The 55212-nt window shown below is 45.2% G+C and overlaps 1 protein-coding gene and 1 long non-coding RNA gene across 5 annotated transcripts; one reads left to right on the top strand and one right to left on the bottom strand.

The window, feature by feature from the left end:
• Nucleotides 1-243: 243 nt before the first annotated feature.
• On the bottom strand, nt 244-32056 carry LOC103567206 (liver carboxylesterase-like). 4 transcript variants are annotated; one of them, XM_070613666.1, is made up of 15 exons: nt 31924-32055; nt 30211-30345; nt 28930-29134; nt 25401-25545; nt 22288-22421; nt 19407-19560; nt 17616-17720; nt 15425-15529; nt 13023-13061; nt 8661-8801; nt 6734-6814; nt 6332-6479; nt 1998-2129; nt 922-994; nt 245-640 (listed from the first exon to the last, which is right to left on the bottom strand). In XM_070613666.1, exons 1-15 carry the CDS (start codon nt 31973-31975, stop codon nt 457-459), a joined length of 1833 nt encoding a protein of 610 aa, XP_070469767.1. In that variant the 5' UTR covers nt 31976-32055; the 3' UTR covers nt 245-456. The 4 variants fall into 4 exon arrangements, with proteins under 4 accessions (XP_070469769.1, XP_070469767.1, XP_070469768.1 ...); XM_070613668.1 differs by lacking the exon at nt 30211-30345 and having other exon boundaries at nt 244-640; nt 31924-32056; XM_070613667.1 differs by lacking the exon at nt 13023-13061.
• LOC139082445 (uncharacterized) lies at nt 28788-32256 on the top strand. Its single transcript, XR_011538449.1, has 2 exons — nt 28788-28890; nt 31914-32256. It is a non-coding gene; the product is annotated as an uncharacterized lncRNA (long non-coding RNA).
• The last annotated feature ends 22956 nt before the right edge of the window (nt 32257-55212 follow it).

The following is a 55212-nucleotide window of genomic DNA, read 5'->3' on the forward strand; positions in this document are numbered from 1 at the left end:
AGGTAATTCCACAAGGAAGATAGGGACACTGCACTCTGGCCACCCCACATCCTGTTGTTGGAAGGTGTTGAGGGCCTAGAGACATGGAGCAGATGCAAAGCGTCCCAGGGCCCAGCCTGCTGCTCTGCTTGTCCAGAGGCCGAGTCAGACCTGTCAGAGGCAACTTGCTGCAGATAGTGCCCTCTCTCTTCATCCTTCTCTCTACAAGGAGGATGGCTTACTCTTCAGTTCAAGACACAGACACTGACTTGGCCTCCAAATGGACATTTATTCCCAAAATTGAGGCCACAGATACAGAAATTCCCCCTCTCTGGCCTCTGTCCACACCCGCCCCCGCCCCCCCCCCAGACAATTCCCCAGCCTCCACAATAAGATGCCTCTTCGGACTTTAAGCAAATTCTGTAGAACACTCTGTCCTGGCTCCCCCAGGCCCCTGAGGCCTGTTAGGTTGCCTACTCAAAGTTCAACGTGTTCTGTCTGTTGTTGCTTCTCTGCTGCCTCCTTGGCCAGGAGCTCGGTCCAGAAAGCCACTTCCTTGTCTTTCAGCTTCTGGGCTGCCTGGGTGGTGACACCAATCTGCAGGTAGCCTTCCTTCTGGTCATATGCTGGCCAGTGGGGCAGCCCCTCACCATTGGGGTTCCTGGGAACAGAAGCAAAGAGATATTCCCCAAATCTACTGTGTGGTCTCAACAATCCTCTGAGAGTTTCAGGGACTTCTGGTGTTATCTCTGCCTAGAGGCTCATATGCCTCCAACGATAGGGAGCTCACCATCTCCTGAGCAGCCTGCCTATTTTTAGAGAGTGCTCAAGTCAAAGGCCACAGGGTCAGGAGTTTGACCATTAAACATTATATGCTACCCCTTTCTAACAGACATGCCCTACCACTTCCCATCTCTGCTCCATCATTGCCACCAGGCTCACCCATTCCAAGCAAAGTTGGCCCAGAATTTCATCACCATCTTGCTGAGTTTGATCTCCTCTTCTGAGGCACCCTCTGTGGGGAAGAAGACAAAAAGCCTTTGCTACTCAAGTGTGTTTAATGGACCCACAGCAGCAGCATCACTTGAGAGCTTGTAAGAAATTTAGAATCTGAGCTCTTACTGCAGAGCCACTGGGTCAAAAACTGCATTTTAAGAAGACGCTGGGTAACGTATGTGCACTTTAAGCTTGAGAGTTACAGATCTACAACACAATAAATGGATGCAGTCAATCTGAAAGCCTTTGTCTTCAGTGCCTACCAGTCCTACACCACCCCCTTCAGAATTACAATGCTGTACCCCTGACTTTCCATCACACCAACCCCACCTCAGAAGATTTCTCTCCTTTGGGCCTGTTCTCAAGCCCCTTGACCTACCCAAATTTACACAGACTCTGATAAATAACAGAGCTGCAATGGTCCTAAAGTGTCACCCAACCTGGGAGTTCCAGAGGCAGTGGTGTGTCACAAATAACCCTGGTTGCTGTTTGTGGAGGTGAGTCATGCAACTCATCCCTCACTGTTAATAATTAAGGCATTGAAGACATTTGTGAAAGGGTTTCTTATAATATCATATTATTAATATAATAAGTTTGAAAAGGTATGAGTTTTAGAAAGATGGACAAATGGTAGGATAGGTAAATAGACACACAGTAGCCCTGATTCAACCTCAACACCCATTCTAACCTCTCTATCTCTCAGTCTGCTATGCTCTTGTGAGTGGAAATGGGGGTGGCATTCTAGCCCTTGATCTGGACCTGACAGCTCACCAACCGCTTGTCACATTAATGCCCAGGTCTGGATTCTTGTAGTGACCATGAATGAGGGCACATGGATACGCATTCTCTATCAGGCATGCTGCAGCAAGAGAAAGGTTGGGGACACTTGTTGCTCAACCCTGTTATGGAGAATTTGGGGAATTAAGACCTGGAAAGAAGGAGTAAATTGCCCAAGGCCACCAAGCTGAGACTTGTACCCAGATCTGCTAATCCCAAGTTTGTAGTCAGTAAAGGGCCATCACCTTTTAGAAATGGGGCCCCGAAGACAGAGAAGATCTCATCTCCATGGTCCCCTATCACCGTCTTGGGTTTCATGACTGATGAGAAGCTTGGGCGGTACTGAAACTCATACATGAAGGTGGAGGCTCCGGCATCTGAGAAGACATGGATTCATACACAGTTCATTTTACCTGATGCACACCTGGATGGTATCAAGGTCTCTGGGGGCCCCGAGCACTCAGGGAATTGGTGGCACACCTGGGTCCTGAGTACACAGCAACAACAATATTAATAACAACTGCCATTGTGAGTGTCAGCTGTGTGCTGGACACTGTGTGGCCCTGCAGAAAACTCTTGGTTATCAGCATAATAAATAATGTTTTCAAAAGTTCTCTGACTTGCTTTAGGGCTCATAGGTGGTGGAGGTGGAATGGAATTTGAGCCAGTGTTTGTTGAATGAATGAATGAAGATTAAATGAATGAATAAATGAATATTGAAACACTAGATAGATCCATTGAAAATAACTATCATTATAGGGTCACTGGGTCAATTCCCATAAACCCAGTTGCTTCCTGATGCATCCACACTCAAGAACACCTACAAACCTACAGTTGACACTACTGGATTTCATTGATAACAGGCTAGTTTCCATTCCTTTGGAGAATCCCTGCTGTCCAACAGTAGTCATCTGTTCTGGCCAGTTTTGAGAGTTTCCAGTGTTTTTTCTCACCTATTCTGAGAAGAATGAAGCAACTCCAAGTTGCTGGTCTGAAAGCACAAATATTTAAATACAAACACATGCAGAAAGGGGACAATCTGTCTCTTGTTTCTCAGGGCACCTCAAACTCAGCCTTCCCTTTTCCTCTGTCACCTCACATGTCTTGCCTCCTCCTTGGCCTGGGGAGTGTTAAGGTGGTGGCGTAAGAGAGAAGAGGGGGCTGAGGAAGGACAACATTGCCTCTCTGCTGCCCTCTCTCCTCCTCTCCCCTGCCCCCTCTCTCACTTCCCCCTCTCCAAGTCCCAGAGATGTCAGTTTTCCTGCTGATGGCTTCACCAGAGCTGCCCATCCCTGCTCCCTCAGGGCTAACTCATGGGCCATTTGGGCATGGATGTCAGCACTTTGCAGAAATCATATTGCCTACAAGGCGTTAAAGGTCATTCCCAAGTGAGGCTGCTGGAGAAACTTTACAACTTTTTCTCCCCTTGGACACAATAACAAATTTGGAAAATGCAGAAAAAAGGAAAAGGAACAAAAAGAGCGTATATAATCTCACCATTCAGAGAAAACTGTTAATATTTTTGCATATATCCCTTTTCATTTCTTTGTTTGAGGAAGATTAGCCTAGAGCTAACATCTGTGACAATCCTCCTCTGCTTTATTTCTGGGTCACCTCCACAGCATGGCTGACGAGTGGAGCAAGTCTGCACCCAGGATCTGAACCCGCAAACCCGGCCACCAAAGCAGAGCACCCAGAAGTTTAATCACTTGGCCATGGGGCCAGCCCCACATGTTCCTCTTATGTATATAAAGTTGAGACAATATTGTATATGTTATTATGTAAATATTATAATCATTTCTTCACATCATTAAATATTCATCCAATGATTTAACAATATATGCCATGCTGACATGAGGAAGTAGAATAACTTATTTAATTGCCTCCCACACCCCATCATTGCACCCTTGGTTTGGGGAGAGGAGGTGTTTGGAAGAAGCAATCCCCTGCAGTTCAGGAATCCACTTGTTAAACAGCTGCTTCCAGCTCAGCAGAGCTCCCTGAAAGGAGGGGTTCACCTCGCCTCTGCCGCCCAAACCTTTTAGAGAGGAGCTCAGAACACAGCCATAGAGGAGAGATCTTCTGTGAATGAGAGAACTTATTTTTGGCACAATGCTGACCAAAAGATATACTTCTGTTTCTTCATTTTTTAACTTACTGCCTTAAATCACTGAGATTTGTAAAATCCTTACAATCACAACACATCTTCAAAGTTAAGTAAGGCACAGATTTAGATAATTACGATTGGGAACAATGAGAGAAGCAGAAGGAAAGAGACAGCTAGTAATAAAAAAATATGCAAATTAAAACAGTGTGATGTTCTCTGTCTTTTTTTTTTTTTTTTTTTGGTGAGGAAGAGCTTATTAAAGAGGCAGTGTTGTTTTTCTTTTTTAGTGTGAGAGTCTCGGGTTAGAGAATTAGGAAATCCACCCTCTTACCACTGGAAACAAACTTCAAACTCTGCATCAGCAACTTGAAAATGCTCCTACATCACAGCCTACATTAATTTCACTTCTAAAACCAATCTTAAAAAATTATTAGAGACAAGATTAAAGACGTATGCAAATAAGGCCGAGCAGAATGTTTTTCTAGCATTAAAATGTGAGCAGTCAGGTGAAATGTCCAATAGGACAGGAATACTAAAATAATCTTTTCTTTTTATTTTTTTGGCGAGAAAGTTTGGCCCTGAGCTAACGTCTGTGCCAGTCTTCCTCTATTTTGTATCTGGGATGCCTCCAAAGCATGGCTTGATGAGTGGTGCTAGGGCCGTGCCCGGTATCCAAACCTGTGAACCCTGAGGCGCTGAAGTGGAGCAGGTGAACTTAGCCACTCCACAACTGGGCCAGCCCCAACTACTACAATAAATTTTAATCCATGAAATGATGAGTGTTTTCAATGAGGTTTTACTGACATTGAGGAAACATCGACAATATCGTGTTCTATAAGTAAAAACATAATATAAATTAATTTTTAAATTTATGTAAGGCATAGAAAGATTATTAAAGGAAAACATATCAAAAATTCATAGCAGATTCTTCTAGGTGGAGGGGTTACGAGTGATATCTAACTGCTTCTTTATGTGTTCCGCATTTTCAAAACTTTCCACAACTGAAATACACTATAATTATTATATATAAATTTTATATTCTGAAAGTTCTTTTTTATCAAAAAGACAGTGAGGAAAATACACAAATGAAAGGATAACGTTGACAAAATCTGTGTAGTCCTGTCAAAAGACCCTGAACTCAAAGTCATGAGACTTCAGCTGAAAAACACAAGTCCGGTGTGGCTGGACCAGCAGATGATGCAGACAGGGATACCACAAATCAGACAGGTAGGAAGAATAAAGACAAAGTTTATGAAAGAACAGGTTTGACCCAGGTGGACCCTGGCTATAGAGTTTCATCAGGACCCTCAGGAGGAGGAAGTGGTAACCAGCACCTGTATGTTACTGTCCTGAGTGCTTGGGCACATAGTAGGTCAGCTGGAGGTACTTTTTACCATTCTTATAACATCTTGAATTTACAACCATCCCAGCAAGTTTAGAGAGAGAGGTCAGGACCAGAGAACCATTTCCTGTCTTGCAGACCAGATGAAGGAGGGCTCCTAGAGAAGGACGGGTCCTGTGAAGACCTCTGAAAGGCACGCAGAAGGGACACCTCCCCTCTAGGTGACCACATCCACCCTGACCTCATACCCCACCCACATGGCCTTGCATCAGTGTGGGAGGTCCTGTGGTAGACCCAGCACACACCAGGATGGACAAAAGCCAGCTGCAAACATTGACATTCTCCAGACCACCTGCCCCCACACCTCCTGCTACTCGTTTCTTTCAGCTTTCTTGGTCCTGGACAACCCCTCCTGATCTTTTGTTTGGCCTCACTCTACCCCCAGCTCCACTAGTTAATGAATTAGTTTGTTCTGGACCTTCCAAATCCTGTCTTCTAAGGTTAGCTCTATGGCCCCATGGACTACAAAACTTTCAAGTGAGGAGTCCTTGTAGCAGATGCAGTTGATGCCTCACCATATCCTCTACTTCTGGACATGCCAAACTGACTTCCACCTCCAGGTCTGCAGCTCTTTACCTGAGGTCTTCGGCCACCAAAGACCACTCTGCCCATGTGTACAGTAGGTCAAAGCACCAGAGAACTAACAACCCCTTGGGAACAGCCTTCAACCAAGGACTCCTGGAAGTTGGAGGATAAATACTGGAACTCTCATACTGCTCTCTTGGGATAACCCAGAGATTGTTTACTGCAGGTTTCCCAGAGCTCCCCAGCTCCAGTGTCCAAATGGATACTTGCTTGATAGGGCAGCATGGATTGGCTTCCTTCTACTTCGTGTGTCACTTCTATACTCCTCTACTCATGTTTTCTGGGATCACTTCCAAAACAAACTACTTGCACTTGGATCCTTTTCCAAGAGTCACCTTCTAGCAGAAACCAACATAGGACAACATGCCACCCTAGGCCATATGGGACAAACTTTCCAAATATTTCTTTATGTAGCGGTGTGGGCAGGACAGACAGCACAGCTGGTTGGGTCAGTGTCCCTTTCTTCTCCAACCTTTGGGACTCACCTCTGTGGAGACGGGCCACAGTCACAGATGGGACACCAAACATCACATCGCCTATCAAGTCCAGGAACAGGTCTTTCTTTTTGACAGGATCTTCAGTCCCTCCTAAATACTTCTCAGTGGCCACTGGAGTCACTTCCTCAGGGATGTTCTGAAATAGGTCAAGAGTGAAAGTGATCGCCACCCTCCAGTGAGTGGCACAGCTTCTCTTCTTGTGTTAATGGTGAGCCTCTCGAGCCCTGTGCAACCATCCCCCACCTTGGGTGGTGGGTGAGAAAGGTAGAAAAATGGGGGCAAAACCCTCTGGCCCACATCTTCATTCTGCAATTTAATCGCTTTGTGATTTGGGGAAACTCCTCCCCTCTTTGGGTCTTAGCCAGTTCCTGTGATTCCCTAGACTCTTACAAGGATGGGGCAGGACTTCTGCAAGAGTGACGTGGCCGTCTTCTGGTCCAGCTTGCCTTCAGAGAGCGGGTAGCCCATCATCTGTTAAAACAAAGGTTAAGCAATTGTGAATCATTGGGAATTAGAGGAAGAATCAAACTGACCCATCAACCATATCAATGCAGACTGAAGGTCACCTTGTCATGTCTTGACAGTCAGGGTCTTTGAAGAGTTGGGCAAAATCAATGAGTCCAACGGACTTATATCCAGATGCTCAAGGAGTGCAAAGAGGGTAAAGTAAATGTTAGGAAGAGCTGTCCCAGTCCTTTGCAGTATGTATGTGCATGTATATGTCAGGCTACAGTCCCCACAATGGTCATCAAGACAGAGAGGGAAGGCTTAAGCCAGGCTAGTATGGACGCGAAGGGCTCTGGGCAGAGGACACAGAGCTCACAAATACCCTCCCTGTCTCAGCTGACTGAAGAAGCCCTAAATCCTGCCATTATGGCATTGGTCCTTCAATAGGACCCCTGAAATTGTTCTGAAGTGAGAAATGCAGAACTCTGTACGTAATGACTCCATCTAAACCTCTGCATAAGGGACTTGACCAAAATCTAACAAGGCTTAGGCAGCTCAAGGCCCTGTCTTTAGGATGATGCAGCTTCCCTTAAAATGCCTGCCTGACAAAGCAGGGGGTTTTCTCAGGGGAAATTTACTGTTTGTTACAGCCCAAACCTGGTGATAGGTAGATAGGTCCCATAAACCCCTCTCGGAGTAGTAACTTTAGATAGTTTGCAATTATAAATCCTTTCTCTGACCTTTACAATGTAGAGAAACTATCCCACCTGTTTCCTTAAGGACCTGAGAGCCATCTCTCTGAAAGCAAACTTTGAGGGAATGACTCTTGCTCTCTCTTAGTCCCTGGAGGAGGGTAGAAACCTAACTGCTTTGGGCACCTTGCTCCACATATACCACTGTCTCCTGTCATAAAGGCAAAAGAGTTTTTGGGCTGGTCCAGCGACTAGTGGTTAAGGTCACCCGCTCTGCTTCAGTGGCCCAGGGGTTCACTGGGTCGGATCCCAGGTGGGCGTAGATCTACTCACTGCTCATCAAACCAAGCTGTGTCAGCATCCCACACACAAAATAGAGGAAGATTGGCAATGGAAGTTAGCTCAGGGCCAATCTTCCTCACCAAAAACAAAACAAAACAGGAAAATTTGCTTCTCCTCCAATGAACACCAATTAACTAAAACAGGTGGACTAGTCCCATGGGCAAACCACCCTGCATACACCATGCCGTTCCCTGAGCACACGGACCCTTTAAACAGGCCTCAAGCTTTAGTTTCAGGGACTTGCTCAGTTCATGCTGGACTCTCTTCCCCACTGCAGTGATATAACTGAATAAAACTTGTCCTCACCACTTACGTTGCTGTCAGCTTGATCTTTGGCAGAAGGGACAGCCCTTCCTAGCTTTCAGCAGTCATTTTAACACAGGAGGAAGCGAACTCCTATGAATGTTTGCAGTTGGATGACCAGGAGTGTGTGTGGAGTTTATGGAGAAACCATGAAGGCACCAAGCCCAGGGGAGAGGCTGCTGGGCCCCAGCCTCACACTCCTTCAGCCCTGAGCTCCTTGTCCTCTCCAGGCCTCGATTTTCTCATCTGCCCCATGATTGTCTCTACAGGCCCCCCAGCATCGACATTTCAGGATTCTTGGATTGGAAAAGAATCAGAGAGTGTTTAGGGAGAGAAGTTCCCAGCGCTGCACACTCAGGTGGCAGTTGGGCCAAGCCACAGAAGGTTTCCATGGAAATGTCAACTTGTGCAAAGGTGACGGCTGTCCTGGACCCCGAGGAGGGTCTGGACAAGGAGGAGCTCCTGTGACCTGAGACGGGAGAGGTGATGTGAAGGGCAGGGGAGGTGAGTCTAATAGACCAGTGCATTCTCACCATTGGAATAACCCAGCCGAACTCTTGCTTATTGATTCCGATGATGTAGGGAACAGTGTTGAACGTCTTTTCAGCCAGAATCTCCTCAGGCATCTTTGGCAGCAGCACTCCATCAACCACAGCGGGCAGGAAGGGATGGCTCTGGGGAAGAGGGAGCACAGTGTGTGCACTTCTCCTCTCAAGGAAACACCTGCCTCTGCATCCCCACCTGGCTGAGCACAAGGCCAGCACCACAGACCTGCATGCCCATGGCAGTGACCACAGAACTGAGGGTCCCATCAAAGGATGGTAAGTCTCTGTTGCACCCAAGGGCAGAAATTCGACCAGAGGCTAGATAGGGTAAGGTGTTGGGGGCAAGTCTCCCTCAAATTGAAAGATATATGCATATACATACACACACATATACACATTTATATATATTCAAATATGTATAAGTATATAAATATATGTATAGATTTAATCATTTAGATATGTATACATACTTACATATATTTCAATTAGAGTGTATATATATCTATGTATGTGTCTCTCTCTCTACAGTGAGTCCTCATTATTCGTGGTGGTTTAGGGCTGTAAGTCACCGTGAACTCTGAATTAGTGAACACTGAGCCACTGCTCCCAGGGGAAATACGGGGTCAGGTTCCTGCACGCCTGTGGTCACATTTTCATCAACCCTCTTTTGTGTGTGTTTGAAGACATCTTATGCAATATACATTTATTACACATAACTAGTTATCTGTAGTTCTTATTTATAATAAAGAACCAGCCAATAAGGACTCCACATTTTCTGGAGCCTGGGTAATGTGACTGTAATTTCCTTGTCCTTCAGCCTTGTGACAGCACTGTCTACTATGAGTTTATCGTCATCATCTCATGAATCCACAACTGTAGCAATTTTTCCACAGCTTCATCACACCCTACGGATGTTACTTTAGCCTTTCCAGAGGGGCCTCAGAGCAAATTTCCTCCTCCTTTTTCTGGATGGGCTGCAGGGTTGGTTCATTAACACTGAACGCACAGCCGACAGCACTGTAACCCACGCCTGAACGAAGCTCATCAAACACACGTACTTTCTCCCATGTTGAGCACATCGAAGCATTATTCTGCTTAGGAACACTAGACAGCCCCTTAGCACTATGCCTGGGGCCATTTTAAACAGAGAAACCACCAACAGAAAGCATACAAATGTGAAAAACGTGGCACTAAATGGACCATGGGAATGACATTTTTTAATAGTATGAGAGATGATACAGAAGACGGAGTGTAGCCTTCTTTGATCTCAAATGGGAACGCACAGTCATCACTTGACTTGCACTTTCTCTCCCTCTGCGCATGTCCCTGAATGATCACAAAAGTGCTCCGAGTGATGATTTGGAGTAAGAAATAAATTTCAGTGAATAGGTGAACTCAGAAAAACAGAATTCATGATTAATGACAATTGACTGTATCTATGTCTCTATATTTAAACACGAGCTATTCTTGATGAAAGGTTTGCTTCAAGGAGGCAGTGAGCTCCTCGTCACTCCAGGTGCCTAAACTGAGGCTTGGCTCTCTATCAGAGAGCAATAGCAGGAGAAAAAGAATCAGGGATGGGCTCGCGTTGTGTTGATAAATGCCTTAATTTTAGATTTTACATTTGTTGCAAAATATTTACATGGTCCCGCAGAGCCTGACTCACCTGTCACCATCTGAGAAGCTGGTTCTGGGTACAGTTATATTTCATATTCGCTCACAGAAGTTGTTAAGAGCATGGATTTTGGAGCCAGACCATCTGGATTTGAAACAGGGCTCTGCCACTTACTAGCTGATAACCTGGGAAAGTAATTTCATGTGTTTGTGCCTCAGTTTCCTTATCTATAAGATGGGTTGTTGTGGGGCTTAAATGGCTGAACACATGCAAAATGCTCAGCACAGTCCCTGTACCTGGAAAGGGCTGGATGAACATTAGATATTATTCATGAGCAGTGTTGTTCCAGATCCCTCACTTAGACATCAGCCCCACGTGCCATATTTCCAGCTCCACCCACTATGTGTCATATTCCCCCCTGGATGGCAGGTGAAACTGGACAATACCCAGGCTTTGAGACCCTGTGACTCCCAGGACCTGTGTCTGCTCCACAAGGGCCAATGAAGACCGGCCAGTTTGGGCTGCAGAGGAAAAGTTCTGTCAAGTGATCTGACTCAGCAGGACAAGGGCCCACATCCTAATGCAATATGGCTGACAACAGGGACAAAGGATCTGGGTGCCACCACTGATCTCTTTGAAAGGCTGTGCAGTTCAGAAAGGGCTGTTGTCGGAAGCTGCCTAGAGGAGCAACTCCTTCTGGAAGGAAGACACAGAGCAGGCCACATGCAGGAAGTACCCGCCATCTGCAGTGGGCCTCAGGAATGAACAGTATTCCAAACAATGGGAATGGCGTGAGCACAGTGACTGTGGTATCAGTGTGTAGCACTAATCCCAGGAACCTCAGACCCCGGGAGCCCTGGGCTTGGAGGAAGGCTGTGGGGCATGGACAGAGAGAGAGTAGACGGTGCAGCACACTTTCTGCACCATGTCTGGCACAGAGCAGGGGCTCAGATATGCTTTGAAGGATAACTCCATGGAGGTGAGTGGATTTGTCTAAGGAGGGTCAGCCTTTTAAGAAGGGGCGACATGCCCTGATGTGGGTCCACAAGGGTAAGTCTGGCTGCACCGTGGGGCGTAGGAGTGGGAGGGAGAGTAGAGGTGGAAGATAGTGAAAGTCCAGGAGACAGACCACGAGGGCCCAAGTTGAGCAGCATCCAGTGGTGGCTGACGCACACCAGCATCAGTGGGAAGGGCAGTGATGTCCTTTGTCATGAGTGGCTGCAGGTGGTCGCCCTGTGTGCGGCTCCTGCATCTCCTGGCTCAGGTCTGAAAAGCAGGGGTCTGCTTCACCCCTTGTCTTTTTCTTATGCCCCACATCCTGTCCATTGGCACATCCTGTCAGCTGTTACTTCAAAAATATCCAGGCGCCAAGCCCTTCTCACCACTCCCTCTGCTGTGGGCTAGTCCAAGCCGCCATGATTCTTTGCCTGGATTATTGCAGCCCAGGGCCCCCCCAGCTGCTGTCCCTGCATCTGCTCTGCCCCTTCCCTACCTTCCATTTAACACAGCTGTCAACGAGCCCTTTGTAACATCCAAGGTCACTCACTCCTCTGTTTAGAACCCTCCCAAGACTTCCGGTTACACTTGGGATCAAAATCCAAGTCCTTTAAAGGACCACCCCCCACCTCCCATTCCCTTTTCAGCCTCAGCCCTGTTCCTCTTTCCCTCCACACCAGCCACATTGCCCTCCTGCCTCAGGGCCTTTGCTGTTGCTCTTCCCTCTGCTGGGAACACTCTTCTTCCCATGTTCCTGACAGCTGGCTTCTTTCTCTTCCTCCAGAACTGGCTTAATATCACCTTCTCATGGAGCATTCCCCACTCTGCCATGTAAATTCAAACCACGGGCAAACTCCAGCCCCACCTCCCAATTACTGTTCTACCCTAATGCTGACTATCATCACACACAGTATGTATTTTATTTGTCTGTTTATTGACTCTTCCCTCACTCTAGGAGGCAAGGCATACCTCTATTTTACTTGTCTTGCTGCTATAACACCAGATCCTGAATCAGGTAGGGCATGTAGTAAGTACTATTTAAATCTTTGCTGAATGACTGAGCGAATCTCATCTAATCCTCACCACACTTTTCAAGCGAAGTGTTACCATCCCCAGGGAGAGAGCAGAGAGGACAGGAATGTGAGACGTTGCAGAGATAATGCCATTGGAAACTGGAAACATATTAGAGGGCAGGAGAGGAGGAAGAAGGAGATGAGGAGGATGCTGTTGGAGTTTCCTCCTGGCTGGGAGGAGGGGGGTTCCTCAGGATTGAGATTCTTGGCTCCCTTCCTTACGGCCCTGCAGACAGTGCAGCTTGCACAGCTAACCTACCCAGCAGCCTCCAGGAGAAGATCTGGGCTCCTCAGTGAAGGCTCCTGAAGAAACCCCTTAGCCAGTTATCTCCCTCTCCCCACAGTGGAAGGTTCTAGTCCGGCCTTCTCTACAGGAGCCATTTTGGGGAGCAGGAAATATAAACAAAAATGAGAGGTATGCTGGGCTGAGGAGATACAAGGTTAATGACTGGGAGCCCCGGACTGGGAGTCAGAGGAAGGGGTTCCAGTCCTACATGTAGTCCTCCTGGCTGTGTTTTCCAGACAAATCACTACCCCTCTCTGGGCCTGAGCCATATGAACACAGGGAGTTACTATGAGTCCACACGTGGAACTCTTTCACTCATATTGAAGTGGAGTTTAAAGGTATCAAACTTAAAATCTGTAATCAACACCACAGGTCCTTACCTCTCTGGAGTCTCCACGGAAATCAAGACTGAGAAATTTCTGTGAAGACAAAGGCAGAGGGTGTGGGTGAGGAGGCTTCCTGGAGAAAAGCTGGACCCTGGTTCCCCTGGGCGTGAGCACAGGGTGCAGGTGTAGGACGGGGGAGGGGCTCAGGAGAGGATGTCTGTGGTGGTGCCTGCCCCGCCCTCCATCCATTTCCCCTTATTGTCCCCCCAGACAACAACACCATCTTTTTCCCTGGGGGAGCTCCCGCTTCCCCACTCTCAGTCCTTGAATTCAAGCATCTATGTGACCTGGGGTGCCCCATCTCCCTGACCATAGACATTACTTCCGGAATAAGCACATGCCTATGTCAGTTCAATAGAGATTATGCCAAAACTTTTGCAGGAATTAGTGGAAAACAAGGTTTCTAAGCAGACAGGATGTTAAGTTTAGAGGGCTATTGTTGTCCTTACCCCCCTAGGGGACAAACCTGCCTGATAGTGAAGTGTACACTGAGAAGTAAAAAGCTGAGGGATGGAGATAGATTCTTATTAATATCATATGTGCATCTGCATTCAGCCATGCCTGAAGCCATCTACTCCTGAACTGTAGTTTAGTTTTCAGTTAGTTACGTGAAGAGTCTGTTACAACACATTCCTTTCTCTGCTCTAGGCGCTTTGAGATGAATTTTCTCATCTCATATCAGAAAGTCCTGACTCACTCAAGCTCACAGAAATTCACACCAACCTACACTTCTCTTTGTTGTGTGTTCACCAAGATTGCACTGATCGTAACGTCACATTGTAGCTAAAACATCTGATCGGCATGGAGGAAGTGACCAGTAAGGGTCCCTCTATTATGGGTTGTAACCTTACCATCCAGGTTTGTGTGTGTGTACGTGTGTGTGTGTGTGTGTGTGTTGAGGAGAGTGCATAATCAGGGAAACTCTCCCACGTGATCTCAGAAGATCATGTGCTCTTTCTTCTCTGGGTTTTCCCCAGATCACCAACTCTTCCCTTAAATGCTAGGTCCTCTCGCGCCACATGGAGAATTGTGGAAATAAAGTTGCCTCTTTCCACGCATAAGAAAAAAGTTCCGTTTTAATTCTTTGAATGCATTGGTCACCTTATGTGAGCATTAAAACCCAGGATCCAATTTTAGGGTCACACTGGACTCAACCCATGGAAACAGCAGAGTCTGGCGCTGGAGGTTTGTCCCTGAGGGTCCAGGAGTATCCTCAGGAGCCCAGGGTGCAGACAGAGAGTCCAGGGGCTCAGCCTACTCCTGGGCTCACAGTCACACCCTCCCCCAACAAAAGGAATAGTTTCTGTTGTCCCCGGATGCTGCATTCTCTGGGCATCTGTCCTGCTGTACCCTCCCTGTGATGACCCACTGCAATAGGCATCCATCAATCCTCAAATGTCATCGTCTCTGTGAAGTATCCTTGTGACTATAATGAGTGGTTCCCCTCTCTGTACTCCCAATACGCGTAAGCCAGGACTTATATGAGTGTTTTTCTTTTTGAATAGTTCCCTGTCTGCAGGGACTGTAGGCAATTCACGTGTTCGTCACTCTTCCTGTTATCCACCCATACACTTAGTACAAGTAGATGGGTGGATAGATGGATAGATGGATGAATGGACAGATGGAAGGATGGATGGATGGAGTTTGTTAATACATGGATTGTGAGTGAATTGCATGGATAAATGGCTAGATGGATGATAACTTGCGGATAGGAAATAGATGGATCATTGGTTTTAGAGGGATGGATGATGGAGTGAGGATATATGGTGGTGGATGATGCATGGATGCTTGATAATATGTGAATGAATGCTAGGGATAGATTGATGTTAAATTGATCAGACGATATTGATGAGTTGCATGCTTTGGTGGATGTCTAGATGGAAAATAAGAAGATGAATGGGTAAATGGATGGATGTGTAGTTATCCTAGAATCACAATTAAGGTAGAATCTAGAAAATCTAGAAGCCACCACTGGGTTATAATTGAGGCAGTTTCTAAATGAGCCAAGATAAATTGTGGCAACCTTTCCAAAAATCTTTGTTCTTAATGTCCCCATCCCCAAAATTCAGGATGATAGTTACCTCTGGTAATATGTAATGTTTACTTCTTAAAAATATATCTGAAAGTAAGATAGGCAAAATGGTAAGTTTTGATAAAGCTAGGGGATTATTACACAATGTTCACTATTTTTGACTATGCTAATGATTGAGATATTTCGTGATAGAAAAGAAAAAAAACAAATTCCCCATTCAGATGCAGAGGCTGACACTGCTCTTGAGAGGTGAGACACTGTCCCAGGTAGTTTTCCCGGGTCAAGGAGACAGCTGAAATGATGAAGGCTACAGCCAAGTTTACAGGGTGGGGCCTCATGCGACCACAAGAATGGATGCACCTACCATCTTCACTGACGTCTCCAGGAGCTCGTCCTCTGTCTTCTGGCGCAGGCAGTGAACAATGACAGCCGAGGTCGCGGTTTTACACCCAGCAAACACAGCAATTTGCTGCAAAGATCACAGGTGACAGCAGAATTCAAGCACCATGGCCCTTTCTTTCATCAATAAAGAGGTGTTCCATCCCAATCTCAATTTCTAAAGGCCACACGAGGGGTGGTACAAAATACTCTGGGCCAACAGGTGTGAGTCCTGGTCCCAGTCATGCCAATTACACAGCCTCTGTCTCTGTTACTTTGTCTCTTTTAGAACGGGAACAAAGATCTCAGAGCTGAATATCTAAGGAGGGGCAGCAGGAGTGGGGCTGAGAGCATGGAGTCCAGAATCACTCTGTCTTGTTTCAGATCCAGCTCATCCACTTACTAGACGTTTGGACTCAGGCAAGACACTTACAAAGTAACCAGAGGAGAAGATGCAGATGGAGAGGAGGCAGGCTGCACGATGGTGGAGCCATGGAGAGTGTGTGCGGCTCCCCAGAGCCTAGTACAGTGTCTGACACAGAATCAGTGCTCAGTGTGTATTTGTTGAATAAATAAAAAGGTACTGAGAGAAGTGGAGGAGAGAGAGGGAGAGAGAACATAAGAGCCTTAGATTCCCTTCATTTTCCCAATTTATGGTTCTTATTTGACAGCAAAATCCATCCTCATCTACGTCAACTTTGTTTCCTTTAAATAAATTCCCCCTCTCAACTTAAGCCTGGTCAATGGGGCTTCTGTTGTTTATAAGCAGAGAATTCTGAAAAACATTTTCAAAAATTCTAAAAATCCCTCGTGTCTTCCTCTCCTCCTATTCACCAGCCCCCTTAAGTCTGGCTGCAGCCCCCACCACTCCATGAAAGCAGCTCTCACAGCCCTACGTAAACGCCCCACATCACCGACTCCAGTGGGCTCTCCTCTCCACAGAGCCTCCTGTGGCTCACTCTTCCTTGGCTTCCTAACAGTCTCCAGATAAAGACAAAGCCCTCACCAGGGTCCTGTGCAGTCCCCACAATGTCCCCATCCTCAGCTCACTCCAGGTTCCCTCTGCTCTGGTCACATAAGCCTTTCTCATTCTCTCTTACTTGAGATACTTCCTCCTGCCACGGGACATTTGCACACATTGTTCCCTCTTCCTGAAATATTCTTTTCTCACCAAGTAAATTACTGCTTATTTTTATGATCTCAACTCATTCACCATCTTTTCAGGGAAGATTTTCCTGATACCCTCACCCTATACACTGGACTAACTGCTCCTTTTGGATTCTGTTATGACATCAGGTATCTCTCATTTATTGCTCTTGCCAGAGTTGACATTTTAGGTTTTTTTTGGTTATGTCTTCATTAATTTGTGCCCTTCATTAGAATGGAAGCTTCCTAAGGTTGCTAGATATTGTGTACATCAAAATTATTCATTGATGGGGGCCGGCCCGGTGGCGCAGAGGTTAAGTGTGCATGTTCCGCTTTAGCGTCCCTGGGTTCACAGTTTCGGATCCCAGGTGCAGACATGGCACTGTGTGGCAAGCCATGCTGTGGCAGGCGTCCCACATATAAAGTAGAGGAAGATGAGCATGGATGTTGGCTGAGGGCCAGTCTTCCTCAACAAAAAGAGGAGGATAGGCAGCAGATGTTAGCTCAGAGCTAATCTTTCTCAAAAAAAAAAATATTATTCATTGATGAATAAATGGATCAATGAATGAATTTTTCCCCATCACGAGGAAACACCTGCAGTCACAGGCCTCAGTGAGGACCACTCCAGGCTCACATGCTGCAAGTGGATTCAACAGAACTCAAACCCTGAGAAACACAACAAATGGTGACAGTCCACTGCCCACCGTCTGGCCTGGACCCCACTTTGGCACACTTTGGGAAATGTGGTTCATGGACAGTGCTCTGAGCTGGCAGTCCAGAATCGTGAGCTTGAGTCCCAGGTCTGGCCCCATCACTCTCTGACCTTGGCCAGCTGCTTCCACTCTCTGCCCGAGTATGCTCAGCTGGATAACTGGGAGGTTGGCTGAGGTGTCTCCTTGCCCTTCCCTCCCAGCCATTCTCACTACTGTGATGCTTTGAGGGTCTCAGCTGGATCACATAGCAAGGCAGACCCCTGAAGACTCCAGGAGAGCAGAGCTAAGGGTGCAGGGGTGTCCCAGTGTGAGACTCACCTGAGCCGCGGCCTTCGAGTCCTTCTGGACCAGGCCAGCAGTGAAGGCCACCCCACTCTCAGAGATGGCCCGGTGGAAGAGGTTCTTGGCCAGTGGAGATAACACCTGGGAGGAAAGTGGAGATGTAGAGAGTTTACGCTCACAGCAGGGGTCTTGAAGAGCTAGTTTCATCCACAGCTCTGCCCTGGCCCCTCCCCTGGAGACCCTGGGGCTCAGTGGACATGACAGGTCCTGGCCTGGCCTGTTCCCCAGGCTGACCCCAGGACCCGGTTCTCCAAGAAAACCTCCCTCAGCTGGAGCCAGCCAGGAGCACAGAGCGAGGGACAGAATAGGATGTGTGCGGCATGCACGCTGATTAAAACAATCAAAGGTATCTGAAAGATGCTTAGGAATTCCTAACAACACTTTAAAGACACGGTTCTGATTCTGCATTTCCATTACTCAGAATATAGCCTTAGAAAAATGACCACGGAGGCACACAACGATTTCTACGAATGCTCGTGCTGTTTATAAAAGTAAAGTAGAAAATATCATAAGTTTTCAATATTATGAGATTTGGTAAATATGCTATTTTTCATTCTTACCATGGAATACTACATTATTATAAAAAATAAAATTATGGAGGAGTGCTTAATGTTTAGGGAAATATTAATGTTCTCTTAAAATGCTAAGGAAGATTTTTTGTTTAAAAAATCCTAGATGGACAGATAGATAGACAGACAGACAGACAGCTGGTAGTTAGACAGATAGAGGGATAGGTAGATAGAAAGATAGATGGATAGGGTGCGTCATGGTAAAAGCCTAGAAAAATACATGTCAAAATGTTTGTGGTGGGTATCCCTGGGTAATGGGATTTTGTATGACTTTTTTCTTCTTTAAGCTTATTTGTACTTTTCCTTTTTTTCCATTCGATAAAATATAAAAACATTTATCCCTGAGTATTTAACTAGGAAATCAATCCATGTTGTAAAAGTACAGTAACAGTCAGCCGGCCTCCTGGCATAGTGGTCAAATTCACGCATTCTGCTCTGCAGCACGGGGTTCACAGGATCACAGGATCAGATTCCGGGTGTGGAGCTACACACTACTCCTCAAGCCATGCCGTGGCAGCGTCCCATACAGAAAATAGAGGAAGATTGGCACAGATCTTAGCTCAGGGACAATCTCCTTCACCAAAAAACAAACAGTAATAGTGCTGACCCTCTGCTCACCTGTGAGGCAGCTGGAGGATTCCTTACAGCTCCTAGCACCTTCTAATCTGATTTTCCACCATTGCTTCCCCCAGCCCCATTGCCACTAGCAAGACATCCTAGAGACTGCTGCCTTCCCTCTTGGGCACGCACAAACATTCAGACCATCTCAGAGGAGGCCCCTGACCCGATCTTTGTGCCCGTGTCCCCTTGACATGTATATGACTATAAGCCAAACCATGACACTCTGCCCAACCTTTAAGGTTGCCTGCTCTTATTCATAATGTATAACCACCCCTATATCCCAAGAGAAGTGAGATGAGTCTAATGGGAAAATGATTAGGAAGGAGCGAGAGAGCGCAACCAAATTGGAAAGTGAGAAATGTTGCGGTTGTGACTGAATATTCTTATGGCGCCAGGATGCTAGGTGAGCTCTGAGCTTCCTGGGGGCCAAGGAGAGTTGGGCTATTAGCTTTCCACCATTTGTTGCTGTGCAGGGTGGGGTCAGCCTTGAATCTAGGTCCTGTAAATAAAGGTGCCCATGGCTAAACTGGTCTCCAAGAGTCCTATCAGGAGTCACATCAGGGTCAGGAACACTTACAAGAACAGAGACACTTTCACCTCCAGCTGACTCTCCAAAGATGGTCACGGAGCCTGGGTCCCCTCCAAAGTTGGCGATGTTCTCCTGAACCCAGCGCAGTGCGGCCACCTGGTCCAAGTGACCCCAGTTTCCTGGGCTGTGTTCGTCCCCTGTGCTGTGAGTAAGAGAACAGGCTGGAGTGGGAACAGAGATGTCATGGCAGGGCTCTCAGGACCACAGACGGGGTTAGGGTTTCTAGGCGAGCCTTCTGGAGTAAGACGGGGCTTCCACAGCCCTGACACAAGTGTCTCCACCTGCCTTCTTCTTCTGTGGCATCGTTCTGCTGTGAGTTCTACATTCCTTTATCTGGCATTTATCTGGCATCTGCTATGAGCAAACACTGTTCTAAGAGCCAGGAGCACATGTGAGAACAAAACAAGCAAACCTCTGACCACACAGAGCTCACATTACAGATCATAAACAAATAAACAGATAGGCATAGAATACAATGTCAGGTAGTTAAAGTGCTTTTAGGAGAAATAAAATCTTGTAAAAGGAAAGGCAGAGGTGGGGCAGTAGGATTCTATTCGAGATCACATGACTAGGAAAGGCCTCTTGGAGGCTGTGGCATTTGAGAGAAACTTGAGTGAATGAGCACAGGAGCTTTGCAAACATCCAAAGAAGAGAATTCCAAGTGGAAGAAATGGCAAATGCAAAGGCTCCAGGGTCCAGTGAACAAAGTATGATTGCAGGACACACAGCTAGAGAGGGCCCTGTGGGCCTTGGTAAGGACCCCAATGTCATTGTAAGTAAGGAGGGAAGTCACTGCAAGGCAAGGACATGACTCCATCTATGCCTTAAATGATCACTCTGGCTACTGTGCAGATCAGACAGAGTATAAAAGTAGCAGGATTATAAAAGTGGAGGTTGTTACAATAATCCAGGTGAGAGGCACAGAGGGCTTAGATTAGGGTAGGTGAAAGGGAGGAGATGAGAAGTGGCTGGATTCTGAATTAATCTTAAAGATGGAAGCAAGAGGATTTTCTAATCCACTGGATGAGGGATATGAGAAAAAGACAAGAGTCAAGGCTGACCACATGGTCTTTATCTTGAGCAAGCAGAAGCTGAGCAGGAGGCACTGTGGGGAAAGGAGGAGTATTTTGGGGGAGGGGTAGTGGGTGTCAAGGCTTTAGCTTGTCCCAGTGAAGTGTGAGGTGCCCTTTAGACGTCCAGTGGGCATAGAAGGAGATAGTTAATCGTGTGCATCTGTGTTTCAAAGGAGAAAGTGGGGCTAAAACAAGGAGCTGTGAAGGCGCCCCCTGAGATCACTCAGGGCAGTAGTGGAGATGGAGATGGAGCCAAACACTGAGGCTTTAGGAGGGGCAGGAGGAGGCTCCAGTGAAGCGGCTGACCAGGATTAGTCTGTGAGGTAGGAGGTGGCTATGAGCCGAGAGAAGGCAGCATTTCAAAAAGGAGTGAACGGTCGTGTATGGATGCTGTCAAGTTGGTATGTGGATGTTTACCAAGTTTGGGCCAAGAGCTGGTAGGTCATTGGTGACCTCGACCAGAACAGTCAGATGGCGTGGTCAGGGAGAAAACCTGATTGACATAGGTTAAAGGAGAGACTGGGAGGAGAGGAATTGGGAAGCACTAATGTAGCAGTTTGACTGTAACGGGGAGCAGAGAAACGGGACATGGCTGAAAGAGCAGGTAAGACATTCTGAGTCATGACTCACCTAGGATACCCCTCCTCCAGCTCCATAGCTGTTTTCAGTGAGGAGTCCACCCCTCCCTCAGCCCACCCATTAGCCATCTCAGGGTCAGAGTTCCTGGGGCTGGTGCGTTTACAAAATGCTCCTAGTACTAGTAACTGTGTCCTGCAGGAAACGTGGTTCCTGCTTCCATGAGGACTCAAGGGAGAACACTCTAGCCTTGACTCATGTGTGCACCAAATGCAGAAGGAAATGAATGAGTGGACCTGATGTTCCTCCTAGGAGGGCTTCATTGAGCTCAGATGATGCAACAATCTCCCAGCTCCAGCCACCCATTCCTTCACCCACAAGCATTCACTGAGCTCCCAACATGAGTCTGCTCCTTCCTTACTTTCCTATGAGGTAAGATATGTAAGCCTATAACTGCTGTGCTGATGCTAACTGTCACTTTACAGGTTGCAATGTACTGGGGCAACACAGGTGAAAAGGAGGTGAGTGTTTCTGAGGAGGTAACGTGAGTTATCCAGCCCTGGTGGTCTAGGGGTTAAGATTCAGTACTGTCACCGTTGCATCCCAGGTTTGTTTGCTCGTCAGGGAAATAGAACACTAGTCTACTAGTTGCCATAATGTGGTGGCTGCATGTTGCTGTGATGCTAAAGCTATACCACCAGTACTTCAAATACCAGTAGGGTCACCCATGCTGGACAGGTTTCATCAGAGATTCCAGACCAAAGCATGCCAGGAAGAGGGACCTAGCCACCAACTTAAGAAAAAATTGGCCATGAAAACCTCATAAATAGCAGCAGAACATTGTCTGATACAGCACCAAAGATGAGAGGATGATGCAAAAATATCAGGCAGCTTCTGTCTCTTCCTTACATGGTCACTAGGAGACAGAATCGACCCAACAGCACTAACAACAAACATTTGAGTAGGATCTTACAGGATGAATAAAAGTTTGAAAGAATAGATATTCCAGGCAGAGGGAACATCATATGCAAAAGCTCAGAAGCAAGCGGACCAGTGTGTCTGGGGAATGAGAAGGGAGGTGCAGCTCAGTTATGAAGGGACTTGGGTGCCTCACTAGGGAATTTAGTAAAGATCCGCTTGAAGGCTGAGATGACCGGAGTGGGACCCTACCCTCCTTGCTTTGGGGGCCAATTCACTGTGAGGAGAGTCTAATATCCTACCTGAAGAATCCCCAGATGCCCAGGCGGTACTGAATGGTCACCACCACCACGTTTTCATGGGCAGAGAGGGCCAGCCCATCATAGGTTGATGCTCCACCTATCATCAGACCACCTCCGTGGATCCACACCATCACCTGGACAGGAAGGAAATGATAACACTGGTTACAGGAAGCAGATCTGAGAAAGACCTCAAGATGTCATCTGGTTTGGAAACCCATCTCTTAGCCATGACTCAAGAAGGCCATTACCCAAAGTCCACCAGTGTCCCCCAAAGTTACAGCTTTCTGTTGCCCTCTGCCCCCACTGTGCCAGCTGGGGTCCAGGCCACTACCCTACTCAATGCATGCTGGCTGGCCCTGCCTGTTTTCCCAGCCTCAGTGCCACCTTCTACAAGGGCTCTTCATGCTCAGAACACCGTCACGGGAACAGTCAAGTCTATAAGTGTCATTTTCTCCCCAACACTCCCATCACCCTCGTCCCTCGACCCCTCCCTCAGCTCAGCATACTCGGCATGCCACAGCCCTGTACTTCAGCTTCATCTTAGTTATCTCTTATGCAGTGAATTAAACTTCTCTCATGCGTGAATGATTATCTCAAGAAGCGCACATGCCCCGAGTGGTGTGTCTTCCTGATATGCCTTCCTTCTTCCTCCTCCTGATTCCTCTGCCTCCCCAAATCCCATCAATCCTCCAAAGCCCAGCCTAAAAGCCACCTCCTCTGAGAAGTTCTCAGTCATTTGACTAACATGATCTGAGAAACTACTATGTGCCAGGGACCGTAATAAGAATTACGGATGAGAGTGGACAAAACAATTCATGACTCATGGCTCTTGCATTTAAGAGCTCACATAGCAAGGAAGTGAGAGTAGCTAAAATAATAATATTATAATAATTTTGTTCTTTAACAAAAAAGAACTCATAGCACAAACTATGTGCCAAGTACTGTACTTAGCATTTAAAATTAAACCAGCCTAAAATAGGAACTACTATTCTCCCATTTAACACACAGGAAAACTGAGACACTTAACCTGCCCAAGGTTGGGCAGCCTGTAAGTGGTGGAAGCAGGACTTGAACCCAGGCAGTGTGGCTCCAGAGTCCACATGTTAAGTCACTGCAGCCAATGTCCAGGGTGCAGTAGGTCGGCTGTTAGGGAAGGAGGAAGATCTTCCCTTCAGCTCTAAGCAACATGCCAGGAGCACTGTTCTGTGTACCTGGCCAGGCACTGAGTTAAAGCCTGATAGTCATCGTTGAATCCTCATATGTGATTATTCTCCTTTTGAGGAAACAGAGCCAGGTGTCTCAGCTAGTAAAAGGCAGAACCGGGATTTCAGCGGAGACTCTAGTTCCAGAAACTGTGTCCATAGCTAGAGGTCTCCTGCCTGCAGGTTCCCAGAGGCCCTGTTCCTCCCACACCTCTGATCGCCGCCTGCCTCCAGGTGGAGGGGCTGAGGCTGAGTCATCTCTGAGTGAAGGCTGAGCCAAGGTCGGGGCAGCAGAGATTTGCTGAAGTTAGTGTCCGTCTGTGCAGCCCAGATGGTAAGACCCGCAAAGGCAGGGGCTGCTTGGTAATTGTATCACGTTCCTCCTTTCTGCTAAGAAGTCTAGCTCTGTATATGGGGCACTGAGTACATCATAGAATAAATCAATGAATGAATGAAAGAATGAGTGAGTCTTTGTTCCAACCTCTTTGAGCCAAGCATGTGCAGTGCCACTTCTAGTCACAAGTTCATAGACGCCTCCTCCACTCCTGGGCATCACACCAGATGTGTTCTGGGAGATTCCAGGGTGCTCACACCCCTACCTTTTCCACCCCAGGGACCCCCTTCTTTTCCAGAACCCCTCCCCCACCATCCAGCCTGAGCCTGGAAGGCTCCCTCATCTCTGGGCCTCCCTTTATTCAGGAAATGCTGACTCACTGGGTCATCACCCTGTGCCAAATTCTGCTAGGGAGGGAAGTAGGCTACAACAAAGTCCCAGAGAGCTGGCCAAGGAAAGTGCTTCTTGGATTGATCCATGTTGTGTTCTCCACGCTTTTATCAGGGACACTGTGAGGCAGGTTTCTTTGTGTGCTGAGGAAAGTTCACACACAGGCTTGATTTCATAGTCTGTGCCAAAAAGCACTGGTTTGAAAATCAGAAGACAACCGTTCTCATCCTGCCAACCCTACTGTGTGACCTCTCCTTCCCCTCTCTGGGCCTCAGTTCTCTCTCTGTAAAGTACAGGTTGGGTTGTTGGCTTATCACTATGATTACTTCAGCTCTGACCTTGTTGGAAATTATATATAAGCTGCTCTGGGTGTCAGATTCCTAACGTAGCAACCAAGAGTAATCATTCTTCTTCTTCTGTTAGTGTAAGAGAACCTGGACAATGGAAAGGTACATTACAGATGTACAGCAAACTCCCCAAAAGATCCTATGTCTGTCACTAGGGATAACTGAGGTTGAAGGGGAGGAGAACATGCCACCCCTAAATATGCCATTTTGGTATACTGATTATTTGAAATTAAATTTACTTTAGAAAATTTCTTAGGAAACAGCCAGTGCAAGGACACTCTAACCCTTTTGGTTTCCTGAAAGCAGGAATGAATCTCCCATGTGAAGGGTAATCTCCCTACATCTGGAAGGGAAAAGGCATTCTTATCACCAGAGATGGGGAAGTCAAGGTCGAGAAGGCTGTAGAAACAACCTTCGTTACTTCGTCTTTAACTTTCCCCTCCAACCCAAACCCCTTTGCTGCTAAATCTTCATAAATGTTTCTTTGTCTAAAATGTATAAATTCTGCTTGCTTTGGTCACTTCTTCAATACTCAAATTTTGATAAGCTGCTGTATGTACAAAATTAAATTTGTTTTCCTCCTGTTAATCTGTCTTATGTCAATTTAATTATTAGGCCAGCCAAAGAACCTAGATGGGAAGACGGGAAAAGCTTTCATCCCCTGCAGTTTCCTGTGATCATGTGGTCTGGCTGGGGTGGGTGAAGAAAGCCCTGGGGCCCTGAAACAGCCACGGCTGGTGATGCCCCACCCCAAACTGCCTTCATCCTCTTCCAGTCTCCACCAGAAGATCCTGGAGGGCTGGAACTCACCAGCCTTGACCAGTGCTTCCCACTACTTACCGGCAGCCTGCTTTTCTTTGTCAAGTCAGCGGGAGTATAAATATTTAGGTAAAGACAGTCTTCAGAAATCTGGACAGAAATGTTCTCCTTTCTGTTGGTAAAGAGGTCTGAGAGCATCTGCCCTGCCACTGTGTCCTGGGAGCACCTGGGAGGGGAGAAAGAAGAACTCCTGAGTCAGTCAGAGCTGAGCAAGGAGATGTCTCCTACGGTCAGGCTGAGCCTTGAACTGGGAGTGTTAGGCATGTATTAATGTTGTTCTTACCAGACTTGAGATGCTGGAATGACAAGGAAGGTAACTGAGGATCAGGGTGGGGGGCCCTGGGGCACACTAGGTTCTTCCACAAGTGTGTATAGTAAGGAGGTTTGTCACCTGTCCCCTTCCCAGAGCCTTCAGGATGCCCTGGGTCAAGGAGAGGAGGCCGCCTCTACACCTGGGAGAGGACCATTTCCTGCAGGCTCTTGACACAGCCTGGCTCTCCCCAGGGCTCTGTATGGTGGGCTGCAGGGTGACCAGGTTCCTCCACCATGTAAACCAGGTGTTCTAGTCCCGGGAGACTTCCATAAACTATGAGAAGTCACTCAAGTGGCAGACATTCAGGGCGTACAACATGTCAGGAGAAATACTTGTGGGACAACATTAAAGGAACTGTGTTCTAGTCCTGTGTTAGCCATTACTGAGCTTGGTGACCTTGGTTGAATTCCTTCCCTGCTCTAATCCTCAATCTTCAGATCTAGGAGAAGGGAGAGATTTCTTTAAGGGCCTTGCAGTCCTGACATACTAAGATTCTACCATCATCCAGCCCAGACAAGCACTAATGGTTGCCCTAATAACAGATCATGAAGATCAGGTATAGATTATAATTGGTAACATTTCCTGAGTCCTCCCAGCACATCAGGTGTGTACTCCTTTTGTATTAACTCACCTAATCCTCAAGCAGCCCCATGACATGGGTTCTGTTATTATCCAGATGTTATAGAGAAGACAATTGAAGGACAGACAGGTTAGAAATCCTTTGTTTACACAGACAGAAAGATCCATACTATGGAGTGCTTGCATTTCGAAGGACATTAAAAGCAACATTTCTGAGTCTCAATGTAAGCAGAAGGCAGATGTCACCACCCCCAGTGTGCAGATGAGGTGGCTGAGGCACTAAGGTGCCTGGATGACGCAGCTGTCAGGAGGCAGTCAGGCCTGAAAAGACGACTTCCTGATCTCCATCCCGGAGGAAGATTTCTGGGATCACTAAGAGCAAGAGGCATAATATTCATAAAATAAAAACATCAAATGTCAAAAAAGCAGAAAACACTTCAACATCACTGGTATTCAAATGAATGCAAAATAAATAGCAAAATTATACATACATATTATCATGGTGATAATAATTATTATTTTGTCTATCCACTAGCCAAAATACATTTTTAAAAAACCCCAAGTATTGCCAAAGGTCCAGGGAAAGGAGGTTTTCCTACATTAATGAAAGGAGTGTAGTTGGAACAGTTCTTGGGGGGAATTTTTAAAAAGGTGCATATTCTTTGACTCAGAAAATAATTTCTTGGAACTTCTCCAAAAATATTGTGAGTGTGCATAAAGATTTGACTATGGGTTGTTCATGCTATGTATATTATCAAAAACATTAAGAACAACCGTGACCCCAAATAAGAGATCAGGTAAATAAATGATGATTCAATACCCAACGTAACACAGCTATTAAATGTCAGGCTGTGATATTTAACGACATAGAACGATATTCAGGATAGACTTATAAGTGAGCAAAAGAGGCATCCAAACTATCTGTATAGGGTGATGGGATACTGTGATTTATAATAAGAAACATCTATTTGTTCTTCATGCAGTTTCTGGCACAGGGCTTCTAAAACCTTGGAATTTCCTAAGAGATGAGAGCCATAAAGGTGTGTTTGTCATATTAATGAGGTGACTTTTGGACCTCAGCTAAGGATGTGGGCTGGTTGCCAGGAAACAAACCAGTGATTAGAGGCTTAGAAAATTCAGTCCCACTCACCTAATCTCTAGAGAAGGGAGAGGTGCTGGGTGTTGGATCAATGTTCAATGGCCAAAGGTTTAATCAATCATGCCTATATAAGGATGCATCCTTAAAAACACAAATGGACAAGGGCTCAGAGAGCGTCCTGGTTGGTGAACCAGAATGCCTCCCACTGCCGCTTTGCCAGACCCAAACTTCATGAGAACAGAAGCTGCTTTCTTCACAGCCTCACCCTATGAATCTCTTCATCTACTGTTGATTCATATTCTTTAAAATCCTTCAGAAACCATTAATCTAGTGACTAAATCAGTTTCCTGAGGTCTGTGAACCGTTATAGAAAATTAATGGAACATAAGGAGGGTGTCATGAGAATGTCTGATTTATAGCTGGTCAATCGGAAGCACAGATAACAACGTGGACCCTTATTGGGCATCTGAAGTAGAGGGCAATCCTATGGGACTGAGTTCTTAACCGGTGGCATCTGATACTACCTCCTGGTAAATGGCGTCTGAATTGAGTTGAATTGTAAGATACCCAAGTAGTGTGAAAAAGAAACACAAATGTTAAATTTGGTACAGAATATTGGGTGGTTCTATTTTTAAGAGAGAAAACATGCAACACGTGAAAGTCTGGAAAACAGAACCTAAAACACGAGCCACTGTTCTCTCCAGTGGTAAATTCATAAAAGATTTTCACTTTCTTACTTCTCCTTACCTGTGCATCCTCACATTTCTGTAATAAGAATGTATTACACTTACAATCAAGAAACAAAAACAGTGAATATAATTTTTAAAGGAAGGGGAGAAGAGTAGAGAAGAGGAAAAAGGAAAGAAATGAAAAGAAGGCAAGAGGTGGGAAGCTGGAGATTCCGAGAAATGCCTTGCTGAGAAGAATAAGGGCTAAATGGATGCATGGAGGCTTGAGGGTGGCTGAGGGGCTCTTTTGCCCAACATGGCCAGGGTGACTAGGACACATCCACCATTCCTCTGCTCATGTCTAGGTGGCTAGACACACCTGGGAGATGAGAACTTGCCTGGTCAACATCCCAAAGCACTCCCCACCCACACGCTGCCTGGCTCACCCTACTTGCCAACTATAGCAATGTTCAAGACAGGAGAATAAACAGAACCGTTACACCTGGTCGCCTTCACCTGCTCACCTTTTAATCTTTTTCCAAAGCTCTTATCAAATATTCTAACATATGACATAATTCACTTATTAATTTGCATGTTATTTATTATCTGTCTCCCCTCCTAGAATGCAAGGTCCATGAAGACAGGATCTTGGTTCTGTTCGCTAATGGATCCCAAGACCTCAAACATGCCTGGCACACAGTAGGTGCTCAACAACCATGTGTTGAATACAGGGCTCTAGAATGCTTCGAGAGTTCTGGAGTATCTCTAAGGATCTACAATGTCTTCAGGATTCCAGAACAAAGTATGAGCCACTCGGAGGATGGCCTTGGCTCCTTCCTGCGTCACTTTGAGGTGCACACCCACTGAAAGATGCCAAAGCCCCCGGCTTACATGGGAGGGTAGGAGGTGGTGTTCTTCACGAAGGGCCATGGGTCTGCAGGCTGCGGCGGAGCAAACCTCAGGGATCCCAGGGGGGGCTTGGCAAAAGGGACCCCCAGGAAAACGGCCATGGGCTGTGCAAATCCTTCCAGGCTGACGTGCTTCCCCAGGACCTTGCCCTGCGCGGTGTCCACCACAGGCGGCGAGGATGGGTGCCCTGCGGGACAGCGAGAGGAAATGAGCACATGTCAGCAGTGAAAGGTTTGACCTGGATTCTGGGAGTCTTGCCACTTTCAGCTTGTGACCTTGAATGAGTCACCTCAACTCTCTAGGCCTCAGTTTCTTCTTATGTAAAAGGGAGAGGAGGTTAACTATCCTTCCGTACTCCCAGGGCTGTCTTAAGGAGCAAATTGGACATGGAGGTAAAACGGCATCAAGTGAGAAGGAAATGCAAGGAGGAGAGCTGCTGGGAGTGAAGCAGACATTGGGGTTGCGCTCTCAGGAGCCCTGGAGACAGTTATCCACTAGGATCCTGGCGCTGACCTGCGTGCTGGATGGGAGGGTGGACAAGAGGCGGCTCCTCTTCTCAGAAGCTCTGAGCCTTGTGGGGAGAATGAACCACATACACGCTCGACCCTACTGCTGGGAAGAAAGTGGTCAGTGTCCTGAGAGAGGGACCAGTAAGGTCCTTCATGAGTTAGAAGAGGGAGTGAGGCCTTCTGATAGGTGTCATCATGGAGGCTGTCACCTTGGAGCCTGGGACTAGCAGTCGAGGAGGGCGGAGCAATTGGAGATGGGAGAGGGGTATAAAGGTATAGAGAATGTGCCGAGGCGAGGCTCTGAGACAGCAAAAGGCAAGGCCTGCCCGAGGAAGAGTGATGGCCCATGTGAGGCAGAGGGAGTCTACGGGGAGCGGAAAATAATCCTGGGGTGAGAGAGGTTCATGTTTGGGAGGGCCTTGAATGCCAGGCTAAGGATCTGGGCTTTATTGTGGGTAAATGAGCAGGAATGAACTGTTAGAGTACGGGAGAGTGACACCATCAGCTTGAGGAGGATTCCTCTGGTGGCTCTGAGCAGGGTCGTCCAGAGGGGCTGAGACTGGGGTCAGATCCCCGTCTGTTCCGTTCTTGAGGAGCAGACAGCTCTTCCTCGCTGAGCCGAAGTTCCTCCCCTGCAGCTTCCACATCAGCCCTGCTTCTACCTGCTGTGGCCCGTCCTGAGCTCCCATGTGGCAGCGGCCTTGCAGACCCCTGAGCATGCCCATCCCTCAGGCCTCCTCTTGTCTGTCCTCACATGGTTCCAGCGTTCCTCGTAGGAAATGATGTCTAGCCTCTCGTCCTCCCAACTGCTCTCCTTTAGATGTTGACGAAAGGGCTGCATCTCCCTCAAAGTGTGCGGCCAGAGCAGAAAGAATAACCCAGACTTGTTCTGAAAGAAGAATATCCAGTGCTAACCTTCAGGAGAGATGAAGTGGACAGAAGCCAGATGCCGAGGGTGACAAAGTGGGCGATGGGGTGAGAGGCATCAGCCATAGTGTTAAGAGCAGCAGTTACCACGTGTGTTATAGGTAATATTTGTGTACTAGCACTTCCTATGTGCCGGATCTGTGTTCCAGGTCAGCTAAATTAATCTTCACAAGTGCCTTGCTAGGTAGGTGTTCATATATCCCATTTACAAATGAGGAAGCTGAGGAAATGCATGCTGCCATTATAGACTTTCTGAAGATCGAATTGAGATGGACTTGCCAGGAGATGACCATTGGTAAAGGAATTATCCCTCCCAATTTATCTCTTACTCTGCCCTGACACTCACTCCCAGGCCTCTCATGGTGTCACTCCACCAGAATGAACATAAAATCCAGATGGCGCCTACTCTGTCAGGACATTACTGGACAAAGCACTGACCCTGGATTCAGGAGAAACACATAGATTCTGAGTGTGATTTTCCAGTTGACCTTGGACAAGTACATTTCCCTGTCTGAGTCTCTTTTTCTCCATCTATCAAATGGCACAAGATGTATTCTGAGGACCCTTGCTGCACCCTTGTATTAACCATGTCTTTATGCTCTGTATTTGGTGCTTTGATATCAGGGGCCTTGCTGACCCTGGAGGGACTTCCAGGCCTCTATCATCCTGCCCTAACCACTCCAGGGCCACTTACCTGACAACTGTGGACCGCCCCCTGGCCCCAGAGCAGTTTGTTTAGTTTGCAAATCCTAAACATGCTTATGCTGCCTCACCCCTTCCTTCTCACAGCAAGCAGGATAAAAACTCTTGCCCACAATTCCTCCTCCTCCCTCTGTCTCCTGACCCTCCAGGTGCTTCACCTTGTGCTGGCATTCCACCTCACCTTGGGAATTGTGTGTAAAAAACTTCTTTTCAATGGCAGTCGGCTCCTTGTCTGTTGATCTTACCATACCTTAAATTTCTATCTATACACTATATTTCAAAACCACCACTTCAGTTATTAATCTTTATTTTGCACTCTCTCTCCTCATAATAGAAAATATGCTCTTTAGAAACAATGTGTTTCATCCTCCCAACAGCTCAGTGAGGTAGGTACTGTCCTCATCCCCATTTTAGAGAGAGAAAGTGAGGCACAGAAAAGTGAAGTACCTTACCTAAGGATAAACAGCTAGTTAAGGGCTGAGCTGGGTCTCCAACCTGCACTCTTCTTCCCCAGAGTTGAGATTTATTTTCTGCTAAGTCACTCTCCATGATTTGGCCATATCTGGACAAATCTCAAGGGGAAATAAACTGAGTTCTTCAAAGTCCTCATCTGGAGGCATGAGGTTAGCTGGTACCCTCCTGCGTGCGGCATTGGCAGCTGAAGTTGGGTGTTTATCCTCCCCTGGACGGGACTGTCTGGGCCGGGCGCCCCACATCCGGAGGGCAGCTGCTGTGGAACCGGAGCTGTCACGCCTTTGTCCTGTATGTGTGTCCCTCACCTCACCCCTGGACCAGCATTTCCAATGTGCCCCCCTATCTGTATTTCAGATGGACTCACCCCAGACTGTAGAAGTGGCCAAGGAGACCAGGACCAGAGCGAAGAGCCACATCGTGGAAGGACAGCAGCTCCTGGGCCTGCAGTACTCAGCGCTGCTGGAAGGGGCTATGCAGTCAGCCCCAGAGCCCTTCCCTGCCCTGCCCCTCAATTCCCTCCCTCCCAGCCAACGGCCTAATCAGGCAGAAAACTCTCCCCCTTCAAAGATCAGTCAGGGCCTTTTCAGAACCTCTAAGCAACGCCTCCCAGAGTGTACCCTCTTTCATCAAAACGGCACAGAGTAAACTCTCTGATTACAGATAGCCATAGACTGGTTAAACAACTTGTTACATAAGAGTTTCTGCCTTCCTGGACTTTAAGCTCAGTGGACTGTAAGCTTCCCAAAGGCAGACACAAGCAACAGATGCTTTTGGACAAGGGGAGAGTTTGGTTTGGGCTCCCAGAACAACTTGAAAAGTTTCAGAGCAACTCCCAGTCCTGCAGTTGCTCAGATGGGGAACTGAGGACCAATCTCTTAGCTTCCCTGGGCTTCTATTTCATAGAGCTCTATGCTGTCCAGTTTGGAAGCATCTTAAATTGCATCCAGCCTCCCTTCTGATGCCCAATTAACTTTACAATGTTCCTGCCAGGTGACTGAGCTTCCTGCCACAAACCTCCAGGCTCAGGGAACTCGCTAGCTCTAGAGGCAGGGATCTTTGGACAGATTGTTCTTACGGCAACAAACTGCATCCCTCCCTGTCCCTGGCTCTGTTCATCTGTTCATCCATCCATCCATCCATCCATCCATCCTTCTATTTCTTCATTATTCTGCTTATTCATTCTGCAAATGCCTGACACTGTGCTAGGTGTTATAAATACAAGGATGAATTCCAGACATGTTTCATCTCCTCAAGAAGCTCCCTGTGTATAGATAAGACAGATAGGGTGTGTGTGTGTGTGGGGGGGGGAGGGGTGAATTGCTGTGCAATCTGAAAGGTCCAAAATGGATAAAAAGTGCTCTGGGTACCCCTGGAAGAGTGTCCTTTACCTGCTGGGGGGACAAGGAACATGCTCAAAGCCTGTTTCATAGGATCATTAAATGTCCCACAACAGGGAACCAGTTATAGACACTCTGGTACAGCTGGCTAAGGAAACGCTATCCATTCACTCAAAGTAGTGATGCCCAAAGCTATTTATTGGCAAGGAAAGACAGTCACGATGTATTGTGAAGGGAAAAAAGGACTATAAGACAGTTATGGCTGCTCTTTTGAAACAGTGTGGCAGTTTCTCAAAAGGATTAAATGTAAAGTTACCGTATTTTCTAGCATTCACTCCTAGGTAATTACCCAAGGTAAATGAAAACACATTCCTACAAAAACTTGTACACAAATAGCAGCATTATTCTTAATAACGGAAAGTGGAAACAACCCGTATGTCCATCAACTGATGAACGGACGGACAAAATGTGATCTATCCAAAGAATGCAACATTATTCAGCCATAAAAAGAAACGAAGTACGGATACTTCTTACAACAAGAATCTTTTCCTTCATCACAAGGTTGAATTTTGGAAATATTATGGTAATGAAAGGAACCAGACAAAAAAGGCCACATATTGTATGCTTCTATGTATAAGAAATATCCAGAATAAGCAAATCCACAGGGACAGAAAGGAGGTTAGCCATTACCAGGGGCAGGGGGAAGAGGGAAGGTAAATGACTGATAAAGGGTATGAGGTTTCTTTTTGGAGTGATAGACATGTTCTGGGATGAGATAGTGGTGATGATTACACAACTTTGTGCATATACTAAAACCAATGCTGAATTTTATGGTACATGAATTGTATTTCAATAAAATAATTATTTTTAAAAAATCTAGTTATGTATAATATTCCACTTCAGTAAAAATATATATCTTTTTTTGCATAGGAAAAATTCTGAAAGATTATTCATGTAATTAGTATTTCCGTAGCCATTTCCTGGCTATAGTATTTTGAGAGTTTATACTCATTTGAAAACTTTTATTCATTCAGACATTCATTTGAGTGTGTGGCAAACACTGTGCTGAGTGTCTTGTTTGCAGGATCTCACTTAGTTCTCAAAATAACCCTGTGAATTGATATTATTATCTCCTCGGGCTCACATGGTCAGGAACTGGCCCACACACACATAAAGTACGAGGAAGAGCTGAGGATTGAATAAAAACTGCATAACATTACGGGCCATACTCTCAACCACGCAGCTGTGGTGTCAAAACTTTTTGACAAACCGACTTTCTGATGCCCTAAGCACATGATTGTTTCCCCTGTGGATGAACTCAGGTCATCTCTCTCCTCTAGGATCTCCGCCACCTCTATCCCTTCAAAGTGCCATGTCTTCCTGGGTCCTCAGGCTGCCTGGAAGGCTGTTTGGAACCAGGAGTGCTGGGGTTCCTGGGAGAGGTGGTGACCAGGTGGTGGAGGGCTTGCTGTGATGGCTCACACTTCACGGTTCCCTCTCCCAGTGTGGACTTGTCACTGAGAAAATGCTGCCCATCCGGGAACGCATGCCCCAGGCCCCCCACATTAACTGGAGTCATGAGATCCGTTCTTGCCAATGGGGAAGGGGCAGATGTGAAGCAGGGCTGTCTCCAGGCCGGCACAGGAAAGAGGCAGCTGTGCCTTCTCCACCCTCACACTGTTTTCTCAGTGTCATTGGCAAGCCCACCTGTGTCCAGGCCAGACCAATATTGACATCAGGGAAAACTGGGCAACCAGCAGCATAAAGCACATGACAACCCCAGAAAGAACCCACGGGTTCTTGGCCAAGGCTGTAGGTTATAGCTGAATGAAGCTTCTGGAGACACAAATTCCAAAAGGGATGCTCACTTATACTAATTCTAGACACTGTGGCAGGCCAGAGAGGGAGCCCTGTGGTGGGGTGAGGACTCTGTGACAGTATTAGAGTCAGTCCCCAGAGCTCATTGCTTCTATAAAGATTGACCTAGGCTGTGTTCTTCCCTTTTATCCAGGAAAGAAACACAGGTAACAAAGAGCAACCTAATGAAGAGCACCCCTGTCTCTATCCACATGGGACAATCTGGGTGGTTCTCACAAGTAGACACCAAGGCTGTCTCTAATCACTTAGCATACACACACACACACACACACACACACACACACCTGTTAAAACATAACCATCCTACCTTTTTCCCTCTTCAGCTGGCCTTTGCAACCTGGGCACACAGCCCTGGCTCATAGTCTAAGATTGTAGGGTGCTGACTCAGCACAATATAAAAGGCAGGGGTGAATTATTTTCCCAACCCCACTGTTCAATCACATGCCCACTTGTGACACCTGCCAATCCTGCAAACAGAGGGAGCCACTCCCAGAAGTTGCTATGTCTAGCTACAGCCTGGAAGGCCATTCCTGGCTCATGATGACTCCGCAGAAGTGATAGGAGAGGCTGGAGTGCATGAAACCTCATGAAGACCTCGGTTTTGCTTTACGTGTGTAATCTCTCTCGGTCACATCACCTGTATGCAATACAGCTCTTCTTGTTTCAGTGGCAGTTAATTGGGATTATCGTTTTTGCCTTGGGGAACTCCCTGAGGTTTCCCATGTGGAATTAGATGAAGAGTAAAATCCTAGAAACTGGCCTTAACTCCTAAGTGGTCGGGCAGGTCTTAGGAGAGAAGACACCTCTGAGGGATCCACATTAGCCCCCCAAACCTCTCCATCTCCATCAATTCACTCAATAGATATGGGAAGCACACACTAGAAGAAGCACTGAACTAGTATGAGAAGCTCTTCTACTGCGCCCTTCACTTGACCTTATCTATTAATCGTGGGATTAACCAGGCAGAACCTTCATGTTAGAGAACACTGCACTGGGCGACCAGAGGTCAGGGAACCCAACTGGGTGACTTTCAGGCACCCTTTCTGGAAATGAGGAGGTGAGAGGCAGGGCTGGCTATGGGTGCGGTGACCTCTCATGCACCATCCCACCTGGATCAATATTCCGTGAATCTAGCATCCCATCACATTTTCCAAAGCAGCCTAGACACAAGCAGTGTTTCTGGAACCTCAGTTATTTTCATAATAACGTCATGTTTCTGGATGTTATTTGATGTTACTTTGTTTTTGTGCATTATTTTGACGTTATTTCTGATGTTCTTTGCTTCTCATAATAACATCATGATTTTTGGTCATATCAACGTACCATCTATACTATTATTAGCAGTTTTCCATTTCCTAAACAGTTTAATACATTTTAATTGAAAACAATCATTCAAAAAGGAAATTTTACATCATTTCCACAAACGGAAGACTTCTACAACTTACCACGAATTAAAGGTAAGCATGGAAAATGTGTCATTGTATTTTTAGAAATTAAAATAAGGGTAAAAATCAGATGTGGATAAGGAAATAGCAGCAATAATACCTTCAATCGATTTACAAATGTGTACACCCAAAAATAAGTTACTCAACAGGAAAAGAGGACCATTGACAGACAGTTATTAATATAAGGGCAGGAACAACCTAGTCCAGCATCATGACCACCTAGACAGGTGACCAGGCCTTGGCTACCTCGAGGGTCATTGTTACTGCAGCCATTTCCTTGAGCTTCAGGGAACTTCTTCCTTTTGATACTCAGATAACTGGGGAGAACTCACATCTCGTTCCCAATCTCAAGCCCTACAATGCTGTATTGTGAGTAGGGGGTCAGATTCCCAAAGGTCAATCTGGTCGTAGGACTGAGTGAGGGAGAGCACCTGTGGGAAATTTTGACCTGAGAGTGGGTCCCAGAGGGGAGCACTACCCCATGGGCATAACTGGTCATCTTGCACAGCACTAGCAACTGGCGATCAGGTCATCTGCATCAGGCGATCACATGGGGCTGCCTAGTTTAGCTCCTGCTGAGTAAGAACATATTGTGAGAGTGGGGTAAACTATGGGAGCAAATGGGCCCAGAATTTCAGGAGCTTATTTCCTGCTTATGCAAAGAACTGGGGTGCTGTTCAGATCAACAAAGTGGCTGTCCTCCACATGGTCATTCAGGGATCTAACCAGGGGTCAGCAAACTTATTCTGTAAAGGGCCAGATGGTAAATATTTTAGGCTTGGGGTTCAGATGGTCTCTGCGGCAACTTCTCAGTTCTGCTGTAGTAGCAAAAGCCCCATAGACAATACCTGGGCAAACAGAAGGTGGGCCAGATTTGGCTCATAGGCCATAGTTTGCCGGCCTGTGACCTAGACTATGATGGCTTTGGCATCTTTAACTTATGGTTTCTAACAGTTTCATGGGTGTCGATTCCAGTCAGCTAGAGAGAGGAGGAGCATAAGGAAGTGAACATGGTCAGGGGCAGGCATTTTGAACCAGACGTGAATCTGGCAATCCTCATTTCTGCTTACATTTCACTGGAAAGAACTTTGGCATATGACCAATCTAATTGCAAGGAAGGCTGGCATGTGTGCACCAAAGAAGGTAGGACAGAATTTAATGGACAGCTGGCAATTCCTGCCACAAATAATAAATGATGGATTTGATATTAGGGATTTTTTTCTAATACACAGCAAAACAAATATGTAGCCATTATACAAACGCACTAAAGTTTCTTCGTATGCCATCTAAAATGATCTTGTTTAACTCTGGGAATAAGTGTACTACACTCAGGTGAACGCTGAGCTTTTGCATTTCTTTGATTTAAATTCCAATAGCCTGATTTTAAATCCAGTCCTTGCTTCCTAGTCCTAACTATAAAGGTTTCCTGCAGGTTTCTATGAATAAAAAAGGTAAATGGGTGAATTAGAAAGATATATTAAAATTTAGGCCCAGAAACGTTGATTGAATCATATTCTGGAAAGGTCTCAGTCACCTCAAATTACTGTTATATTTTATTATAGACATTTGGGAAATACAGTGACTTAACTAGACAAGTGTTTTGTGCGTTTTCTTACCCAGAAAGTTTATACGTATTAGCGCCCTAAACTCTCTGTTACTTCTCCTGATTATACTGGGCATTAACAGGGGAGCAGGATCTGGAAGCACAGAGAAGACAGGACATTAGCAGTGCTGCCAGGTGGGTTTGTGAGCTCCTTGGGGAGGTCGTTTGGGTTGGATGGGTGAGTAGAGGAGTGAGGGCTTGAGTGCGAAGTGAAGAAAAGCTGGCTTTCATCTCGGACAATGGGGAGCCATTGAAAGGCTTTAATGAAGGGAATGTCGAGATAAAAAGGGCATTTCTTTCCTTTATTTTCCTGCCTTATCTCCCCAAATCCCCCCGCATATAGTTGTATATCTTAGCAGCGGGTCCTTCTAGTTGTGGCAAGCGGGACGATGCCCCAACGTGGCATGATGAGCGGTGCTATGTCCGCGCCCAGGATCCGAACCAGCAAAACCCCGGGCTGCCACAGTGGAGTGCGAGAACTTAACGACTCGGCCATGACGCCGGTCCCTAAAAGGACATTTCTGAAAGTAGAATCTGTCAGTAGCACGCAAGCCATTGGAGAGGACAAGAGGATAACTCTGAAAAGGAACCTCCTGGGCACTCACTGGCAGAGAGGAAGGTGAGCTCTCCTTTCCAAAAATGGCTAAGCTCTCTGCCTGGGAAAGCTTGGCTTTTTGGTTCCCACAGGCCTCAGCAAGAATAATGACATAAGTGTCTCCAAAGTGCTGGACTGCACTAAGTTTGCCGGATCACAGGATCTATCGATGCTGTTCTCAGTTCTCACTTTAGAAGGTCATGGAAACCATGGGGAAGTTGTAACCCTCTGAGATCCCCCAAACCATTGTCTGTTCTGTCCTACTTGTCCTTCTATGCAAGCAGGTTGGGAGCACATTGGTGTCGGGCACAAGAGTGTGTGTGGGACAATGAGTCAGTCCACTGTCCCCCAATCCCGTTACCCAGGTTCCAAGAGCCTTTCAACCTTATGCATACAAAATGTCGTTTCAATATACTAATAAGCATGAACATTAACTCGTGAAAATTAAAACCACACACTCAAATTGCCCCTATGAAATTGGCAAGGATTTGTATCCTTATTATTTTAGTGGTTGTGCCAAGTATTGGAAAGATATGGAAAAACAGGAACTTATACAGCTGGTGTGAGAGATAAATTAGTGCAAGTATGCTTGGGGGGCAATTTAGCAAAACATATCCGAATACAGTCATCCCTGGATATCCATGAGGGATTGGTTCCAGGACTTGCTGTGGATATCAAAATCCATGGATGCTCATGTCCTTTAGTAGGCCCTCTGTATCCACTGTTGTGGATCATAAATATAGTACACAATCCGCAGTTAGTCGAATCCGTGGGTGTGGAATCCATGGATATGGAAGACTGACTCTATCGATGACCGTTGTCCCAGCGATGGTCTCTCTAGGAATAACTCTGACGTATGTGTATCAAACGGTTCACCTCAGTGATACTGACGGTAGTAAGAACTATGAAACAACCTAGTGAGTGACAACAGTAAACGGTTAAACAATTTACTAAGTATTCCTGCTCTGGGATGTTATGCAGCTGTCAAAAAGTAGAAACACATGTAAACGTGTTTTTAAATGTTCATTAAAAAAAGCAGTTGGCCATTTCCTATTAAAGAAGAACGATCAGAACTTGCATTTATTTTCTCTCTCTCCCCAAATTCATCTAAAAGGATAGTAAAATAGAGTCTTTAAAGGCACAAGCCCACAGGGACAAACACAATGGAAGCATTTTGGAAGCTGGAAGCTGGACAAGCAATGAAGACCGCTTTCTGAGCAGGGAAAGTAACAGTCAAGGCACAGGGAGGAGGGAACCCACACACACATGGATTCAAGGCGGAGGCAGCAGAAAACTCTCTGGATTGAGAGCTACCTGGTACCTGTGGAAGTGGGGTGCAGGCATCCCTCACCAATGCACACGGCGTGGGCAGCTCTCCCCTCTGAGACCCACCCCCAGGCCACAGTCCCCACAGGTGCTCTGCCTCTGCCAGGCCTGGAACGGGATTGAATCTGGGGAATCTGATCACCTGATCACGGCAGAGCATCTGAAGGGCCTTGGTAAAATCAACATAAGTGATTTCTGTTCAGAGATCTGAGTGTCAAAAACGAGTTCCCTGAAGGTCAAGAAAATGGCTGCAGTGACAGTGACCCTTGATGAAACCAGTGCCTGGCCACCTAACTAGTGGTCATGATGGTGGACAAGGTTGTTTCTGCCCTTGTATTCCTAACTGACCGTCAATGGTCCCCTTTTCCCATTCAGTAACTTATTTTCAGAAATGCAATTTTGTAAATCAATTGTTGCACATAGTAAAACTAAACAAAGAAATGTACAGTAATTAATAAGAATAAAAGTGTAGAGACTTTCAGAAAATACCAAATGTTGACGACAATAGAGAACAGCTGGAAATCTCTTAGTATGCTGAGAGGAGGACAAGGTGAGACAACCACCTTGGAAAATTTTTTGGAGTGTCTACTATAAAGTTGACACATGCAACCCCTGTGATACAGCAAAGCCACTTGTAAGTAAATTTGCAAGAGAAATGCATGCACATAGTCACTAAAAGACATGTTCTAGAACATTCAAGGAAACTCTATTCATAAAAACCTGAAACTGGAAACTATCCAAGTGCCCAACAGCAGTAGAATGGATAAATGATGTCACATTCACACAAATAATGACTATGCAGCAATGATAAAGAACAAACTACAAGCACATACTGTATGGATGAGCGTCATAAACACGATGTTGAGAGAAAGAAGCTGCACAAAAGAGTACATGACTCTGTTTCTATGAAGTACAACACCTAGAAAACGGAAATATGCTGCTAGATGTCAGGATCGTGGTTACTATTGTGGGTGATGGGGCAGGAAGAGGGGTGGTGGGCATGGCCTGGAACTGAGCTCAGGATGGAATCTGGAATGCTCATCATAGTCTGTGTCTTGATCTGGATGCTGCTATACAGGTATGATCAGTTAGTGAAAATTCATCAAGACAATATATATTATATATGTATATTTATAGAATATATACACATATACACTTTTTTGTATGTGTATTATATTCACTTTAAAAACTCAAAAATTTGTACCATGTCTTAAGAACCTATTACCTAATAGAAGAGAGAAGATTGATATAGGCAAAATTACTAAGGACTATATCACTTATGGAAATAGAATAGAAAGCAAATAGTCAAATGGGCAATTATTTTAATCAGGACTTTATAACATGTGATACATACATCATATTTAATCTTACCTAAAGCATATATTGAGTACGTTGACTCTCGCATATGAAAAGTCTAGGAGGTCAATAGAGACTCAAGGGTAGTCATATAAAGAGGTTCAGACAGGTAGATGATAGATAGATGGATGGATAGATAGATAGATAGACAGGTAGATAGATGGATACATAGATAGATAGATAGATAGATAGATAGGTATATAGATAGGTAGATAGGTAGGTAGATAGCTATAGACAGATAGTTGATAGATACATTAATGGCCAGTGGACAAGTGGTTGGTGGATGATGGATGGATGGATGGATGGACCGGCAGATATATAGATTGATAGCTAAATTCATCTTTTATCAATCATCCCCCTGTAAAGGAAGAAATCTGTTTCCTACAGGTCAAGGTTTAAAAGCTGTTCCTCTAGGCCACCAGGATGTCTCCAGAAACCTTGCCAATACCAACCACGATGCCAACTGGGCTGGCCCCCTTGCCACCACTGAATATTCATGGTCATGCTGCCACCACACCTCTCCTGGCCTTTATCCTCCTATCCATTCTTTATACCCCATCTTGAGTTCTAGTTCATCCAGACAGACAGTAACCTCTTTGCCAACGAATTCCCTTTCACGGGCCAGGAAAGTGCCAAGTTAGGTTCTCTCCCCACCCCCCCTTCCCTGGGACTAACATGAGGCACACCCTTAACACAAACTTCCAGCAGAGCACAAGGGCCATGACCCAGTGGGTCTGTCTGAGCTGGGGGAAGGGAGGCTCACCCTGTAGATGTGTTACCTGGGGCTGCGCCAGGCAGGGCAGCTTCCCAGGTGCGGGGCCTCAGCCCGCCTCCCTCCCTCCCCACCTCTGCCCAGGGGAAGCCCCTGACTTGCAGCCAGGGCTACAGGCTCAGAGGGAGGAGAATTTGGCCTCGGGGTGGGGCAGGCAAATTAGGAAAGAAAAAGACTGCTGGCCCAACCTCTGTTCTGCCTGTGAGTTTAGTCATTTCAGTCAGAATTTTCAGGTAATGGATTGTACGTTTCCCCTTTCCAGATGTTACAGGGAAAAGGGACAATGATGAATGGTACTGTTTGTAATTTAACTCTTTTGTATGGTTTTCTTTTCCTTCCTAGTTCTACAGTTTCACATCTTTAGCACCCTAGGAGCCTCAGACGGAGGGTTTTTTTCCATTTGTAATGCTGCCCTCTGCTGGACATTAGGACATTCACAGGCAAAGACTGATTTTGGGTATCTCCAAAGTTTTGTTTTTGTTTGATTTAGTGATTCAGGCCCAAGATTGTTTGAAAAGAAAAGAAGAAAGGATTTTCTGTTCAAAAGTAAATTGTTTACTTTATGATAGAAAACTAAATATTTTAGGTTTTACAATGATGGAAAAGCAGAGGTGACTGAAATACATGCACCTGTGCTGCTGAGGAGGCTGAAGTGATGGGACCCTTTAGGGAAGCGAATGTGTAGAACACAGGAGAGAATTTAAAAAGGCATGGACTTTGACCGGGCCATCTCCTCCTGCTAATCCAGATGCCAGAAATTGTTTTAAAAGTAGAAATACTCATTCCCAAACTTTCTCATCAAATTATGCCCATGAAAGTCCAGGAGCGGCTGGTGGCTAAAGAGATTGTGATGGATCCTCATCAGGCAGGTATGAAAGCTGATTTTCGGGAAGATCTCTAGTCTTGTGGAAAATGCATATGACATGCTGCGAATACCCAGCAGTTCTTAACCATGTGTGTGCACAGAACACTTAAAGTCTGAAATCAAAGATTTCCACGTCCCATCCAGGAAGATTCTACTTTGGTTGCACAGGAAAGTGGCCTGGGCATTGGAATTTAGGAAAAGCCCTCCAAAGGAGTCTTCTAAATACACTCTATAGAAAACCCTGATTCAGTGAAAAAAGGGCAGGATGCTAAGTGGCATTTATATCTCAACTTCAACTCAGTAAAACATCTCATTCCATGTGGACAGGAATAAGGAGGGATGTGGGCCCTGTATCTGGATGAGTTAGAAATATGCTCCCTCTTGGAAGACCTCTACGAAAATTACAGCCATATTTGAGGACGATGTGACTGCAAGTAGTATATAAACAATATATACAATGCAATTTAACATGATAATATTTTTTTAAATGAGTTATGTGTTGTTTTGAAGCTGTTAGTTTTGCCAAATATCAACGGAGACCTTAGCCTTCTGCAGCTGCAGAGGAAACTGAAGTCCCAGCTTGACTGCACTTGGTCTGGTCTCTCTTCCTAGAGCCTTACAGTGCCCCAAGCATCCCTGATCAACCCCTCCCACAGCCACCTAAGCCAGACAATCAACAGCTTTGGAGCATCTGCTGAGGGAGGCAGGCAGCGCTGCAGGAAGAGTCCTGCTCTGGAGAAACAAGAGTCTCAAGGCCTGGTTTGGACTTGTTGCTAACTCACTGAGTGATGCTGGGTGACTCCCTTCACCATTCCACAGATTACTGTAAAATGAGAAGCTGGGGGTCCAATCCCAAACACCTTCAGAGGCCAGGTAACATCAGTGAGTGAAATAGGCCAGGCACAAGACAAAAGGGATTAGTGAGCACTGTGGAAAGTTGAGAGCTCGTGCCTTTGTAAAGGGGCAACCACTACTCAGCTCCTGCAGATTGTTCCATCAGCGTCACTGAGAATTGGTCTACAAGTCTTGCACTGCACAAGGACACTACTTCAGAGGAGGTGTCATTGACACCACAGATGTAGATGTTTATCAATAATGGTTTCCTGGAAGATGTCTGTGGAGGGTTTTGAGGAAAGGACACCTTCTAATTGCACAAAGGGGCAATATGGGCTCTCAGAGTCCCTGGTTACCATGTGGGAATGGAGCTCCAATGTGGCCAGATCTTCTTTTTTTCTGGAGAAGCTGGAAATATGGTTGTTAATGTGAAATTTCCTTAACTTAAATTTAGCTGGAAACTAATTCCAAAACATTTTTGACATTGTGTGGGCTAAACAAAACACTCCTGGGGGCCAGATTCAGGCTATGATTGGAGATCTCTGGTCCAGATGACTCTAAATTACTGACATCCCAGAAACCCTCCTCCTCTGTGGTCCTCATGTGTAATCCTGGGGCAGTCACAAAGGAAAACTAATTACCCTGGTACATTATGTGGACACAACATGGATGATATGGATATACCAGTGATTATATGGATATAATTGGATGATATGGATATACTAGGGCTTATGTGATTCCAATATGGATTACATGGATATAACATGGATTATATGGCTATAGTAGGGATGGTACGGATATAAAAAGTAAAACTGCATCATTTGAATGTACTTGCAACATTCTCCCTACATGTCATCTGGATAACCTTAGTTCCTCCTTTCTTAATATCAATGTTATCTTTCCAGAGAGAATCTCCTAAGACTTCAATCTAAATTAGGTTCCCCTGTTACTCTTTCTTAAAACACCTTACTTTTCCTGAGTGAACTTACCAAACTTACATCATAAGACATTCGCTTGTCTGAATGTTCCCTTACTGTCTGTTTGCTCATCACTTGGTGGAGAGCATTTCTTTACCCGTCATTGTATCCCCGGTGAGGACATATCTGGAACATGTCAGACACCCAATGTAGATTTATTGAATGACGGATTAACATCGACCCCATCAGGGAAACATCTTTTCTCCTTGGTGTCCCTGAACTGACCTTGCTGCCTGGCATTCGACTTCTGGGTTCCTGACCTTGGAGACATCTGACTTCTATCGCTGAGCAGGAGGCTCTCCAGCATTTCTCCCTCCCCCACATAACTCCTGAGCCAGAGAAGAGCCCAGCTCAAGCCAGTGATGTTCAGGACATCCGTGCTTGGCTTGTGGCTGAAACCCACCTGGATTGGGGCTGGAGGACTCATATTTCAGTAACACACAGACAGCTTCCCTGATAGAAAATCTACTTCATCCTGGATCCTGGGGGTGAATCAGGGAGTCTTCATCACAGAATTAAATTCTTTCCCCTGTGTATATTTTACATTATGATTTATTTCATATGAGTAACAACATCATGATTATGCCCAATAATGGGCCAGCCCTTCTGCAGATTTACTGTAGAAATCTGGTACCCTTCCAGGCAAACTGCATTTTTCAATGTTGAAAAGAATTCCCTAAGAATCATCTCCAGTCCATAAAACATCAGCAAATGCAAGTGATTCCACAAAGTAACTAAACTCAGAGTGAAGATAATGATTGCAGGAGAAATTGCAGAAGGAGAAGGAAAATGGAAATCACAGGGAGGTAACTTCTCAAGGAGCGAAAGAGAAAAAGGAAGGCAGGAGCAGAGAAAGGAAGACTAAGGAGGAGAGAGGACTGGGGAGCGCCCCGGAAGTGGACATTGTCAAGTGGAGAGGTTTTGTCCAAAGCTCCACCTCCAGCTCCTTCAGACTCTGTCCCAGGCTCACATTCAAGTCCAGCTGCAGGTACCACTCGGTCTTATTGTAGACCGGCCACAGAGGCAGGCCTTCCCCGTTAGGATCCCTGGAAGGGAGAGCAGAAAAGGGATGAGGTTTTCATCCCCAGACACCTGCTTGTGGGCGAAGCCAGGAGGTCTTCTTACCCAGTGCGAGCAAAGTTAGCCCAGTATCGCATCATCTTTCTGCTCAGCAATCTCTCCTCCTCTGTGGCTCCTTCTGAAGCAGATAATCACAAAATCCGGCTCTCACCATGATTCCCAGACCCTGAGGTGCCCCACACGTGATGAATCACTTGCAAACTCTCCTCCCTTTGGATCCTCCCAGCCTACCGAGTCACTGTGTTCATTTTGTCCATGCAGATACTGAGGCTCAGAGCAGCCGTGACTTGCCCAAGGAGTCCTGGCTTCCAAATGGCAGAGGCTGGACACATGTCTTCCCTGTCCCCCCATTGCTCTTCCAGCCATTCTCATGAGGCTGCAAGTGCCTTGGAGATAGAGATCACCTCTCTTTTTCTCAAACAATTAATTAATTAGTGTAGTGCTTTATTTGAAAAAGAAATACTTGCTCAAAGTGCAAAATCCAAAATTCCCTCCAGCCTCTTCCCTCCAGACACACAGTTGCCAAACTCAGAGGAAACCATTGTTACCCGCTTCTTGAGCGCCCTCTCAGGGCAGGTCACACATGTGCAAGGGTTTAAGCAGAAAGCTTTTTACACACTCAGTGTAATATGGACACATATTCTGCATCTTTTTTTACTAAAACTGTATCTGGGAGATAGTCCCACATTGTTGCCTGCAAAGCATCTATTTGTTGACACTTATTGTAATCATATGTATGTTACATATATAAATATATAATTATGTATAAATACATAATTCATGTATCCATGACCCTGTTGATGGCTCTTGACCTTGTTTCCAATATTTTGGTGGTAAAAGTAATGCTTTAGTGTTTAAGGATATTTTTTCACAAACAGAAGTATAATTGCACAAAGAAATCCTGGAAGGTGAATTGCTAAGCTAAAGACTATAGGCGCTTTAAATTTTGACAGAGTTTTTCTTAATATATGAGGTTGCTTACTTCCCCACACCTGCTCAAATACATTACATAATATGTATTGTTCTTCAGCTTTGATCAGCGAAAAAGGATTCCTCAGTCAAGCAACCCTCTTGTGATGAGTGAGGTTGAGTGGATTTTCATGTTTAGAAGCCAATCATGTTTCTTTTTCCATAAACTATATGTTTATATCTGTTACCCAGTTTTTGATTGGCTTGTTCTTTTCTCAGTGATTTTAGGAGCTCTTTAGACATCCCGGAATTTAACACTTTGATACATATATTGTTGATTTTTTCCAGCTGGACAGTCCATGTGCCCATCACCAAGTATGGGCTCAGTGATGGTTGCTGAATGATAATAATAGGAGCATTTATTAAGCACTCACTATGTGCCTTATGAGAACTGTTTCATTTACTTCTTATGCCCACCCAGGAGGTAGTTCTTTTATCGTCTGTACTAGAAGACGAGAATGAATACATGAAATCCTGAGTGAACCACAGGGCACCAAGACACTCTATGGGAGAAGCTCTGTCCTCATCGTTGAGAGGGCAGGATGAACTGGTTAAGAGCCTATTTTGTGCATTCTTTTAAACTAAAGATTTTAGTGATATCTCCTGTGTGCAGTTCCTATAATTTTTTCTATTGCTAACCTCATCTAATTGGCTTATTATTTTAGACAAAGAATAGGTCCAAAACTCAGGAATAAATGGGCTAACCTCGCTAGTAACATTTCACAAACATTTACATTAGACCACCTGGATCCAGGCCACTTTGGGCTGGAATTATGAAAACCATGGTCCTTGCCTTTTAAAGCTCTGGGTGGTATTCTCACGGGAGTTCTGGAAAGTGCAGGGAGGGTGAGAACAGTACTCAGAGAGAAGGAAGAAATTGGTTCTAATTCTTTAAAAAATTAGATGCATAAGTGCCCACCTGATAGGCTTTAGTTCAAAAAGAAACAGTCATTAAGCAGATACTGGCAGCTCATTTTCCTCATGGTTTTCGAAAATGGTAGTGGGTGGCATTTTCCAGGCAAAGATTGTGTCTGTGAACCACAGATTAAAGGCCAACTCATCAGTGTCCCTGGGCTCTCGCATAGTGTTGGGGAGAATGAGGGGCTTTGTGGTCAGCGGGAATATAGAACATTTCCATCACCCTAGAAAATACTCTTGTTCTCCTTCTCGCCCCTCTACCAAGAGATAATCAATGTTTTTATCCCTATCGCCATAGATGAATTTTGCCTGTTCTTGAACTCTGCACAAATAGAATAACACAGTATACAGTCTTTTGTGTCTGGCTCCTTTTGCCTAATGATTCTGAGATTCATCCATGTCATGCGTATCAATAGTTGATACCTTTTCATCTCCAAGTAGTGCATGAATATACCACAATTATTTATCCATTCATCTGGTGATAGGAATTTGGGTTCTTTCTAGTCAGAGGCTATTATGATGAAAGCTCTTAAGGATGTCCGTAAGCAAGTCTTTTGTATGGACAAATGCTCTCACTCCTCTTCCTTGAATATGTAAGAGTGGAATGGTTGAGTAATAGGGTAGACACACATTTAATTTACAAGAAATTGACAGCTTTCCAGAGTGGTTGTACCATTCTACACTCCCCACAGAATTTCATGATAGTTCTGAACATTCCACATCATTGGCAATACTCTTGGTATAGTTTGTGCTTTTAACTGCCATTCTAGTAGGCGGAAATCATTGCCTCATGTGGGGTTTATTTCACATTTTCTTGATGACTTAACAAGGTTGAGCACTCCCCATTTGCCACTCCCTAACTCCCCTGGAAACCATGACTCTACATTTTGTGGATTTAGGGCCTTCTCCTCCATCACAAATGTCGCCTCTGTCTTTGCTCAAGGGAGACTGCAATTACAGGACAGCTCAAGTGCCCAGGAGGACCCTCAACAAAGGGTCAGGAGATTGGGAGATGCATGCTCCACCTCTGGAGGCATTCTGGATGCTGCTTGGGAGGCAAGAGGTCCTAGAGAAACTGGGCTCTCACTGCTCACAGCAGCAGCCTCAGTAGTGCACCCTTACCTTATCCTTTCCCTCTCCTCTCCCTGCATCAGACTCTGATCCCAGGAATCAAACAAAGTTCATTGGTCCTACAAGGAGATCTAGAAAGCAGACCTTCCGTGGGATTCTGTAACTGGATCACTCACTAGTCAGACAGCATCATGTCTCTGCGACTCTCCGTGGTGGGTTGGGATGTGGTCCTGCTGAAGGGGCAGCACTGAGGTATCCATCAACTCAGCACCTCTAAGGCATAGAGGCAAGGTAATTGTGAGGATTGTGATGTTGGCTGGATTTGTTAGCTACCTTAGAAACCTGGGAGAAAGTGACAGGCTCAGTTCAATCAGCTCTCATCACAGAGAATGCCAGGAAAATTAGAAGGCCTCCAGGCAGCTTTTAAAGACAACGTTGTCTCCTAGAACCATTGTTAGCCCATGCTGAGACTTGGACCCAGGATTTAACCATAAGAGTGAGAGAGCTACATGGGGGCTGGCCCCGTGGCCGAGTGGTTAAGTTCGTGCCCTCCGTTGCAGGCGGTCCAGTGTTTCGTCAGTTCGAATCCTGGGCGCAGACATGGCACTGCTCATCAAACCACGCTGAGGAGGCGTCCCACATACCACAACTAGAAGGACCCACAACTAAGAATATGCAACTATGGGGGCTAGCCCCGTGGCCGAGTGGTTAAGTTCGCGCGCTCCGCTGCAGGCGGCCCAGTGTTTCGTCAGTTCGAATCCTGGGCACGGACATGGCACTTCTCATCAGACCACGCTGAGGCAGCGTCCCACATGCCACAACTAGAAGAACCCACAAAGAAGAATACACAACTATGTACCGGGGGGCTTTGGGGAGAAAAAGGAAAAAATAAAATCTTTAAAAAAAAAAAAAAAAAAGAGTGAGAGAGCTACAAAGGAGTCAGGCCCTGCAGTCAGGGCCCAGATAAGGAATGCTTAGGACTCTACATCCTTTATGTCCTCAATGGTAGACTAATCTCTGCCATACCCTTGCCTGAGGATACAATATTCTGTTCTTATTTACTATATTGGCCATGGGGTGGTGCCTCCTGGATTCTGGAAGCTTCACATATTCCACTTGACCTTCCGTACTGTAATAGCTCTTACTCATAGACCAGAGACAATATATTGGAGATTGCTCTAATTGCCAAGTACATCGATCCCAAATTATGAATGTGAGAACTGGAGAAATGACCACTGGGTGGCGTCCATTGAGCCAGTGGAGACACCATGAGCTGGACTTTAGCAGGGACTCCATTTATTACCTGGTCTGTTTAGGACCCCACTCTAACAAGGGTGTCATGATGACACATTGGGTCTCCAGATATTGATGTCAATTCAAACTCTGTCTCCAGTAGTCCTGGAAGTGTTTGCTCCATGCACAATCACCCAAGAAAACAGCCATAGGTCCTTGCCATAATGTTGCACAGCCCTTCTTCCAAGGAACCCAGTCGCCTTTCAGTTCAGAGGTTTCCCAATCTTAATATTGGCTCAGATCTTTTTCTCCCACCAGGGTTTGGACTGCATGAGGGCAGGGACATTTTGGATTTATCTTCACCCTCAATGACCAATGTAGACCCTGAAAGAGCAGGACTTTAAAAAATATTAAATATAAAATTATAAATGTGCTTCTCCTCCAATTTTATAGCTAAAGGGGGATTTTACACAAAGGTGGCCTGGAATGACCAAAACTCAGGAAAATATTTAAATCTGTCACTTATTAGGACTATAAGGAGCCTGAACTGGATTTTGGTGGGTTAGTCTTGAAATGGAAAAAAATGGAAACACCTTACAGACAGAACTTCTCAGTTGGATCTCAGAATCAAGTCCTAGTGACCTTCCAGCCAGGAATGGATCAGTGTCACACTCACTAAAAGGAAATTTATTTGGGTGCCTCTGGTAGTGCACAACCTGAGTCTGTGGAGGGTCCTGTAAGCACCTGGGAATGCTGGGCCTCCTCTATGTATTCCATCAAGCTGAGAAGGAAATAAATGCATGGAAGGTAAATGACTATCATAAAGACACTAAAGAAGTCAGAGGGGAAATTGGACAAAATGAGTGAAAAGATTTAGAATTTAAGTAGAGAAATGGCAATGCTACAAGAAATGAAGGGAAAATCCTAGAGCTGAAATATACAGTATATGAAATAAAGAATTATTTGAGTGGGATCCACAGAAAATTGAAGAAATCTGAAGAAAAAAACATAGTGGAATTAAGGACAGGGTAATGGTAAGTATCCAAACTGATCACAAAGTGGAAAAAAAAAAGGAATAAAAAGAGCATCAATAACATGAAGTACAATATGAAATGGCCTGACACGTGCATGATTGAAGACCAGAGGAGAGTAGAAGGAGAAGCAAGCAGCAGAACTATTTGAGGGATGTTGGTTAAAAACTGATGAAAGACATCAACCTACATATCTAAGAATCTCCACAAATCCCAAATGGATAAACACAAGGAAAGATGTTACACCTTAGCACATCATAATCAATCATTGAAAACTCAAGTTAAAAAATCTAATCAGCAGCCACAGGATAAAACATACATTGGATTTTAGAGGAAAAAATGAGAATGACAACTAGTTTTGTTAGAAACAATGGAAGTTACATGATAATAGAATGATTAAAGAAAAAGTACTCTCTGTCCAAAACTTTTTATCCATGGAAAATATCCCTCAAGAAGGAAGAAGAAATAAAGACACATTCAGGGGAAAAAACGCTGACAGAATATGCTATGGATAGTGCCATACTGCAAGAAAGACTAAAGGATGTTCTTCAGGAGATGCAGGGTGGACTCAGAGTAAATGATGCTATGGGGAATTCTAAGGGCCCATCACCCCACAAAAGCAGTGAGTATATTGGTAAAAAGCTGTCAAGAATCAACTCATAGGGACTCTAGAAATGAATCAAGGCTTTACAGAGCAGGCAAACACTGAACCTAGTAAAAGGTGTTTGAATCATGGTAGGAGAGTTTGTGGCATTTTAACCTACTTTGCCTCTCTACCTCATCCCCATCTCCATGGCAGGCCAGTGTCTCCTGAAGGAACAGTTCAAAAGACTTGCTGTTATTGAGCCATACTCAGAAATTTCCCAACATGGAGAGGTGAATAACCAGAGGGCCTTTGTCAAAAATATTTAAAGACAAATCTATTTGCTGCTGGCATATGCCCCAATACTAGTTGGGGCAAACGATAGACACACAGAAAAGCTTTGAAGGGAAGGCTGGGGAGTGAGATGTTTTGGAGAATATGGGTGTTAAAAGCTCCCACCTTGCGAATCTATAAAGCCATGTGCATGTCAAGTATGGAGAGCATACTCAGAAGAGACGTGTAAAGTTTAAAAGTCAGCATTGATGCACTTTCGGTCTGTAATGCCTTGTGCTTATATGATTTGAAATAAAATTGCACAAAACAATAATTACAACTGATATGGATGGAGACAAAATGTATAATGATGCAATTTTTGATAAAAATGAAATAAAGGGAGGTAGAGCTATATAGGAGTACATGTTTCATATACTATGGCAACTGAGTTGGTATTAATGCAAACTAGATTGTTGCAAATGAAGATATTAAGTGTAATTCCCAAAGGAACCAGTAAAATACTAATGGGGGGCCGGGCCGGCTGTGTATTCATTATGTTTACACTCTCTGCTTCAGAGGCCTGGGGTTTGCCAGTTCAGATCCCAGTGAGGACTTAGGCACCGCTTATTAAGCCATGCTATGGCAGGCATCCCACGTATAAAGTAGAGGAAGATGGGCATAGATGTTAGGTCAGGGCCAAGCTTCCTCAGCAAAAAGAGGAAGATTGTCAGCAGGTGTTAGTTCAGGGCTAATCTTCCTCAAACAAACAAAAAAAACTAATGGGAAAATATATATGCATAGCTCATTTTATTGTGCTTTGCTTTATTGCATTTTGTAGATATTGCATTTTTTGCAAATTGACGATTTGCGGCAACTCTACATTGAGCAAGTCTATTGGCATCATTTTTCCAACAGCATTTCTTCACTTCATGTCTCTGTGTCACATTATGGTAACTCTTGCAATATTTTAAACTTTTTCATTATTAGTATATTTGTTATGGTGATCTCTGATCAGTGATATTTGATGTCACTATTGTAATTGTTTTGAGACACCATCAGCAGCTCCCATATAAGACGATGAACTTCATCATTAAATGTTGTATGCATTCTGACTGCTCAACCAACCAGCTTTTCCCATGTCTCTCTCCTTCTCCTCAGCCTCCCTATCCCCTGAGGCACACAATATGGCAATTAGGCCAATGAGTAACCTACAACGGCCTATAAGTGTCCCAGTGAAAAAAAGAGTCACATAAATCTCATGTTAAATCAAAAGCAACAAATGATTAAGTTTACTGAGGAAGGCATGTCAAAAGCTGAGATTGGCTGAAAGCTAGGCCTCTTGCACCAAATAGTTAGCCAAGTAGTGAATGCAAAGGAAAGGTTCTTTAAGGAAATTAAAGGTGCTACTCAAGTGAATGCATGAATGATAAGAAAGTGAAACAGCCTTATTGCCAATATGGAGAAAGTCTGAGTAGAGTGGATGGAAGATCAAACCAGCCACAGCACTCCTCTTAAGCCAAAGCCTAGTCCAGAGCAAGGCCCTCACTCTCTTCAATCCTGTGAATGCTGAGAGACAGGAGGAAGCTGCAGAAGAAAAATTTGAAGTAGCACAGGTTGGTTCATGAAGTTTAAGGAAAGAAGCCATCTCTATAACACAAAAGTGCAAGATGAAGCAGCAAGTGCTGATATAGAAGCTGCAGCAAGTTGTGCAGAAGATCTAGCTGAGATAATTAATGAAAGTGGCTACACTAAACAAGAGATTTTCAATGTAGACAAAACCACCTTAATTTGGAAGAAGATGTCAAGTAGCTAGAGAGGAGAAATCAATGCCTGGCTTCGAAGCTTCAAAAGACAGGCTAACTCTCTTGTTAGGACCTAACACAGCTGGTGACTTTATGTTTAAGCTAATGCTCATTTACCGTTCCCGAAATTCTAGAAACCTTAAGAATCATGCTAAATCTACTCTGCCTGTGCTGTATAAATGGAACATCAAAGCCTGCGTGACAGCACATCAGTTTACAACATGGTTTACTGAATATTTTAAGCCCACTATTGAAACCTACTGCTTAGAAAAAAATGTTTCTTTCAAAATATCACCACATTTTGACAATGCATCTGGTCACCCAAGAGCTCTGATGGAGATGTACAATGAGATTAATGTTGTTTTCATGCCTGCTAACACAACATCCATTCTGCAGCCCGTCACTCAAGAGTAATTTTGACTTTCAAGTCTTATTATTTAAGAAATGCATTTTGTAAGGCTATTGCTGCCATAGATAGTGATTCTTCTGATGGATCTGGACAAAGTAAATTGAAAACTCTTTGGAAAACACTCTCTTTTCCAGATGCCATTAGAATCCTTCGTGATTCATGGGAAGAGATCAAAATATCATGGGAAGAGTTTGGAAGAAGTCAGTTCCAAATTTCATGAATTACTTTCAGGGTTTCAAGACTTCAGTGGAGGAAGCAACTGCAGATGTGGGGGAAACAGCAAGGGAACTAAAATTAGAGGTGGAGGGTGAAGATGTGACTGAATTGCTGCAATCTCATGATAAAACTTTAATGGACGAGGAGTTTCTTCTTATGCATGAGCAAAGAAAGTGGTTTCTTGAGATGGCATCTACTCCTGATGAAGATGCTATGAAGACAGTTGAACTGATAATAAAAGATTTAGAATTTATTACATAAATTTAGTTGATAAAGCAGCACAGAGTTTGAGAGGATTGACTCCAATTTTGAAATAAGTTCTACTGTGAGAAAAATGTGGTCAAACAGCATGATGTGCTGCAGAGAAATAGTTTATGAAAGGAGGAGTCAATTGATGAGCAAACTTCACGGTTGCTTTATTTTAAGAAATCGCCACTGTCACCCCAACCTTCAGCAACCACCACACTGATCAATATCGAAGGAAGATCCACCACCAGCAAAAAGATTATGACTCACTGAAGGCTAAGCTGAAAATTAGCATTTTTTAGCAATAAAGTCTTTTTAAATTAAGGTACGTGCATTGTTTTTTTAGACGTAATGCTACTGACTCTTAATAGACTACAATATAGTGTAAATATAACTTTTGTATTCATTGGGAAACCAACAAGTTTGTGTGACTTGCTTTATTGTGATATTTCTTATATTGTAGTGGTCTCGAACCAAACCCACAATATCTCTGAGGTATGCCAGTATGGTAAGAGAAATAAGAAAGTGAACAAAATCGTATCCTAAAAATATCCCACACAAAAGAGGCTCTAATGGAGGATTTGAACATGAAAGAGATAGAAAACTTAGAGAAAACACATAGCAAAATGGCAAAAGTCAATCCCTCCTTATAAGTAGTTACATTAAATATAAATATACTAGAATAATACATAACAAAATATTTATTATATTATATAAAGTATTAAACTCAGCAGGTAAAAGGCAGAGATCAGTAGAGTAGATAAAAATACATGATCCAACTGCATGCTGTCTACAAGAGACTCACTGTATAACCAGAGATACAAATAGGTTGAA

The sequence above is a fragment of the Equus przewalskii genome, chromosome 3 (assembly GCF_037783145.1).
Source record: "Equus przewalskii isolate Varuska chromosome 3, EquPr2, whole genome shotgun sequence".
Classification (NCBI taxonomy): domain Eukaryota; kingdom Metazoa; phylum Chordata; class Mammalia; order Perissodactyla; family Equidae; genus Equus; species Equus przewalskii.

Coding starts and splice junctions, on each gene's coding strand:
- LOC103567206 (XM_070613666.1), bottom strand. CDS start 31,975: ATGTGGCTCTTCGCTCTGGTCCTGGTCTCCTTGGCCACTTCTACAGTC. Junction 19,561..22,287: donor GGCATCTGGGGATTCTTCAG/GTAGGATATTAG, acceptor TCTTACTCACAG/CACAGGGGACGAACACAGCC. Junction 15,530..17,615: donor ACTCGAAGGCCGCGGCTCAG/GTGAGTCTCACA, acceptor TGATCTTTGCAG/CAAATTGCTGTGTTTGCTGG.